Source organism: Rattus norvegicus, chromosome 1 (genome assembly GCF_036323735.1).
Source record: "Rattus norvegicus strain BN/NHsdMcwi chromosome 1, GRCr8, whole genome shotgun sequence".
In the NCBI taxonomy this organism is placed as follows: domain Eukaryota; kingdom Metazoa; phylum Chordata; class Mammalia; order Rodentia; family Muridae; genus Rattus; species Rattus norvegicus.
The window spans coordinates 47,381,136-47,453,224 of record NC_086019.1 but is presented as its reverse complement, the minus strand read 5'-3'; the positions used below and the strand labels follow the sequence as shown (position 1 = coordinate 47,453,224).

Below are 72,089 nucleotides of genomic sequence, written 5' to 3'. Positions count from 1 at the left end.
GGCTCCCATTCTGAGTGACCAGGAATAGATAGGTCTTCAATATATGGATTTTTGGTGAGATACAATTCAGTCTATAACATGCTATAAATTTATTCTGGGATTAAAGTCATGATTAAAGCTAAAGGGGTCAAGAGTTTTCTTTCAGGTAAGTGGGGAGAGTGTAGAAGGCAGTAATATGGCCTAAGGCTGTGCGCATTGGGGTTTAATAGAGATGTGTCACCAAGGTCTCACTTCATATCTATTGAAGAATCATAATGTTGATTCAGTAAGACTGCCCCCTTGTCGGCTTATGCACCCATGGGTGCTTGAAAACGAGAACAAATTGGTTAAGGACCCACTCTGCCCACAAATTCCTGAAGAGTGGAGATTCATAAGGAATTCAACACAAGGATTCAGATAACAGTGTGTTGAAAACTGGCTTGCAGTCAAAAAGGCCAGTGAAGAGAACTTTCTAGATTGCAGGTACATAGAGCACATCAAAATCACCATGTGTCTTCCCGCATGCAAATGCTAATCTTCATTATAAATCTTTTTCTCATAGCCCTGTATAAGGAAGAGACAGAAAACAGGAGAGGGACACAGCAATTCTCCCACTAGGCTCCTGTTCTTAGTTTGTGAGTAGAGTAAGATAGGAGAGTGGAAAGGGCACTTACTTCTTCCAAAAGTGTCTATTTCCCTTGAAGACAGTTGTCATGCTTTAATCACGCTGTATAGCAAGTGGGGTGGTGGCTATACAGAGTGCTCCTGCATCTAAACCTGGGACTCATGGCAGCTACCCTCTTTCCCCCAGAGGATGACATTTAGTAGTCTCAGTTTCCAGCTGATACAGCACGGGACACTAAGGGTTTGAGCCTATGCTATCCATAAATGAAGAACAAAAGTCCTGCTGAACAGGCAGCCTTGGATCACTGGGGCGGGCCTTGAATCTTTCTCACCGTCTCTTCTTTCTTTCCTTTTAATTGAAAATAATTATTTTCATATAGTATATTCTCATCATGGTTTCCCCTCCCCATCTCCTCCCAGACTCTCCCCACTGACCCACATAGTAGATGACTGATGCAAAATGAACCTACCTCGTTTTCTTAACTTCCTCCTCCTTTTCCATATCTTTTCCTCATGTAATTCAGATTTTAGGGAAGGTCTTATACCTTACATAAAGCTTTCATTTAAGCCTCAAAACTGGATCAGGAGTTCTACTCACTTGTTATATAATGATATATGATATATAATATATGGTATTTGGTATGTGATATATATAAATATATACATGTTATATAATATATATAACATATATATCACACATCACATATCACATATCATATACCATAAATCATATATCATGTATCATACATTACATAACACACAACATACAATATATAACATAACATCTATATAATATGTAATATGAAATACACAATATGCAATGTACAATATAATATGTAATATACAATACATAATACAATATAATGCACAATACATAATACACAATACATAATTTTATATTATAACTTGACTATAGAGCTGATCTGCTCATCCCCTGTAGACTCCAAGGTGATTGACATTGTCCATCATCAAATGCATGGCAGTATTTCATGTGGATGAGTGTCAAGCAGTAGACAATATACTTCTACAGTTTTAGCTATTTCTTCAGAGTATGTTCCATGGGGGACATAGTTGTATTACTGTAATAATATTACCTATGACCAAATACTTTCTAAATATCTGTTTTCAAAATGTTTAAACCATAGCTCAGGTATTGAAATGTGTTTCCTTTTATCCACTGTTTTAAACAGTTGTCTCCTTTCTATGGCACCTTTTTTTTTTAATGAAGTAGCAAGCCACTCAGAGCGGATTCTATCATACAAGAGGTCATTTAGTAAGAACAAAGCACAGCTCTTCTGATGATTTGACAATTATTTTAAGTAACTCTCCAGAGCTAAGCAAGGGATCTTTGTAGGATGATAATTTTTCCCCATGAATTTTCCCCTAATTTATGATGAATTGATTTGTGCAAGTTCACAATCAGCTTTGCTTACATTTTGGGTAAATGTTGTGCTGTATTTTAAAGGCATCATTTTAAGAACATGGACCAAGGAGATGATAATCTGTAACCCCCTTATATCTCTGACTTTGTACTCCTTGCTTCAGTGACATTCTTGTAAACGATATGGTGGATATCCTTGATACAGAATGCTATCTCTGTCAATTTAACTGTGAGTATTTTTAAGAATCTCTTTGGTTGGGGACAACTCATTTGTGTCATGGTTGCTCATCCTTACTGACTCCTGACTCACAAGGTAGATATTATCGCTGCCAAGTTCAGTTTGCATGCCAAGTGTTTGTCAAGACTAATTTTTATTTCTTCTTCAACTGAAGTTGACAAAGAGGCTTAACAGTGTTTGGTCTCAAACCAAGTATAGCCCATTTGTCATATATGAAGTTCCCGACAAGTTTGAGTTTATTACTTGCCCTTTCCTATTAGTACATATATGTACGTTTCTGTCAGAGCATTTACAACAACAGCCTTGATTAACCTAATTTCAAAAGAAGCTGCAGAGACAGAAGTCATAAGGAAAGGGATTGCAGTAGATCCAGAAAACTTAATGGGCAAATACTAGATATTCCATATAACTAAACAAATACTAAATAAAATAACTACAAACTAGGGAGAGATAATCTGGAGATGAAAAGGCTCAAAGTCACAAAACAGATTCAGGAGTAAAAAAAAAATCATACTTGGCAAAATTCACCGGTGATAAGGAATAAAAGCCCATGGGCTTTGAAGCAGCAAGAACGGATTATCTCTGGAATAGATTTGTAACCTTTTAATATTGCATTAAAGTGATGATTTCTTTTTATTGTAGATAAAAAGTATTACTTTTATATAATGATTCTGAATCCAGCAATTTTGATAAACTTTTTATTGCTGCTAATATTTGTATAATATTTTTAGCTTGTGTATATTATAATTTTCATTATCTATAATATATTACAAATTTATTTTTATTTATTAACCTTGTGGTAATAGTAAGCTTCTAGCACCATTACCAATAACAATGACACAACAGAATTTTCCAGTGTCATTTATTAATATTTGTCAAAATTGCTGAATATTTTTTATGCAAATCCTTATTAGGAATTTTTAGTTACCTTCTACTTTAGCTATTAAGAGTATTTTTTTTACTAATGAACCATTGAACTCAATTAAATTTAAATTCTAATTTATTGAGATGATTAGATTGCTTTTCTTCTTCAATGTATTAGTGTGTGGATGCTTTTAAATAGCAAATTATACTTGCTTTATTGGACAAATTCTAGTGGCTTATTTATTTAAAATACCTTTTATTATTTGGTATTTGAGAATTACATTCATCTACACAATGTATTTTTGTCTTATCAATCCTGCTAGCCCTCCAACTCTTAGAAGGCACCCACCACATACTCCATCCTCCTCCCAACTTTACCTGGTTGTTTCGTACTCCCCACTGAGCTGCATCAATGGTCCTGGTGTGTATGTAAATGTAGGGCCATCCGCCAGAGCATGGACTCCTAAGAGGAGCCACTTACCAAAGAAAACTGATTTCCTACTGCAACAGCTTCTAACCACCCAGGCTTCTTAGCTAGGGATAGGCTTTTACTATCCAAAACTGTTCCTTTATTCATTGCATGTTTGTTCTTTGATCAGTGTTTCCAGTCTGCACTTGGAAGAACGTAAGTTTATGTAATGGTTCATCTACAGTTCATCTTCTCCCAAACCCAGGAAGTGTTGGATTTTGACCTATCAATGCTACAGAATAAGTCTTATCATTTATAGTGTTGTAGAAAATTGTGCTTTTGATTCAGTTTTCCAATTCTATTTACTTTCTTGACCATATTATTTTGTAGGATTTAAACATGTATGTATAGTTGTTTTTCCTTAAATGCTGATTTCATATGCTGTTTCTCTCTCTCTCCCTTTATTTGTATTTTAGTTGATTTGGGTTGCTAAGACAAGATCTATGGTATGGTAATTTATAAAGAACAGAAATTTTTTTCTTAGAGAAGCATGTGAGGGAGCTCTTATAGAGACTTCTATTTGGGAAGGAAGAAGGGGGAGGAAAAGGGGAGAGGGAGAGGGAGAAATAGAGGGAGGCAGGCTGGGGAGGGGAGAGGAAGGGAGTAAGGGAAGGAAGGAGAGGGAAGAAGGGAGGCGAAAGGAGAGGGAGGGATGGAGAAGGAGAGGGGAGAGGAGGGCAGGGAATGAGAAATTATCATCTATTAGACATGGGCCACAGTACTTCTCCAGCAGCTGAACTCTAGGACCCCTTTTCAGAAGCCCTTGCCTACAGTAAGACTGTTAATCCATTTGTGAGGGGGAAGCCTACACTACTTGTACAACATTTTAAAAGTACTTATTTTTCATTTTATGTGTAAAAGTTTGCCTGCATGTATGTCTGTGCGGGGCATGTGTGCCTGGTGCTTGTGGAACCAGAAGAGGGCAGCAGAGCCCCTGAAAGTGAAGTTACAGACGGTTGTACGCCACTGTGTGGGTGATAAGAACTGATCACAAGGCTTGTTCAAGAATAGGCAGCGCTCTAAGTCAGTGAGCCATCTCTTCCGCTTTCTATCCATAAACTTTTAAGGCTTGCCCGCACTTCCACAATGTTTCTAAACTTGAATGTTGAGGGACACACTGCGGTCGCCCCAGTCAGTTGTCCCAGGCTTTGGTTTATATAATTAGTTGATTTAAAGCTGTCATCTTACCTTCCCATCAGCCTTGTTATTTTTAGCTCACCTCTCTCACTCCTTCCTTCTCAGCTTTGAATTTGCTGCCTTCCCTTCTGGCTTTAAGAACTGAACCTTTTTGTACGCTTATCTTCAACGTTTCATATAAAAACATATCCAGGACTTACCTTTTTAAATTAAGTCACAATTGAACTCATTTCAGCTCTGACATTACAGTAATTCTAAGGATGTTTTGTGCCAGCTTTGCTAATTTTATTGTGGGTATTGTCCTAGACATATAAAAATCATAATTCATGGAGGGGTATGAACAAGGGATTCAGTCCTTATAATGAATTTGTCTTTACAGTTTGATTTCTATGAATTTGCATTGATATCAAAGAACGGAGCCTTAAGAGTATTGGTTTGTTGTTACTTGTCAATCTGTCCTTTGTGACCAGGTGGTTAGAACACTGTCTGCCAAGATTTAATGTTTGTTCTTAGCCTGCACTCATTCATTTTATCATTCAAATATTTACTCTTTTTTTTTTTTATTAACTTGAGTATTTCTTATATACATTTCGAGTGTTATTCCCTTTCCCGGTTTCCGGGCAAACATCCCCCTCCCCCTCCCCTTCCTTATGGGTGTTCCCCTCCCAACCCTCCCCCCATTGCCGCCCTCCCCCCATAGACTAGTTCACTGGGGGTTCAGTCTTAGCAGGACCCAGGGCTTCCCCTTCCACTGGTGCTCTTACTAGGATATTCATTGCTACCTATGAGGTCAGAGTCCAGGGTCAGTCCATGTATAGTCTTTAGGTAGTGGCTTAGTCCCTGGAAGCTCTGGTTGCTTGGCATTGTTGTACTTTTGGGGTCTCGAGTCCCTTCAAGCTCTTCCAGTTCTTTCTCTGATTCCTTCAATAGGGGACCTATTCTCAGTTCAGTGGTTTGCTGCTGGCATTCGCCTCTATATTTGCTGTATTCTGGCTGTGTCTCTCAGGAGCGATCTACATCCGGCTCCTGTCGGTCTGCACTTCTTTGCTTCATCCATCTTGTCTAATTGGGTGGCTGTATATGTATGGGCCACATGTGGGGCAGGCTCTGAATGGGTGTTCCTTCAGTCTCTGTTTTAATCTTTGCCTCTCCCTTCCCTGCCAAGGGTATTCTTTTTCCTCATTTAAAGAAGGAGTGAAGCATTCACATTTTGATCATCCGTCTTGAGTTTCGTTTGTTCTAGGGATCTAGGGTAATTCAAGCATTTGGGCTAATAGCCACTTATCAATGAGTGCATACCATGTATGTCTTTCTGTGATTGGGTTAGCTCACTCAGGATGATATTTTCCAGTTCCAACCATTTGCCTACGAATTTCATAAACTCGTTGTTTTTGATAGCTGAGTAATATTCCATTGTGTAGATGTACCACATTTTCTGTATCCATTCCTCTGTTGAAGGGCATCTGGGTTCTTTCCATTTTCTGGCTATTATAAATAAGGCTGCGATGAACATAGTGGAGCACGTGTCTCTTTTATATGTTGAGGCATCTTTTGGGTATATGCCCAAGAGAGGTATAGCTGGATCCTCAGGCAGTTCAATGTCCAATTTTCTGAGGAACCTCCAGACTGATTTCCAGAATGGTTTTACCAGTCTGCAATCCCACCAACAATGGAGGAGTGTTCCTCTTTCTCCACATCCTCGCCAGCATCTGCTGTCACCTGAGTTTTTGATCTTAGCCAATCGCACTGGTGTGAGGTGAAATCTCAGGGTTGTTTTGATTTGCATTTCCCTTATGACTAAAGATGTTGAACATTTCTTTAGGTGTTTCTCAGCCATTCGGCATTCCTCAGCTGTGAATTCTTTCTTTAGCTCTGAACCCCATTTTTTAATAGGGTTATTTGTTTCCCTGCGGTCTAACTTCTTGAGTTCTTTGTATATTTTGGATATAAGGCCTCTATCTGTTGTAGGATTGGTAAAGATCTTTTCCCAATCTGTTGGTTGCCGTTTTGTCCTAACCACAGTGTCCTTTGCCTTACAGAAGCTTTGCAGTTTTATGAGATCCCATTTGTCGATTCTTGATCTTAGAGCATAAGCCATTGGTGTTTTGTTCAGGAAATTTTTTCCAGTGCCCATGTGTTCCAGATGCTTCCCTAGTTTTTCTTCTATTAGTTTGAGTGTGTCTGGTTTGATGTGGAGGTCCTTGATCCACTTGGACTTAAGCTTTGTACAGGGTGATAAGCATGGATCGATCTGCATTCTTCTACATGTTGCCCTCCAGTTGAACCAGCACCATTTGCTGAAAATGCTATCTTTTTTCCATTTGATGGTTTTGGCTCCTTTGTGAAAAATCAAGTGACCATAGGTGTGTGGGTTCATTTCTGGGTCTTCAATTCTATTCCATTGGTCTATCTGTCTGTCTCTGTACCAATACCATGCAGTTTTTATCACTATTGCTCTGTAATACTGCTTGAGTTCAGGGATAGTGATTCCCCCTGAAGTCCTTTTATTGTTGAGGATAGCTTTAGCTATCCTGGGTTTTTTGTTATTCCAGATGAATTTGCAAATTGTTCTGTCTAACTCTTTGAAGAATTGGATTGGTATTTTGATGGGGATTGCATTGAATCTGTAGATTGCTTTTGGTAAAATGGCCATTTTTACTATATTAATCCTGCCAATCCATGAGCATGGGAGATCTTTCCATCTTCTGAGGTCTTCTTCAATTTCTTTCCTCAGTGTCTTGAAGTTCTTATTGTACAGATCTTTTACTTGCTTGGTTAAAGTCACACCGAGGTACTTTATATTATTTGGGTCTATTATGAAGGGTGTCGTTTCCCTAATTTCTTTCTCGGCTTGTTTCTCTTTTGTATAGAGGAAGGCAACTGATTTATTTGAGTTAATTTTATACCCAGCCACTTTGCTGAAGTTGTTTATCAGCTTTAGTAGTTCTCTGGTGGAACTTTTGGGATCACTTAAATATACTATCATGTCATCTGCAAATAGTGATATTTTGACCTCTTCTTTTCCGATCTGTATCCCTTTGATCTCCTTTTGTTGTCTGATTGCTCTGGCTAGAACTTCAAGAACTATATTGAATAAGTAGGGAGAGAGTGGGCAGCCTTGTCTAGTCCCTGATTTTAGTGGGATTGCTTCAAGTTTCTCTCCATTTAGTTTAATGTTAGCAACTGGTTTGCTGTATATGGCTTTTACTATGTTTAGGTATGGGCCTTGAATTCCTATTCTTTCCAGGACTTTTATCATGAAGGGGTGTTGAATTTTGTCAAATGCTTTCTCAGCATCTAATGAAATGATCATGTGGTTCTGTTCTTTCAGTTTGTTTATATAATGGATCACGTTGATGGTTTTCCGTATATTAAACCATCCCTGCATGCCTGGGATGAAGCCTACTTGATCATGATGGATGATTGTTTTGATGTGCTCTTGAATTCGGTTTGCCAGAATTTTATTGAGTATATTTGCGTCGATATTCATAAGGGAAATTGGTCTGAAGTTCTCTTTCTTTGTTGTGTCTTTGTGTGGTTTAGGTATAAGAGTAATTGTGGCTTCGTAGAAGGAATTTGGTAGGGCTCCATCTGTTTCAATTTTGTGGAATAGTTTGGATAATATTGGTATGAGGTCTTCTATGAAGGTTTGATAGAATTCTGCACTAAACCCGTCTGGACCTGGGCTCTTTTTGGTTGGGAGACCTTTAATGACTGCTTCTATTTCCTTAGGAGTTATGGGGTTGTTTAACTGGTTTATCTGTTCCTGATTTAACTTCGATACCTGGTATCTGTCTAGGAAATTGTCCATTTCCTGAAGATTTTCAAATTTTGTTGAATATAGGTTTTTATAGTAAGATCTGATGATTTTTTGAATTTCCTCCGAATCTGTAGTTATGTCTCCCTTTTCATTTCTGATTTTGTTAATTTGGACACACTCTCTGTGTCCTCTCGTTAGTCTGGCTAAGGGTTTATCTATCTTGTTGATTTTCTCAAAGAACCAACTTTTGGTTCTGTTGATTCTTTCTATGGTCCTTTTTGTTTCTACTTGGTTGATTTCAGCTCTGAGTTTGATTATTTCCTGCCTTCTACTCCTCCTGGGTGTATTTGCTTCTTTTTGTTCTAGAGCTTTTAGGTGTGCTGTCAAGCTGCTGACATATGCTCTTTCCTGTTTCTTTCTGCAGGCACTCAGCGCTATGAGTTTTCCTCTTAGCACAGCTTTCATTGTGTCCCATAAGTTTGAGTATGTTGTATCTTCATTTTCATTAAATTCTAAAAAGTTTTTAATTTCTTTCTTTATTTCTTCCTTGACCAGGTTATCATTGAGTAGAGCATTGTTCAATTTCCACGTATATGTGGGCATTCTTCCCTTATTGTTATTGAAGACCAGTTTTAGGCCGTGGTGGTCCGATAGCACACATGGGATTATTTCTATCTTTCTGTACCTGTTGAGGCCCGTTTTTTGACCAATTATATGGTCAATTTTGGAGAAAGTACCATGAGGAGCTGAGAAGAAGGTATATCCTTTTGCTTTAGGATAGAATGTTCTATAAATATCCGTTAAGTCCATTTGGCTCATGACTTCTCTTAGTCTGTCTACATCACTGTTTAATTTCTGTTTCCATGATCTGTCCATTGATGAGAGTGGGGTGTTGAAATCTCCCACTATTATTGTGTGAGGTGTAATGTGTGTTTTGAGCTTTAGTAAGGTTTCTTTTACGTATGTAGGTGCCCTTGTATTTGGGGCATAGATATTTAGGATTGAGAGTTCATCTTGGTTGATTTTTCCTTTGATGAATATGAAGTGTCCTTCCTTATCTTTTTTGATGACTTTTAGTTGGAAATTGATTTTATTTGATATTAGAATGGCTACTCCAGCTTGCTTCTTCTGACCATTTGCTTGGAAAGTTGTTTTCCAGCCTTTCACTCTGAGGTAGTGTCTGTCTTTGTCTCTGAGGTGTGTTTCCTGTAGGCAGCAGAATGCAGGGTCCTCGTTGCGTATCCAGTTTGTTAATCTATGTCTTTTTATTGGGGAGTTGAGGCCATTGATGTTGAGAGATATTAAGGAATAGTGATTATTGCTTCCCGTTATATTCATATTTGGATGTGAGGTTATGTTTGTGTGCTTTCATTCTCTTTGTTTTGTTGCCAAGACGATTAGTTTCTTGCTTCTTCTAGGGTATAGCTTGCCTCCTTATGTTGGGCTTTACCATTTATTATCCTTTGTAGTGCTGGATTTGTAGAAAGATATTGTGTAAATTTGGTTTTGTCATGGAATATCTTGGTTTCTCCATCAATGTTAATTGAGAGTTTTGCTGGATACAGTAACCTGGGCTGGCATTTGTGTTCTCTTAGTGTCTGTATGACATCAGTCCAGGATCTTCTGGCCTTCATAGTTTCTGGCGAGAAGTCTGGTGTGATTCTGATAGGTCTCCCTTTATATGTTACTTGACCTTTTTCCCTTACTGCTTTTAATATTCTTTCTTTATTTTGTGCGTTTGGTGTTTTGACAATTATGTGACGGGAGGTGTTTCTTTTCTGGTCCAATCTATTTGGAGTTCTGTAGGCTTCTTGTATGTCTATGGGTATCTCTTTTTTTAGGTTAGGGAAGTTTTCTTCTATGATTTTGTTGAAGATATTTACTGGTCCTTTGAGCTGGGAGTCTTCACTCTCTTCTATACCTATTATCCTTAGGTTTGATCTTCTCATTGAGTCCTGGATTTCCTGTATGTTTTGGACCAGTAGCTTTTTCCGCTTTACATTATCTTTGACAGTTGAGTCAATGATTTCTATGGAATCTTCTGCTCCTGAGATTCTCTCTTCCATCTCTTGTATTCTGTTGGTGAAGCTTGTATCTACAGCTCCTTGTCTCTTCTTTTGGTTTTCTATATCCAGGGTTGTTTCCATGTGTTCTTTCTTGATTGCTTCTATTTCCATTTTTAATTCCTTCAACTGTTTGATTGTGTTTTCCTGGAATTCTTTCAGGGATTTTTGCGATTCCTCTCTGTAGGCTTTTACTTGTTTATTAATGTTTTCCTGTGCTTCCCTAAGTGTGTTCATGTCTTTCTTGAAGTCCTCCAGCATCATGATCAAATATGATTTTGAAACTAGATCTTGCTTTTCTGGTGTGTTTGGATATTCCATGTTTGTTTTGGTGGGAGAATTGGGCTCCGATGATGGCATGTAGTCTTGGTTTCTGTTGCTTGGGTTCCTGTGCTTGCCTCTCGCCATCAGATTATCTCTAGTGTTACTTTGTTCTGCTGTTTCTGACAGTGGCTAGACTGTCCTATAAGCCTGTGTGTCAGGAGTGCTGTAGACCTGTTTTCCTCTCTTTCAGTCAGTTATGGGGACAGAGTGTTCTGCTTTCGGGCGTGTGGTTTTTCCTCTCTACAGGTCTTCAGTTGTTCCTGTGGGCCTGTGTCTTGAGTTCACCAGGCAGCTTTCTTGCAGCAGAAAAGTTGGTCTTACCTGTGGTCCCGAGGCTCAAGTTCGCTCGTGGGGTGCTGCCCATGGGCTCTCTGCAGCGGCAGCAACCAGGAAGACCTGTGCCGCCCCTTCCGGGAGCTTCAGTGCACCAGGGTTCCAGATGGTCTTTGGCTTTTTCCTCTGGCGTCCGAGATGTGTGTGCAGGGAGCAGTCTCTTCTGGTTTCCCAGGCTTGTCCGCCTCTCTGAAGGTTTAGCTCTCCCTCCCACGGGATTTGGGTGCAGAGAACTGTTTATCCGGTCTGTTTCCTTCAGTGTCCGGCGGGGTCCTGCCGCTCCTGGGCCCTCCCCCACGGGAGCCCAGAGGCCTTATACAGTTTCCTCTTGGGCCAGGGATGTGGGCAGGGGTGAGCAGTGTTGGTGGTCTCTTCCGCTCTGCAGCCTCAGGAGTGCCCACCTGACCAGGCGGTTGGGTTTCTCTCTCACCGGGTCTCCAAATATTTACTCTTAATGACATTGCCATTATTAGATCTTCCTGTTAATAACAGGACATGAGAACTATCTTCTAGTCAGCCATTCTTCACCTTTGCACACGTGTTCTGAAGCTGCATGTGCATGCCATGCACATGTGTTCTGAAGCTGCATGTGCATGCCATGCACATGTGTTCTGAAGCCACACGTGCATGCCATGCACATGTGTTCTGAAGCCGCACGTGCATGCCATGCACACGTGTTCTGAAGCCGCACGTGCATGCCATGCACACGTGTTCTGAAGCTGCACGTGCATGCCTTGCACACGTGTTCTGAAGCTGCACGTGCATGCCTTGCACACGTGTTCTGAAGCTGCATGTGCATGCCTTGCACACGTGTTCTGAAGCTGCATGTGCATGCCTTGCACACGTGTTCTGAAGCTGCATGTGCATGCCATGCACACGTGTTCTGAAGCTGCACGTGCATGCCATGCACACGTGTTCTGAAGCTGCATGTGCATGCCATGCACACGTGTTCTGAAGCTGCATGTGCATGCCTTGCACACGTGTTCTGAAGCTGCATGTGCATGCCTTGCACACGTGTTCTGAAGCTTCATGTGCATGCCTTGCACACGTGTTCTGAAGCTGCACGTTCATGCCATGCACATGTGTTCTGAAGCTGCATGTGCATGCCATGCACACGTGTTCTGAAGCTGCATGTACATGTCATGCACACGTGTTCTGAAGCTGCATGTGCATGCCTTGCACACGTGTTCTGAAGCTGCATGTGCATGCCATGCACATGTGTTCTGAAGCTGCATGTTCATGCCATGCATATGTGTACTGAAGCTTCATGTGCATGCCTTGCACATGTGTTCTGAAGCTGCATGTGCATGCCTTGCACATGTGTTCTGAAGCTGCATGTGCTTGCCTTTGCACACGTGTTCTGAAGCCGCATGTGCAGGTGTGTGCAATTTCATGATTTTCATATTTCATCACTGGATAACTTTCCTTTGCCCTCATGCACTGTAGGTCTTTATTTCTAATATTTTGCCTTAAATTCTATTTTGTCTGGTAATAATTTACTATATTGGCTCTTTATTGCTTTGCATATTTGCCTGCGGTATATTTTTTCTAATGTTAAGTCTCCCACTGGTGTTTTATTTTAATATCTCTTAAAACAACCACGTAGCTAAATTAAAACCCATCCAGTGATCACTATTTTATTAGATGAGTTTAATTTATTTTTTATCATTTTAGGATAATTGGTGCCTTTATATCATTTCTAAACCTTCATGTCGCCTGTCCAGTCTACTGTTTAGATTCCCCAGTCTCTCGCTCTTCCCTTTCTCTCTCTCATTAAGATCAACAGGGCTTTCTTTTTTGTCTTTCTCCCCTTGTATGGGCCAGAAGTTATAAATTATCCTTCTAATGTTTCAGTAACCTTAAATTAAAAATAAAACCATAAGTAACTACAAATTTGAAAAACAAATCGAAATCCACACTTATTATTTTTTAATCCCCTATAAGAAGAAATTCCTCCCTTTTAAAAAATTTCCCAACCTTTAAGTTCCTGCTATCTGTATAACAGATTAAATTCTTTCTTGATATATTTTTATATTTGATTTTCTTGGTTTCTTGATTTTGTCAGATTTCTTTCCAGTGAAATACTTCCTTTAGTCATTCCTTCAGTGGCCTTCAATGCCAAAGTAAGATTTCTGAGCTCCACAGCCTTATGGACTGGGTAATTAATTACCGGGTTTTCAGTTTTCCCGGTATGAAAGCAGCCACGATTAGACCCTATAGTCTAAGCTAAGCTAGTGAATCTCCTTTAATATTCTTGTCTTGTAACAATCCCATGTTGTCACATATCTGTTCCTCTAGAGAACCTGGGCTAACTTAGTCCCTTTCACCTCGGAGACTAAATCTTCACTGGGTGCAAAGGATTCGTTTAGCCACAGGGTAACGTTCGTTTCCACTACAGCAGGGTAGAAGTCACCTGCACGGTAGCTACTGTTGTACAGATTGCTGTCTTTGCTCGGAGGCTTGTAATTGGAGCTACAAAGTCCTAGAGAACCAGGCTAGCCTGTTATGCCATCCTTTAGAATAAACTTAGAAAGGGCAAGAGCTATCATCCCATTCATTTCAGAGTTCTAAACATTTTTAATGGTTTCTTTTACATACCCCATCCCTCCTTTCCCCTTCCCTCCCTCCCTTTCCCTCCTCTGCTCTCCTCTCCTCTCTTCTTTTCTCTCCCCTCTTCACCTCTCTTTACCTCTCTTCCTCCCCATCTCTTCCTTAAGGTAAGATATTCTTACATCAGTCAGGCTGGCCTAGAACCCATGGCTTAGCCTTCTTAGTGCTAGGGTTGCAGGGATAAGCCACCATGCTGCCTTTCCTATAGCATCTTTGAGTTCATAAATTATCTCTAATGTAAACTCTTGGTTCTAGTAAGTCAGGTTTTAATATTGTTGGGTGCCCTCGCAGGTAAAGTAATTAGTATTTATTGTCATATGTAAGCTGTAGTGAGATTGCCTAGGATCATGTAGTTCTAGAAGCTATTAAGTCCAGAAAAATGTTCTGTCAAGGTTTGGAAAGTTGGTTAGATGGTGTTTTGCTTGGGGCAAACACGTGAAGGAACATTTATCTGAAGCAGACACAGGTGAAAGATGTTCTGTTAAGGCAAGTATGTGAAAGGACACATGATGAAGGAGTCTTTGCTAACAACATGCATGTCTTGGTCGGCCTTTCACTGCTTAGTTGAGCTGCATGAGTCGGGACTCCATAGAGTAAAAAGCAGAGTGATGTCAGCTGAGGCAGACGCATGTGCTGAGGTAAGACCCGTGGAGGACACGTGATGTTTGGAGGATATAAATAGGACTCAATGGACAGTGACAGATGCTAAGCTAGGCTTGCTGTTAGAGTTAGCTGTGCAACGTTTGTGGGTCTCTCATCATCACTGATCTTCACTTCACTGAGAGAGACATAACTGAGAATGTCTCCTGGGATTCCTCCTGGTCCCTCCTGCTGACTTGTGCCAAGCTGCTGCTGCCTGCTAACCTGTGAACTAAACGGCTGATTTCCAGACCATGCAGATGGGAGTTGCTCCAAAGAAACTTTCTAAACAGGTCCACTTCCTACCTTCCAGCCCCTGTATCCTTTCTTCTCCACTACCTCTGGTGGATGGTGGGCTAAAAGGGAGGTTAAAGCATTGAAGAACCATCATTAAAAGTAAAATTTGAAAAAAACTTAGTTACAAAGGGACTTGGGATTTTGGATTTTTTTTCTTTTTAACCATCTTAAATATTTTTCTTTTATTGGATTTTTTAATTTACATTTCAAATATTACCCCCTTTCCCGATTTCCCTTCCAGAAACCCACTATCTCTCCCTGCTTCTATGAGGGTGCTCCCCCACCCACCCAACCCCTTCTTCCTCCCTGCCCAGACATTCTCCTACACTAGGGCATCAAGCCTTGACAGGACCGAGGGCCTCTCCTCCCATTGATGCCTGACAAGGCCATCCTTTCCTACATATGCGGCTGAGCCATAGGTCCATCCCTGTCTACTAAGAAGAACAACAGTATCAAACAACCAGACCCCCCAGAGCACCCAGGGATTTTGGATTTTCTCTAATAATACATAGTCTCTAGACATTGAATAAGACCTTGATAACACTGGCTCTATTCTGGGGCAAAGATTCCAAACCCAAGGGATTTATCTCCATTGAATTTTAACTGCAGTTCCCACAGATTGATATGAATCTCTTTTCCTTCACGGATACCAAATATCCTATAGCTTCTGGATGTCAAAGAGGAGACCTGTCTCCCTACATGAAGGCTGGGACTCTGCTATGCTTTATGTGCTATGCTCCGTCGTGGTAGATGAGTCAGAGTTGATTAATGTATCCTAAAATACGGTCCTTCATATGCAGCTTTGATTATATGTTTAAGTTGTTCAATTATATTTAGAAGGAAAATGATAATTATTCTCTAAAATGAAAATAACTATATTGTTATTAAAAGAAATGAAAACGGTGTTTGTTTCTCCTATTGCACAGATGGGAATCTATACTCAGAGGCTTTTAAATTCTCTAATAGTATGTGAATCATTACAGCTTTGTAGGCCTTAAGAACCATAAGAAAGAAAATGCTTTTTCATTTAGACCTCAAAATAGAACCTTGAAAGTTATGCCAACCTTGTTCCAAAATATATGCACACAATGAGATATTTCTCTAGGGTTCATTAATTTGGTGATGATTATTCGAATTTGGAGTCACCAGCCAGCTTGCATGAAATTAGCAGGTGCCAAACTCAAAACTCCAAGAAATCCAGAGTTGCTTAGACTATTTCTTACCTATAGGGATGTCAGCTCCTTTGCCTAGCTAAAAGTTTCTGGAGGAGTTCTTTTCACAGGACACCAACCTCCCCTTTCCTGCTGTGCCCCTCTTTTTGTCCTGATATTAGGTGGAGAACCACACAGGCATGGATGAAGAGCAGAAGGTCCCCTTGGTGAGAATCCTGAGTGCTAATGAGAGCAGAGAGGAGTCTCCATGGAGCGGGAGGCACACTCTTCTCATAGAGCCTTGATCCCTGTAAGTGGAGGAGGGTTCTAATGTGCATTGGTGAAACTGGGACATGCTCTTTTTGAAGTACCAAGCAGAGAGCACTCCAATGACTTTGTTCTAATGACATAGCATGTGTTCATTTGATCACAGATTGCTGCTATTTCTATATAGAAAGGGGCAGCATTGAGAAATCTTAGTGGATACTGTTTGACTCTACTCAGCGCTGGCTCAGCCATTTAATACTCCAGGTTTCAAAGCTCTACAAAGCTACCACTGATGATCTTTCTAACCTGCTTTGTCAATCTGTGGTGGGTTGAAGAGAAACGGTTCCCATAAGCATATAGGGAGTGGCGCTATTGGGAAATGCCTTGTTGGCCACTATTGGCTTTGTTGGAGGAGTGTCACTGGGCTTTGAGCTTTTAGATGCTCAAGCCAGGCCCAATGAGTCACACTCTTCTTGCTGCCTGTGGATCTAGAAATAAAACTCTCAGGTCCTTCTCCAGCATCATGTTTGCCTGCACACCACCATGCTTCCTGCCATGATGATAGAGGACTAAACCTCTGAACCTATAAATCAACCCCAGTGAAATATTTTCCTTTGTAAGAGTTGCCATGGTCATGGTGTTGCTTCAAGGAATAAAACCCCTTACTAACACCATCACATACTCTTTTCTTGATTTTTATACTTAATTGATGAATAAAAAGTTTTAAATCAGTGAAGCTGATAGTTTCTGTCTTAGAAGCTTGTGTATGCCCTTGCTTTTCATGAACACTTCAGACATCGACAACTTACTTTACAAATATAAAATCAGAAATGTGCCTGGCCTGCTGTATATCTGGGATGCCCATACTCAATTGTCAGCTTGTCAGCATCTCGGATTAACTTAAACCATGAAATGGAAGACACACTGGCAAAGGACTTTTGCTTAATTTGAAGTTGGAAGATCCATTCTAATACAGATCTTTGAGGTAGGAAGATACTTCAGATGTGTAGAACTTTAACCCTGATCACTGGAGCTTGGAAACCCAGTCTGAGCCACCTCTTTTGCTGGAAGCCTATATAAAGACATGGAAGAAGGAAGAAGGAAGAAGAAAGAAGAAAGAAGGAAGAAGGAAGAAGGAAGAAGGAAGAAGGAAGCTCTTGTTCTGTCTGCTTGTTCTCACTTCAGTAGCAAGTCCATTCTTTCACTCCCTTTGGAATCTGCTTTTCCAGGATTCCAGTCTTCTGAAGGCCACCTGAAATATCCAGCCTCCTGGACTGAGCAGCTGCTAGATTTTGGGATTGTGTACATATACACATATATACACTTACTCATACACACATACATCATATACATCGTATACCCATACCCAACCCATACCCATACCCATACCCATACCCATACCCATACACATACACATACCCATACACATACCCATACCCTTACACATACACATACACATACACATACACATACACATACACATACACATACACATACACATACCCTTACACATACACATACACATACCCTTACACATACCCATACACATACACATACACATACACATACACATACCCATACCCTTACACATACACATACACATACACATAGCCTTACACATACACATACACATAGCCTTACACATACACATACACATACACATACCCTTACACATACACATACACATACACATACACATACACATACACATACACATACACATACACATACACATACACATACACATACACATACACATACACATACACATACACATACACATACATAAAGTGGATTTATTGCAATGACTTAGTGGCTGCAGTACAGCTAATCCAACCATGGTTATCTGTGAATAGGAAGTCTAAGAATCCACTAGTTGTGCAGTTCACAAGGCTGGCTGTCTCATGTGGTCTTCAGAATGTGCTGGAATCCTGAAGAAGTAGACCGGTATGCCAGTGAAGGAATGGGCTTGCTAGTAAGGTGAGGGCAAGCAGGCAAAGAGCAAAAGCTTTCTTCTTTTCACATACATAATAGGTTTCCAGCTGCAGGTGTGGCCTAGGTAAAGCGTGTGTCTTCCCACCTCAGTATCCAAATTAAAGGCATACATCTTCCTCCCTCCAGATCCAGATCAAAGGCAGGCGTCTTCCCACCTCACAACTCCAGACTAGAAGTGGATTCACTCACTTTAAACCAAACAAGAAAGTCTCTCACAGGCAAGCTCTCCATTTCTGGATTGTAGTTCACTCCAGAGAGAATCAAGTTGACAACCAATAGTAGCCATCACAGAGTTTAAATGTAGTTGGCAGAATCTGATCAATGGTAAGCCCTTTAACAATTCAGCAGAGCAAAGAGGAGTAGCCCCTACACCAGCCCCATGGAAGATGAGTAGAACAATTCTGTACCATTCTCCCTCTTGCTGACATCTCTGACTTTCCTATTGTTTTATGGTCAGATGGCCTGTGTATAACAGGAGGCTGAAGTAACTGAATAGGCGGTGGTTGTGGGAACTATGCACATACGTGGAAAGGACAACAAAGAGGCAGAGATAGCACGAATGATGCAAATCATAAACAAATAGCTGGACGCCATCACAGAGAATTCAAACAAAATAATCTCTTATTTCTGTCTTTTTTTTTAATAGAACAAATAATGACCATGAAATCATCAGGGATATTTTCCGTGGCTAGGACCAAATTTGAACTTTAAAGTCATTGGCAATCAAAATGGTTACTGTTTGGAGAATCTTAGAAAGAGTCTACCTTTGGAAGTAGCAGCTGGAGTTTGTTCCCCAACAGACTCTCCTCACATTCTATCGGCAGTCACCCTAGTGTGCTGAGCTCACCCTAGTGTCCTGAGCTCACCCTCGTGCAGTGAGATAAGCACCCAGAATTCTTGGGTGCAAACTTATTGGAATGACTCCTATCATTAATATTATGTGCTTGTAATATAAAGTTTGGGGGAAAAAACCTTGATCTCTAAATATTTTTGTGAGAACATTTCCTTTTTGTTGAACACAAGAAAAGACACTTGGGTCTGGGCTAAGGAGCCTTCTGTCTGTCAGAGGTAAATTGTCTCCTGGGATAGAGAATATTCTTAATGCAAAACTTCAGATTCTGAGCTGATCCACGATTTGACATGTTTTGATCTCTGACAGGAAGCCACAAATGGAAAATTCCATGCCTGACCTCACAGAGTGGGTCACAGCCCAAACCCAGGTGTGCTCAAGACAGTGTATAAATTATCTTCAGGCTGAGAAATGTGTGTCTATAAAACATAAATGAAATTTGCATTTAAGTTGGATTCCATACCTTGATATATCATATTTTATAGCAGATATTCTCAAACATGCAAACAATCTTTGAAATCTAAAACACATCTGTTCCCAAGTACTTAGGAAGAGAGTTAAACCAACCTATAACATCTTCAGGGGTTAAAGAGGGTCAAGGCCATGAGAACTCCCAAAGGGACGATAGCTAGTGAACCTTAGAAGCAAAAACGTTCAAGAAATAGTTAAAGCGTTTGTGTAGCTACGCTGTCTTCCCCACGGATACCCAGGTTTTGGAAATGCTAGTCACACACTATCTTGACTCTAGTTGTGCTCCAGGGAGTTAGAGACCAGGCCTGCATCTACACTTAGCAAGGCATAGATTGTGTAGGAGTCATAGACTCACAAGGAAGGTATAAGGGAGCAACATCTGAGATACAGAGAGAGGCGGTCACAAGTCTGGAATGCAGGAGTAGCTGAGAGACAGCCAAGCACTGGGGTGAGTACATGAGCATTGTTAACAGTGGCCCCAGGAGGAGTGTCAGAAATGCCAAGGGCAGAGAATTCAGGGAAGACAGGAGACAGGGGCTATGCATGGTGACACAGAAGGCTGCCTGAGACTGTTCACTGAGGAATAGGGAAGTGTGAGCAGTTTCAATTGGTTTTATTCAGGGTGGGAAAGTTCTTGATCGGGAGATATGGTAGCATGAGTCTTTGAGGAAACCATTAAGAAATATGTATCTTCTATTCTAAGAATTTTATTGGCTAGCTTGGGGGGGGTGGACTAGGCAAAGTCTACACCCTCTTTTTACAGGCCTAAGGACAAACCAGTTTAATTCCATCCAAGGAGTCTATTGACTTATAGAGTGTGAGGGGTTTATGAGCAGGAGCATGGGTGACTCGCAAGCAGCGACACAGGTTTTCATCCAGTAAGGATGATGATGGCTTCTTAGAGGCTGTGCAGCTGGGGACTCCTTCGCTCTCACCGGCCTATCTACTCCAGTCATACTCACCAAGACCTCCAAACTACTTCAAACAGGAGTGGCTAGAATATCAGGTAAGGGTTCTGCAACTCCTCTAGGGGGAGCTGTCAGCAGCCAGTGAGCCCAGTCCTAATGTGCTTTTGCAAAGACACATACATTCTTGTGCAGATGACTCTTGTGAAGCTTAGAGGACAGTGCTGTGCGACTACCATGGTCCCTTTCTTCATCCCTGTGCTGGTGGGCACATAGGTTAGTTCTGTCACTTAGCTCCGTGAACAGTGCTGCAAAAGCACTGTGGTGTTAGTACTTCTGTAATGAACTGATTTGGAATCCTTTGGTAAATACCCAGTAGTTATAGAGGTAATAGAGTATAATAGATCATTTGGAAGTTTCCTTTCTCTCTCTTCCTGTCCCCTACCCCCTCTCCTTCCTCTCCCTCTTCTTTCTTTGTTGCTTGCTTGGCTTCTCCCACCCTTCTTCCCTCCCTCCCTCCCTTCCTTCTTTCCTTCCTTCCTTCCTTCCTTCCTTCCTTCCTTCCTTCCTTCCTTCCTTCCTTCCTTCCTTCCTACATGTCCTGTGATGGTTTGAATGAGAAAGGCTCCCATAGGCTTCCCTTTGAATACTTGGTCCCCAGTTGGTAGACTTTTCTGGGAAGGTTTAGGAGGTGTGGCCTTGTTGGAGGAGGTGTGTCACTGGGGGTGGGCTTCGAAGTTTGAAACCGAAGCCACTCCCAGTTTGTTCTTGAATCATTAGCTGCCCACTTGTGGGTCAAGATGTGAGTTCTTACCCTCTCAGACCACCATACCTTAGTAGCCCTGCTATTGTAGATGCTGACCCTGTGGAACTCTACGTCCAATTAAATGCTTTCTTTTATAAGTTGCCTTGGTCATGGTGTCTTCTCAAAGAAATAGAAAAGCAACTAAATGTGGATTTTCATGAGTGATCCATGCACACAACATAATAATTATCTTGAGCCATAAAGAAGAACGAAATCGAGGCTGAAGAAAGAACCCAGCAGTTAAGAGACTGCACCATTCTTGTAAAGGCCCCAGGTTTGTTTCTCAGTACCCACTTTGGGTGGCTAGAACTGCCTGTAACTTCCACTCCAAGGATCTGACGCCTCCAGTCTCCACAGGCACCTGCACTCATATGCACATTCTCTCACCTTCTACATAATTAAAACTAAAAATAGTTCTCAGAAATAATAATGTGTGTCATTTATAGGCAAATGGCTAGAATTAAAGACTATTATATTAAGTGAAATAAAGCAGTTTCAGGAAGACAAATGTACAAATCCTTCTGTTTGTGGTCCTAGATCTCATACAGATATATAAACTCATGTTTTAATGACATGCAGAGAGAGGTAACACTGACTGTGAAGGTAATTTCGTGTAAGAGAGTGCAGAGGTGCAAGGGGTGGGTAGGTGGGGAGAATGGTCAGGACATCTGTAGCACACAATATACACTTGTGCAGAACTAAAAAAATTACTTTTAATAAAAGAAAAAATGAAAGTAGATCTTTAAAGAAGGGAAGAAACATTTTTTGAATAGAAAGGAAAAATATCCATGCGTCTCACTTATATACTGAGTTGGGAATTCTGAGTTCGGAATTCTAGACTGAAGTAACGCAAGAGTAGTTTATTCTCTTTCAGATTCGGTTAGTTCTTTTTTATACTTAGCTTTCTTTTTCTTTAGAAACGAGGAACAGGCATATTGTAATTAGACAAACACACTTTTTTTTTTTAATTCAAGAAGTGTCAACTTAAAATTTCTGGGTACCAAACCAGATGGATCATACAGAAACCCAAACTGTGAAAGTTAACGTCTGGACCTTTCTGCCTGGCCCCCCAGCCCATGAGTCACACTCAATGGGGACCACACCGTGAGCCACACTCAGCTCCTCTGTCTGGGCCATGGGGAAGGTGGGTCAGGGAAAGCGAAGGTCTCCGGAGCCTCACTTCTGATCCCAGCAGAAGCTCTGCCCTTTCTCTTCCCCTGCTTTCTCTCATTTAAACTATTTCCCAGCTCCAGTGCAATCGGCCCTCGTTGCACACAGGCAGCCCAGGACCCTGCATTTGCGGCGTCCTGCTCCGTGCTGTGTCCTGACTCCAGGGACGTCTGGTGTTTGCCCCAGCTGATTGTCTGCAATGTCATAGAATAATAATTAGCACGGAATCTTTTTATAATTTTAATTATAAATGTATAGTATTTATATTTATAATTTTTATTTTACGTAATTATAAATTTCACAATCTTAACCATATCTTTAAAATTTATTAATATCTTAAAATATTAACAAGTAGAAATTACTTTTAAAAACATTTTTAAATTTTAAAATAATTTTATAATAGATAGTTAAATTTATAACTATAAATTTAATCTATTTTAAACAATATCAAAGCATGAGACATAAAGTGAGAAAGTAAAAAATACTGCTTAACTCACTCTCACTACCCAGGTTCCCAAAAGTACCCATTACAGCATTTGATTACCTTTATGGAAATCTGTATCTACATCTGTTCCATCAAATTAATGATAATAAATATGCTATTTGTTATACCATATTAGTATAATTTAATATATAATGAAGCATACTTTATCATTTCTATAACTTATCATGATATATGTACAATACATAAATAATATAAATATATAAGTAATGTTTTCAGTATAACAATGTCTTCTTTATCCCACTGAGTTGTTGAGATGTCCTCATCAAAAAAGTCAATTGATATTCATATATCGATCACATCATAGAAGATTCTCACCTCAGATTTATCTATTTGTATCTCCTATGATCATGCTGAAGATTTTGTTATGTGTCTCAGGGATCTGACTGTCTCTACTACGCCAACACTGGGATTACCAGTCCAAGTCCATGACACCATGCCCAGTAGGACTTTCTGTTTTCTCTGAACAACTGTTCTAAGGCTCACAATCTGGTCCTTGTGCTGGCGAGGGAAACACATCACTAACTGAGCCATTTCCTAACACAGCATTATTATTACTTAATACCTTGTTGGGGTTAGGTATATTCTAAGCTCTCTCACTTTGCCTTTTATTCCAAATATTGTGGGTATTTTGCTCCAGTCGTATGGGCTAGGTTCACTGAGTTTTGAATGTTAAAATGAGCCCAGGTCTCTGAGATAGAGCATCCTTGTCTCTATCTCCTGAAATTTACTTGGCTCAGCTCCCTATCTTGATGGTGTTTCTGTGACTGGGCTGATGAAGACATTTGAGCTGTGGCTCCTCCCCCTTTCCTGTAGTTTGTCTAACTTATTTATTTTTCATCAAGTTCTTGTGACAGATTCATCATACTAGTAGAAAAGTTTTTTTCTCCTTCTGCCTCCTTAAATAATTCATCAAGTTTGATACAAACTAGCCTTGGAATTTCCTTTATAGTATTTTGATGACAACCTTAAATACCGGGATGATTAAAGTTCATGTAGAGATTTTGTACGTTTGTTTGTTTTTTGTTAGCTCGTGTTTTGGCGTCTAAGTGCCCTTTTGCCTCATTAATCTGAATTGTCCTTTTTATAAACATAAAATTATTTATAATATTCTTATTAGCTTTTGGGCATGGGTAGGATATTGACGGAAACTCCCTTTGCTATTACTGACCTCAGTAACCTACGTTCCTGAGTTTTCTCTTTCATTCCTACCCAGTCTTGCTAAGGTTATCCCTTTTATTAATCTTTCCAACCAGCAACTTCAGACTTAATTTTCCCTGTTGGCCTCTTTGCAGACCGTGGTCTTCTTTTCCTGGCTAGGATTTATCAATTTTATTAATCTCTCAAAGAACCAGTTTGTAAATTTGTTAAATTCTCCTGTAGTTTCTTTTCCATCTCCCTGACTTGTATTCTTTTTTTCTTGTCTTCTTTGTGCTAGAAAGTGATTGTCAACTTTTCCTTTAAAATATTGCCACATAAAGCCACACACTTCTCTTATGTCCTACGCGTGTTGACAGACTGGATTTTAGTTACATTTCAGCTTCAATATTTTCTACTTTCCCTCAAAATACTGCTGTGCCTGAATTATTTAGAAGCACACTTTTTAACTTTTAAAAAACTGGACTGTGTAAATATTTTGTTAATTATTTCCAAAATTCAACTCTTTTATTATCATTTGATCTATGATGTCTTTGAACATTATTAGATCTTACTTTATGACTCTTTGGAGCCATTGGTGTTTCCTAATTCTATCATCTATTGAGGAAGAGCATTAATCATTTCCACCTGAGAAGAAGCTCGGTGTTTTGAGAGTGCTCTCTGCTCTTGCTGAGAACCTTGATCTGGATCCCAGCACTCACAATAGGCTTCGCACAGCTGCCTGTACCTCCATGCCCTCTTCTGGCCTTCTGGGACATTGCACACACATGCTTGTGTTCTTTCTCTCTCTCTCTCTCTCTCTCTCTCTCTCTCTCTCTCTCTCTCTCTCTCTCTCACACACACACACACACACACACACACACACACACACACACACATACACACACACACAGACTCTTGCACACAGGCCAGCTAAAACACACATAGACTCACTTGCTTACATGCAAACATGCAAACACACACACACAGACACACAGACACAGACACAGACACAGACACACACACACACACACACACAAAGTCACACACAGCAACGTATAGACATAAATAGAAATACATCTCTAAAAAGATTCTCCAGTTGCTAGCATGCATTCCTTTGCCCACGTTCTCTTTAATTCTTGCTTATGTTTCCTTGTGTATCTGAAAGGGTGGTTGTTAGGATTTAGGCCCATTTACGGTTGTTTGTTCCTTACAGTTGATCCCTTGCTCAATGGGAAATGCCCTCTCAAAGCATCTCTGGCAACCCCTTTCATCTTGCTGTTTGTAACGTGTGACATTCCTGTGTTGCCTGTGGCTTAGGTTTGTCATCCCCTAGGTCTGTTTCATTCCATTAAGCAAATTTCAGCCTATGCATCTGCTTTATCTAAAGGAAACTTCAAACCAATGTATTTTTTATTGAAAGAGCATATGTGTGGGTGGCTATTTTATTTTCTACTTCCCACCCAACAAGCTTAGCCTTTTATTGGCAGGACTCCATCTGCCAACATAGAAAATGATGATAGACACAGATAGACTTAATTTTACTGTTTTTCTATCTCTTCCTATTCCTCTCCCCTTTGTTTCCTATATATCTTGATACATATCTTCCTATATATCTATCTTTGTTTCCTATATATCTCTTATGCTTATGTGTTATTAACAATTTGCATTATATCACTTTCATTCTTCTGTTTGCTCCTTACACTCCTTTCCCTGAGAGCTTCTTGTTTATATCTTTAGCTGGTCACTGTCTGATAAAGAATTTATATTAATCATTCGCTAAAATCCAGTAGTGTAAGGGTGGCAACATTCTGTTTAACCATTGTGTTTACTCTTCTTTGGAACATACCCTGCTGCTTAGTCATTAAGTCACCCTCTGCTTAATTATATCACATTTTGCTTAATGATTACATCACATTGCTTAATGATTACATCACACTCTGCTTAATGATTACATCACACTCTGCTTAATGATTACATCACACACTTTCTCAGCGTTTTCCTCTGTACTCTACAGAGTTATATAATTTAAGACATATTAGGAGGGAACATAAAATGCCTTTCCACACTTTCCCACCCAATCTTCTCCAGGCCTTGTGCAATGTAATTCTGTTTCCATCTGGTCTTTTTCTTCCTCCAGCCTGAAGAACATATCCCTTTCTCAGGAAAAACTCTAAATTCTCATTTTTTTTCAGAATCAGAAAATGCCTTTATTTTACTTTCATTTGGGTGGATATTTCCTCTGTAGCTAAAATTTCAGGATGATGTTTATTTTTCCATTACTCCTTTACAATGTCCTTGTGCTTTAAATGGGGCCTGTTGTTCCTAACAGACACTGGCCATCCACTGTGCCATGGTTCCTTTGGATAGAATATCCAGTTGCTCTTAGGCTACATTTAAGAGTCTCATCAGATTTCTTAGCCTTTACAAGTTTGATTATGATATGTAGTTGTCCTGTTCTTCCTGTCTGTAGTTTGGTACCTTCTGAACTAATCCCCCCACCGTGTGTGTGTGTGTGTGTGTGTGTGTGTGTGTGTGTGTGTGTGTGTGTAAATCTATGTATTATATTTCTCATTTTTTGTTTGTTTGTTAGTTTGTTTGGAGACAGGGTTTCTGTGTAGACCAGGCTGACCTAGAACTCACTGTGTAGCTCAGGCTGGTCTAGAACTCAGAGATCTACCTTTCTCTTTCTCCTAAGTGCTGAGATTAAAGGCATGCACCACCACCACTTGGTTCTTTCTTGTTTTTTTTTTTAAATCCTATTCTTTCCCCATGTCTCAACATTCTCTCATGGTTTATCAATGCTCAGTTTATTATATCTCAAGCCCTTCCCGCTAGATCTCTTACGATGGACAAATTTAATTATCTCTTTTTATGGTAACTAACTGACTCTTTTTCTGCAAATTCTCAAGCAAGATTATCAATATTATTCGATGTGGTATACTTTATTTCCACCAAATATTGGAAACGTGGAGAACATTAAAATAATATATGACAAGAGAATATAAATAATAACACCTAGTCCTAAAGCTGGGTATTTGTTTGATCATTTGCTTCTGTGTTTTTGCAGACCTTAAGTCATACCAAATAATTTTGATTCCATCAGGAGAGTTCTTATCCTTTCTAAAGGGTAGCTTGCTTTAAAGTGACTGTCCACTGTGCTTGGTGGAGTCTCTCACTTTTGGGTAGGATGGACTCCCTTGTCTCTTAATGGTGTATGACCTCACACTTCACACATTGTTAGTCAATGTTTGTTCATGGGGCAAGTATTGTGACCTGCATGTCTGTGTGACCGTCATCTCTGTGTGACTTTGCAAGTCTGTGTGACCTTCATCTCTGTGACCTTGCAGAGGATGACCATGCATTGTTAGCTGAACCATTAGGTAAGCACTCTAGGGTGTTTCCATGAGAATTATATTCCCTTTCCCACTTAGCTTGCTTTTCTGGAGAACTTGGTTCCCACCATAGCAAAATGGCTGCTATCCTGGTCTGTGGAAGAAGAAAAAAACTTAGGCGAAAAAATCAGAGCAAAGGTGGGATACCTGCTGGGTATATCATACCAGCTTTTCTTCCCTCAGAAGATTCTATCTTGTCCCACAGGTTTAACCATCTGGACACAGTTGGTTCATCCATTATGTCCAGATTCAGAATGGTTGAGATATCAGATCTAGTTATTGATCACATCATTAGAGTGCTAAGTAGAATTTATATACATGATTTAAAAAGTAAGTTTGGTTATTGTACTGATATTCCAATAACTCTTCTTTTTATTAAGGTTAGGATTAATGTTTTTGTCAATTCTCTCATATTTTCTACTTCCATAGAATCTCTTTCTCTGCATGCACATATTGCATATTGCAGTTTGCTCGTCACTATCCATTTTATAAATAAACATGTGTGGGTGCACATTCATACATATATATGCATATACTATATATACACTAATATGTATATAGTCTGTATTGATAATAATATACTTTTCTTGCATGTGTATGTGTTTATATGCATGTTTGTATTTGTGTGGGTGTCTATGTGTGCCAAGCAGAGTCCATATATGTGCCTGTGGCCAGAGACTGATACAGGGCATCTTCCTTAGTCTTTCTGTACTTTATTTACTGAGGCAGCCTCTTACTAAATCCAGAGCTAATGGAACCAGCTATTTGGCTAGCTAGCCTGCACAGGGATCACTGTCTCTATCTCCAAAGCACTGGGATTACAGGAGGGCTGCCACGCCTGCCTTGTATGAGTTCTGGAGGTCATCCGATCCTCATGCTGTACAGCAAACACTTTATCCTCCAAGCCAGCCTCCCAGTCCCCATAACAATGTACTTTTAAATATATCCTTTTTCTTGAATAATATGTACCTACCTCCTGAACATGCTTGACACGCAAAAGCTACATATTGGCCTACTGTTGGGTAATGTCATTTAACACAAAACATTTTTTTGTAACAAATAATGAATATTTTATGCACATAACAGATGAGCATTTTGTTGACATAATGGGATCTGAAAACATGGAGCATGATATCCCATAGGTGCTGGCCACATACTGTAGCATATAATGCTATTGTTTCTTATGATTTTGGGGCTGGCTGGGAGTGGAGGCTGGGAGTGGAGTGCCATTGTCCAGAGTGATGAAGTACTATCCTCTTACACACTTTTATCCTAGGAAAATATCAAAATTGTAAGGCTGATTCCTACTGGATATCTCTTGTGTTTGCACCACTATGTATTTAGAAAATCAGAAGCTGAATGTCCATTACAAGGCAAGCACCTTATAAACATCTGTGATATGTAGTTCTGAATTATACAGATACATAGTTCCTTAGTCTATAACAGGAGTTCCCAACCTGTGGGTCACAACCCCTTTGATGGTGGAAAAGACCCTTTCTCAGGGGGTCCCCTAAAACCATCAGAAACCACAGATATTTCCATTATGGCTCATAACGGTAGCAAAATTACAGTTACGAAGTAGCAGCAAAAATCATTTCATATTTAGGGGTCACCACAACATGAAGAACTATATTAAAGGGTCACGGCATTGGGGAGGTTGAGACATTAACAACATTATTTTTAGATGTCTTCCTTAAATAATGCATTCCCATAAATCAACTCACATGGATCCAAGTCCTTCTTTCTGATAGCAAGGCTCTGTCAAAGTTTATTCACCTGATTAGTTTTCAGACTAAGAGGACGAGAAAGGAAAAGTATACTATTTCCATAAAATTTAACAGTATTTTGCATGCATTTTTAAAGTGAGTTGTGTCCGTTTGTCATTTCCCTGTGTCCATAGCAGATGATATTTCGTCTTTTACTTGTACTGTATTTTTCAGATTCTCTTCTGAGGATTTCCGGGAGGGCAGGGCACACAAACATTTAATATCACCAACCCTCTCTGTGGGTTTGGACTTGCAGATGCCACCCATTGTTTAGAAAACAGGACTGCACTTGCACTGCCCATGGGCAGTGGTTTTCTTTGATCATTATTCACCCTGAAGCCACTCGCTATAGGCAAATGCTCTGTGCATGTATGCAGATGTGATCTGGATGCACAGTGTAGGGACTCGGTCACTGTAGGTTTTGGTACTAACTCGAGGGACCAGACACCAATCTCCTGTGGAGGCTAAGGGATGGTAATACCCTCTAGGCCACCACTCCTGGGTATCTAAACACAGCATCTCTTATAAGCCTTGGCCTGACTTATTAGCAATTAATAAGCAAGTGAGTACAACAGAAATTTTAATATGTAAAATGACCATAAACTTATTTGCATCTTTTAGCCATTGTCATTCAGTTTTCTCGTTAGAAATAAGAGCATTTTCATTGTAATAAACATGCAGACTAGCAAAAGATTTTACAAAATAAAAGCCATAATCCTATAGCCTGGGGATCAATAATTTATAATCTTTTACTACATACATGTATTATATATGTAGATACACTTTTCTATATACATGTTTTTTACTATATACATATTTACTATATACATATTCACTATATGCATCTTTTTCTATATACATGTATTATATATGTAGGCTTGTCGCGACCATAGCTTCTGTTAATTACTCCTGTGTACTATGAAGAAATAAGGTATTCTTGAAGTATTTATTTTATTTTGTTTTAAAATCCTGTGTTCTTTGCATCTGTAAAGCTTCATCTCATTTTCACCATAATGTAGCTTGAGGAGTTTGCTTTAATTAGGTATTCTATGAATTTTTTTAACTGGTTGTGTAAAGGTATAGCTCTGATGTGCTTAGAGGCCAGCAGACACTTATCCTGACTACTTAGGCATGCCTGCCTTGAAGCCACTCCGCAAAGGCCATCCTTTTGATATGAAACCTGTCGAAGCCCACGGTATTTCTGCTTAGCTGTTGTAATGAGTCTGCAAAATGGCATTGAACTTTGGAACCTAGAACGCCTTGTTTAGATCTCGGTCCTGCGTGCGTTTCAAATGCAAGATTGCCTTGATTTCTAATTTTCAATTTAGTCAGCCAGCCAGAAAAGAAGCATTTATGGAATGCTTTAAAAAAAAATCCCCTTCCTCCTTCTTAAGTCCGTCAGTCCCCCGAGAAGGAGTGTGCCTGCTCCCGGCCAGCCCAGCGTTTAATCCCAACCTGTCACCAGTTTCTATGAAGTGAGGTTTCTATTACTTCCTGGATCGCTCTAGTCTATCAGAGGTCACCATCTCCAATTTAGCCTAGATGTGGATGGGAAAATACCCTGTACAGCCCCAGCATCCAAAGAACATTGGTGTCAAATTCAATTACTGCAGAAGGAGACCTTCTTTTTTCCAAAGGTCTCTGAATCCATTAAAAACACTGCTCAGATTCCTAGCACTCACGCTGCCGTGAATGTGTCTCCCACACAGGCCTTCTGACAGCTGCGTTGTAATTTCACTTTGTCAAGTCCGCTCATGGTCGGAGTTTCATTTGTTGAAAAAATAGCTGAAATGGAAGGAGAGGCTGTTACGTCTTTAACATGCATCTGCACAGACCTGACTGAGGTGAATCCCCCAGACGCAGAAGAGCCCGCCATGGTTTCAGCTCATGGAAGTTTCCTCTTTCTATGTTTCCAAACGTGCTGAGTTTTCACATGTAACATGTCGGCTCCAAATTGCCGTGACCACAGCTTCTGTTAATTATCCCTGTCTACTACAAAGGAATAAAGTATTCTTGAAGGTTTTTTTTTCTTCTTCCCCTTTTATTTTAAAATCCTGTTCTGTAGAAATTTCTTGCATTCCCATTTGCTCAAAATGTAGAGATTTTCCTTTTCTTTGATTAAGGAATAAATGAATCCACTCTGAGTTAAAGAAAATGGCTCAACACACCTCACTTTTTTTTTTAAATAGTGGAGAAATATATTCCCACATTTACATTTCCGGGAAACCATCTAACAGGCAGGAAATATTAGCAGTGTTTCCTCTTGCTGATCCACAGCCTTCTAATTTGTCTGGAACACCAATGGATCAAGAAGTGTAGCTGTGTAGGCTCTTTCGAAATTTACCGAACATTGCTCTGACTACTGGGTCAGCCTTGGGTATGCAAGGCCACCGTTTCAACCATCAGGAACTATTTCCAGAAAGTATACATTTTACATGGCAGCTTGAGCACCCGTTCCTCCTTCTCATAATTAGACCACAGTGAACAACTGCTTCCTTGGCTGCTGTCTCGAGCCTTTGCACACTTAACACCACCCTCTGCAGCTTCCAGAAACCGCCTGCTCCTGATCTACGCTTGACAAAGCTCCCACTCAGAGGGTATTGTCTTCAGACGGGACTCCCAGAGTTCACGCTAGACAGAGCTGACTCCAGGATTACTTTGGGAAGTAATATGCCAAAGCATTTGATGTGTTCTTTGAGAAAGGTGTCATTTCATCTTTTATAACATTTTTCATGTCTGATCCTTCTTACTTAAAAATAGCTTTATTACAAATCACTTGTATAAATGCTATTTTTTTTGGTCCTTATGAACCGGCTCATCCTTTTAGATCTGTGTGATTTCCATCTTGAATGATCAGTCCTTGGAGGACGGGAAGGTTCAGTAGTTTCCTTTTGGGGCACACAGCATTGGATGACAGCTGAACTCATGTTCAGATAAATAGGAAAATAACTGCACATTGGTTGAAATGGACACACATCATGGTCATGCTGGACCATCTGCCAAGCCGGCTGCTTCCCCTAGCTGGCAATCATTTGGACATTTAGGCAAAAGTGGTTCTGTGAGCAGGACCTTCATGTCTTTAGGGAAGATGCAGAGAAGTGTCTTGGCTGAATCTTATGGTGAGTGCACTTGTGTTTCAAGCCATTCCCAAAGAGCTGGGCCATGGTTTGCATTCCCATGGTGAAGACCAGGGTCCTTTCCCAGTACTGGTGTGTGATGGCATCATTCTTTTAACTGCTCACACAGGTGTGGCAATACTTCAATGTGTGTGTGTGTGTGTGTGTGTGTGTGTGTGTGTGTGTGTGTGAGATTTCTCCCTAGAGTAGCTATGGTCAGCAAGCCCCTGTGGTCCCCCCATATCTGCCTCCTAATGCCCCACCTCTCCCTGAGCACTGGGTTTCTAGGATGATTTTTTTATGTTGGAGCTGGATATCTAAACATTTGCTCATACCTGTGCACCAAGTACTCTACCCCACTAAATTATGTCGCTTCCTCCCTCCTTGCTTGTGTTTGTGTTGTGCTGTGTTGTATTGTATTGCATTACATTGCATTCTATCCTATCCTATCCTATCCTATCCTATCCTATCCTATCCTATCCTATCCTATCCTATCCTATCCTATCCTATCCTATTCCATTTTTGAGACAGGGTATTCCTATATATCCCAAGCTGGATTAGAACTCACTATCCTTCTGCTTCAGGCTTCTGAGATGGATTAGAGACATGTACAACTATGTGTGGCTTTTTGCTCTTTTCATAATAACATTTATTATTATTGTTTGTTTATTTACTCTCTGTCTCTGTCTCTCTCTGTGTCTGTCTCTCTGTCTCTCTCTGTCTCTGTCTCTGTCTCTGTCTCTGTCTCTCTCTCTCTCTCTCTCTGTGTGTGTGTGTGTGTGTGTGTGTGTGTGTGTGTGTGTGTGTGTGTGTACTATGTGCCTTCACGTGTATGTAGGCAAACATACCCCATGGCTATTGGAAGTCACGGTCAGGTTTTCTGGGACTCCGTTCTCTCCTGCTGATATGTGGATCCCATGGGATCAACCTCAGGCCCTCGGTCTTGGCCACAAGCACCTTTGCCCACTGAGTCATCTTGGCAGTCCTATAAGATTACTATCCGACTTTGAAAGAGCATACATTGTAGATATAAGTCTCTGTAATTGTAGTTAAGTAAACAGTCATAGGTATTTTGCCAGCCCATGACATGTTTTTAATCATATTGAAAAAATGTTTTTCAGAGCCAAGTTTTTTGATTTTTGATATATCTTAAGTTTTTTCCTCTTAGGGATCGACTCTGGTGTCTCGTCTAGAAGTCTTGAGCCTTTGATTCTAGATATGCTATCTTACTCTTTTCTTTACAATCTGTGGTTTTATATTTAAGTCTATGGTCAATTTAAATGGATTTTGCATGGGCTTTACGACTTGGGTGCACTCCTCAGCTGGTGAGAGCCAGTCATTTGAGAACCACACGTTGAATAGATGTCCTGTCTCTGGGGTGGGTCTGCCATCTTTGCTGTCCCCCTAGGCTGTCGTTTGAGGTCTGGAGTAGGAGTCACATTCTCTTCAGTTATCTCTGTGCTGAGACAGTAGCCAGTTTCTCAGCCCCATTGTTACTTTAAAATAAATACCCAGGTTGGAAGCAGTGACTTAGCTCACTTAACTCTTGAAAACAACTTAGCTATTGCAGTTTTCAGCCTTTTTATATTATATTTTGATTTATATTAAAATGATTTTATTCATTAAATTTATATTTATTGTATAAAATTTTATTTTCATTTTTCCTGTTTTCTTTTTACCTCTTTCTTCCTTCCCTTTCTCTGTCCCTGCTTTTTTCTTCCTTTTTGTTATTTATTTAGTGTGTGTGTGTGTGTGTGTGTGTTTGAGGTCAGTGTAGAAAGTCTTTCTTAATGACTTTTCCACTTTACTCTTTTCTTTTTTTTTTTTGAGACAGGGTTATTCACTGAACCCGGAACCCACCAGTTTCTAGATGGGCTGATCAGGAAGTACCCATCTCACCCTGTCTTCCTTTGCCAGGATTTCAGGATTTAATACAGTTCTTAATGTTGTGGAGACCCCCAACCACAAAATAATTTCATAACTGCAAATTTGCTACTGGTATGAATTGTAATGTAAATATCTGAGATGTGACCCTGTGGGAAAGGGTCATTTAAACCCTCAGAGGGTCAAGACCCACAAGTTGAGAACCGTCACATTCTAGTTGCTGGGATTGGAACCTGAATCCCAGTTACATCAGGCAAGGTCTCTAACACTGAGCTATCCTGCCCATAGTCCTCGAATGTAGCTTTTTACATTTTTAATAACACTGCTGAGATTTTTATAGGACTCACACTGGCCCAAGAATCAGTTTGAGGGAAATGACACCTGTTTATCTTATGGAATCTTCTAATGTGTGAACATGACACATCTCTCATTTGTTTGAAGAGCATGTTTGATTCATTGTATCATATTTTGTAATTTTGGTGTACAGATGTTGGATTTATTTTGTTAATCTTATGAACCTGAGCATTCTATTTCACCGAGGTCGCATCTGTTAATTGTATATTACACGTTTATAATTGCATTCCTCTGACTTTGATTGTTTGCCGTCATAAGAGCTTTAGTTCAGTTTAGTCTTGATACTGTTTTAGTTTGGACTCTCTTAAAAGTACCCAGCTGGAAGAGTACTGTGCTCAGATGTCTTCAGCGTTAATTCTGAACTTCCCATAAAGACTTTCGAAAGCAGGCCAATCGAAGTCACGTAGCTATTCTCATCCAAACGATCACAGTGGATGTTCTGTCTGTCTGTGTATCTATGCACACTTGCCTGCCTGGAGAAAAGAAGAAATCAGACCCCCTTGGACTGGAGTTACAGATGATTGTGAGCTGCCATGGTCCTGGGAACTCTGAAAGAGCAGCTGCCCCACCCCACCCCGAGCCCCCGCGCATGTGCCTGCGCGCACCTCAATTCGCCTCTGCTTTAATGGATAGTTTTGATTAAATGACTATGGTTTTCTGCAGTTTTTCATTAAGGTTCCTATGTGGACGACCTGTACAACAAAGTTTTAGTGAAGTTCCCGCACCATTTCTCTGCCTAAAACTTAAATACTGTGCGCCGTGCCCAAAAGCGCAGGGCAGCTCACATTTCCTGCAGATTGATACGAAACCTTGTCAGAGATTTTAGAGCTAAGTCGCAGTGTTTGAAAATATGCAGCATCAGTGCACGCTCCCAAAGAGAAAGAAGATGGCACGGTTTGAAGAACGATAAAAACACACACATGCACATGACACGCACACACACATACCCCCAAACAAGGAAACTACATTTAAAAGTGTACAAAGGAGGCAGGGGAAAGGCTACATTTAAAAATAATTATAAAGCTTTGTTTATTTTTGGCATACTGTGCCATATTGATGTAAAATGATTCAGCTCCTTTAACCCTCATTGCCTTGTGTCTCTTCTGTGGCAGATTTCAAACCCCAAGCTCCTTTTCCTGTATTGTTATTGGGAATAAATCTAGTTCATATGTGAGCACTGCATCTATTCCTATCCCTAATTCCCATCTAGCTCCTTCTAGGTGTCCTGGTCTCCCTCCTAAATTCATGGTCTCTGATTATTATTCATGTGTGCGTGTGTATGTGTGTATGAGTCCATTATGAATTGCCCACACGTACCTAGAGCTGACCACTTGGCACTAGACGCATGCTATTATAATTAATATGTACAAGCAAATGAGCCCACTGGCACACAGATGTATTTAAGCTATAAATAACAACACCTTTCTCAGAATAAGAGGTTTGTCTATGTGTGTTGATACCAAATTGTTAGCAATGACGTCACAGCAACCGATTCTAAAGATAAAGTGGTGGTCCTTGTGACAGCCATGGGAAGCAGGAACGAGAGAGAGAGAGAGAGAGAGAGAGAGAGAGAGAGAGAGAGAGAGAGAGAGAGAGAGAGAGAGAGAGGAAGAGAGAGGGAGGGAGAGGGGGGAGAAAAAATGAATATCAAGACAGGCTCAGATCTGAATGTTTTCACCTCCCAGATTCATATTGCCATTTAACTAGTACTGAAACAGCTAAGGGGTACCTGTGAGAGGTAAATTATCTCTACCCTTGTGAGAGTGGTAGTACAGGATTATTTGTGGCATGAATTGTGCCTTATTGTTTTCTTTTTATTGATGCTTGTTAATTCTGCATATTAGTGTGGGGGGGGTCAATAGTTCCACACATGCATAGAGCATGCATAGATAAAAGCCAGTCCTACCTTTTCAGCACTCTGCACCCCTAAATGCCCTTCCCAATCTCTAGGCATCACATTCTACTTTCCATGCCACCTCATTTTCCACATATGAGAAAGAACATGTGACATTATTCTTTTTGCGTGTGTGACTTATTTGACTTAATATACTGGCCTCTGTTTCCATCAATGTTACTGAATATGAAGAAATTCCATTCTTCCTTACAGTTGGACAATATCCCCACTTTATATACTTTATAACTTTTAATCCTTTCATCCCTTGGTAGGTACCAAGACTGATTTGATTTCTTAACTACCATGAATATGGTACATATCTATCTACACATATCCCTGTGTAGATATGTCCTAAAGTATGCTGATTTTTTAAATGGTTAATTATTTATTGATTGAGCTACTAATATGCTTTTCTGAATATAATTGGACATTTCTCCTTTTTTATTGGATATTTTTTATTTACATTTCAAATATTATTCCCTTTCCTGGTTCCTCTTCCATAAGCCCCCTATTCCATCTACCTCCCCTTCCTCTATAAGGCTGTTCCCCTCCCCAACCACCTCCTTCCTGCCTCCCCACCCTGACATTCCCCTACACTGGGGGGAGGGTCCAGCCTTGGCAGGACCAAGGGCTTCTCCTCCCATTGGTGCCCAACAAGGCCATCCTTTGCTACATATGCAGCTGGATCCATGGGTCTGTCCATTGTAGTCTTTGGGTAGTGGTTTAGTCCCTGGGAGCTCTGGTTGTTCTTATGGGAGTCTTATGGGGTTGCAAGCCCCTTCAGTTCCTTCAATCCTTTCTATAATTCCTCCAGTGGGGACTCCATCTCGGTTCAATGGTTTGCTGCTAGCATTCACCTATGTATTTGTCACGCTCTGGCTGAGCCTCTCAGGAGACAGCTATATTAGGCTCCTGTCAACAAGCGCTTCTTGGCTTCATCAATATTCTCTAGTTTGGGTGGCTGTATATGTATGGGCCACTTGTGGGGCAGGCTCTGAATGGCCATTCCTTCAGTCTCTGCTCCAAACTTTGTCTCCATATCCCCTCCTATGAATATTTTTGTTCCCCCTTTTAAGAAGGACTGAAGCATCTACATTCTGGTCGTCCTTCTTGAGTTTCAGGTGGTCTGTGGATTGTATCTTGGGTAATTAGAGCTTTTAAGCTAATATCCACTTATCATTGAGTGCATACCATGTGTGCTTTTTTGTGATTGGGTTACCTCCCTCACTCAGGATAGAATTTTCTAGTTCCATCCATTTGCCTATGAATTTCAAGATGTCCTTGTTTTTGGTAGCTGAGTAGTATTCCATTGTGTACCACATTTTCTGTATCCATTCCAAAGACATCTGGGTTATTTCCAATTTCTGGCAATTATAATAAGGCTGCTGTGAACATAGTGGAGCATGTGCCTTTGTTGTATGTTGGAGCATTATTTGGGTATATGCCCAGGAGAGGTATAGTTGGGTCCTCAGGTAGTGCAATGTCTAATTTTCTGAGAAACCTCCAGACTGATTTCCAGAGTGGTTGTATCAGCTTGCAATCCCACCAACAATGGAGGAGTGTTCCTCTTTCTCCACATCCTTGCCAGCATCTGTTGTCACCTGAGTTTTTGATCTGACTGGTGTGAGGTGGAATGTCAGTTGTTTTGATTTGCATTTCCCTGATGACTAAAGGACGTTGAACATTTCTTTAGGTGTTTCTCAGCCATTCGATATTCCTCAGCTGATAATTCTTTGTTTAGCTTTGTACCCCATTTTAATAGGGTTATTTGGCTCTCTGGAGTCTAACTTCTTGAGTTCTTTGTATATATTGGATATTAGCACTCTATCAGATGTAGGATTTGTAAAGATCTTTTCCCAATCCATTGGTTGTGGTTTTGTCCTAATGATATTGTCCTTTGCCTTACAGAAGCTTTGCAGTTTTATGAGGTACCATTTGTTGATTGTTGATCTTAGAGCATAAGTAATTGGTGTTTTGTTCAGGAAAAATTTTTCCAGTGCTCATGGATTCGAGGCCCTCCCCACTTTTTCTTCTATTGGTTAGTATCTGGTATGATGTCGAGATCAAAGTATGCTGATTTTTATTCCTTTGAAATGATACCCATAAGCAGAATGGCTATGTAGAATGGCATATTATTCTTAGTTTTGGGGGTGTCTCTTTGTTGTTCTCTATGGTGTCTGTACTAACATGTTCCCGTCAGCAGTGTGCATGAGTTTCTCTACTCACCAATGTTTGTCATTTCCTTTCTTTTTGTAACAGACATTCTAACTGTGGTGATACAGTATTCCATTGTAGTTTTGATTTACATGTCCCCAGGGCCTGGGGATATTGAACATTTTGTTCCATGCATTTAATGGTCATTTCTATTAATTCCTTTGAACAATGTCTATTTAGATTAATTGTCTATTTATTAAATTGGAATAAACTTAGCCAAGGAAGTAAAAGACCCCTACAACAAAATTTGTAAGATACTGATGGAAGGAATTGAAGAAGACTCCCCCTGCCCCCCAAAAACCCGGAAGATACCCCTTCTTGTGTTTATAGATTGAATGAAGTAATATCTGTAGAATGCACACTATCCAACGTGACATAGTGAGTCAACATGAAAACAAACAATATACTAACACCATTCTTCAGACATCTATAAAACGATCCTGAAATTCTCAGAGAATCACAAAAGACAATGCTGGACAAAGCAATGCTGGACAAAAAAGAGAAGCTGGAGTCCTTATAATGGATGGTTTCAAGATATACTACAGAGCCACAGTGACCAATACAGTGTGGTGTTACCATAGCAACAAATATGAAGACCAACAGAACAGAATAGAAATCCTACAAAAAAAGCCCACACATCTGCAGTCAATTAAGTCTTGATAAAAGCTCCAGAAACATCTGTTGAAGAAAGGATGGCTTCTTTGATAAATGTGATTGGGAAAAGTGTGTATCATCCCGCAGAAGACTGAAACCTGCCCCCTGTCACTCACAATATAAAAAAGGAACACCAAGTGGGTTGAAGATCTAAGTTTGAAACTTGCAACTCTGAAATGGCTAGAAGACAGCATGGAGGGCATGTGGGCCAGGCAGTGTCTTTCTAGACAGGGCTCTGAAATCATAGCAAACAGAAGAAAAGAAACAATGGCCAAGATTACATTAGACTCAAAATTCTTACCGGCTCTTGAGGGACAGTCAAGACACAGTGTGAATTCTGAGAGAAAATAAATTGTGGCTGTTATTTCACAGTTAATATGCATAACATATCTAAGCAGCTCAAAGTACTGGATAAAAAAATGGCAGCAGGTGAAGCCCAGAAGTGGTTTTCTTATCTTGAGCATGAGTTCTCATCCAGAGTGGGCTCAGGTCCACTTGTCTGTCTTTACCCTTTCTTTGCCCTCCTCCTACAGGAAGCCTGTTCTGTTTACAACAGAACAAGGAAGCTCTGTCACACAGAGGTACCTTGATAGTGATTTCCTCAGCCTTCGTAGCCACATCAATAGCCTTCTACTCATTATGGACTATGATGTGTGCTGCTGATTAAGGTAGGCTGGCACTGCGTAGAAGATGTGGAGAAACCCATTGAGGAAGGAAGCCCAAGGAGAAAGAGAGAAATCCAAAGGCTTCATAGCTGAGCAAGTTGCTCGTTATTTATGACGCCATCCCCAAGCGATTCCTGACGGATTTTACTCTAGTAAATCTATCACAATGTGAGTTTGGGCCAGCCTGGAGGACATCAATCCAAGGCTTTAGGAAAAGGACTACTGGTAAATATTAAATGCATTTAACCTTGATGGTAAAGCTAACTGGAAGTCCTAGGGGGCACAACAGCATTATGTATGTTTTATATTCGATGAAAAAAATAGAAATAATAATGCGCCACCTAGATCAGGAGGGAGAGCAACGGAGATAAGAAGCAATATAACTTATATTGCGTTTTGTGTAGTAGGTGAGAGACAAAACTTACTCTGACAAATGGAGTAGTAAAGTTTTATATGTTAGTTTAATGGTTCTCAGACAAACATGCGAAGTATTAATCGCCCTATTTTACATTAAGTGGGGAAGGACAAGGAGAAATGAGGGAACTTATTGCTGCCTCTACTGGGAAACAATATAATGTCTAAAGCAAAGAGGGAACTAGGGATATTTTATAAAATGTTAAATAAAAAGTAACCGAGAACAAACAAATATCTTTCTAAATATCAGAACAGCAACAGTAACAAGCAAAGCAGAACATATCGTAAACTTTATGTATGAGTATGTAATCATAATACAAATCAATATTATTTAGTGAAGATAATGAGTAAATAAATGGCAGGCTTAGCTTATCTATTAAAAGAAGTTTCAGCCAGGTGTGGTGCACATGACTCTAATACCCAGCACTCAGGAGGCAAAGGCAAGCAGATGTCTGTGAGTTCAAAGCCAGGCTCATGAGGTGTAGGGCAGCCAGGGCTACATAGTTAGACCATGTCTTAAATACCTTGAAAATTAAATAAAACATTTCAGACTGGATCGCCAGCTTAGTTCTGTTCTCTATTGCACAGGAAAGAAGGGGGGAGGTAAAGTGAGGCAGGGAAGCTTAGAAAAAGGTGAGGAATGCTATGCTAGAAAAACATGCAAAGCAACAAAACGCAGAAGCTACGATGTCATATCAAACATGATGGGATTCCAGGCAAAGGTGAATAATGACAGAGATGAACATTCCGAGTGCTCCAGGGCTGAAATCCACACAAAGCCAGGTGATTATCTGCATAGCTAACGAGAGTGGGAACATCCATGAACGTGAAACCACAGGACCTCAAAGACAGTCAGCAGCAGTGAGGTTCTACCTAACCTTACTCAGGACAAGAAGAATGATGCATAAGAATGAAAGAAAAGGACAAAAGTAAAACAAAAGTAAGTATAACCAAACAGTGTTATAGGCAGGGCAGTGAGCAAGCTTGTCTGGACACTGGGTCCATAGCAAATAACGTGCCCTGTAAGCTCCCATCAGATACGGATGTACTGTGTTTTAGTTTTGACCCAAAGAAAATATCAGCAAGTCTCGGTAAAGTAGAAATGGTTCATCAGAAGCATTGAAAACAGAGTTACCAAAATAAAATGTCATATAGGACATTTATCGCTTGGGAATAACAACACTTGAGCTAATGGAGGAATGTAATCCAACAGAAAAGAATTTAATGGTAATGAAAATGCACACCAAGATTTGAGAGTCAAAATAAATCATGGCTGCGAAAAAGAGCTGCAGCTTAAAATTCTTCTATCAACTTGCAAAGTTAAGCAATGTGATGAAACAAAACCAATCGAATAGATGACTCAGAAAAAATTGAAGTCAAAAAGGACATCAAGAAGAAGTAATTAATAAAGATAAAACCCCATAAATTTAGGACTAGAATATTAAAGAAATGGTACATAGTATCCATCACATCCATGTTTATATGAGAAATGACAGGAACCAGCCCAAGAACAGGGAGCTCATTGAGAAAAATGATGCCAATCACACGAGGAGCCACACAGGCGTGTGGTGATTGGGGTGATCTCTGGATTCCGTCAAAGAAGGAGATGGTCAGGTGTGTGTCATAGTTAGGGCTTTATAGCTGTGAAGAAACACCACGGCCAAGGTAACTCTTATAATGATACCATTTAATTGGGGCTGGCTTACAGGTTCAGAGGTTCAGTTCGTTATCATCAAAGTGGGAGCATGGCAGTGTCTAGACAGGCATGGTGCAGGAGGAGCCGAGAGCTCTACATCTTCATTTGAAGGCTGCTAGAAGAAGACTCACTTCCAGGCAGCTAGGACTAGGGTACTAAAGACCACACGCACAGTGACACACCTATTCCAAGAAGGCCACATCTCCCTATAGTGCCGCTCCTGGGGCCAAGCATATACAAACCATCCCATTGTGAAAAGGAAGATGCAGGATGCTGGATGGTTAAGACACCAAACCATTAAGTCCCTGTCAGGGTAACTGCTGCCACAAGCATTGAGGTTGAGAAGGTCCTGGCTTTAATCTGGGGTCTGTTTAAATGTAGTGGAGAACTGCAAGAAATTTTAATCAAACATAGGCAGAAATGATAATTGATTTTCTCTCATCCAGGCAGAGAAATGAAAAGGAGTCTCTATTGCCAAGAGGTCCTCTCCGTCAGGGCCATCGCATGAATGGGATGAAAGACACCAAGCTGCTCAAGTGACAAGATGAAGAGAGTTTGTCAATAGTTGCCAGTCTATGCTGAGACTAATACCGAGGGGACTTCTGTCCTGGAGGGGATGGCAGGTTCCCAACACCCTGGCTTGGGCACACGGGCTCACATGGGAGAGGGAGGGACTCTGGCTGGCTTCCTGTTGCCCGCTTGTGTTGCTGACCTGTTGGAGATGAGGACACGAGGCTTCCTTGACATGGTGTTGCTTTCCTTGGCTCTAAGCGCTGTGTGACCTATAGAGGGGTCCACTATCCCTGTAGACATCTCTACTACGAACAGACGTGGACCTGGGGAGGAAATGTTGGCAGGTTTGCTCTTTTAGAAATTAACGCCTGTTTCCCTCACGTAGTAGGAACACAGCATATCAAGAAACACAGAAAGCACCTGATATTTATTTTTGTACTTACAGTTTTGAGAAGAGCCCTGACAGATTTTATCCAAATTTAGTGTTGGTTTTTTTTTTTAAGCTTCCCTAAGGCTGCAAGCTGATAAATGCTAACTTTCCATCAAAAGTAAAACTTTTTACAGCTAAGCCAGCTCTCCTTTAAAGAGGTCTCATCAAAGCAGAAACCGTCAAGGTCAAAAGAGAGAAAAGGGGCAAAGCCTGCCTGCCTTCTTCCCTGGACCTCTGTCAAATGAGGAGAAATGGGAATATTGCTCCATTACAGGAGAGCCCCACCCACCGCGGCAGTGATGCAGCTTCTGTGTCTCCTCCCGATCTGTCCCTCTTCTAGGAAGAGTGGTTTCCCTGGGACAAAGTGGAGTCATTTTGTGGACATGTAATGCTAGATCACGGTTTCTTGGTAGTCTAGATTGATACTAGCAAGGAAAACCTATTTGTCTTATGCAGCCTCTGCTTTGGGCTATCTGGAAAAAAAGTAGTCATTGCCAGACATTCTCCTGTGGAGCAAACAGAAAGGATGGGCCACAGAATATTTGGGGCAGAGGCTGGTGGTGTACATACAAGTGAGAATATGAAGAGAGGGCTCTGGCAGGTAGACTTGCCCCCGGGGCTCAGCTTGTCACTGCCCTGGCATTCCTCTGGTACTGCACTGGTATCTTGAATGAACCCACTCATCATGTGTTCGTCACTCATGGCATAAACCCTCTCTACTTGGCAATGTTTCTGCCTCTATGGGGACATGGCTACTGAACTGCAACTTCACTCATGAACTTACAAAAGAATAGAAAGGCACATTAGCTACAAACAAACCAGGAAAACCTGGAAATTAAAACAAATCTACTGAGAAGTGATAGGTCTGCTGATACAAGCATTTGAGCACATATGCACAAATACACACATACATACACACATGCACATATGCATGCAGATACACATACACAAATACACACATACATATACACACATATACAAATATACATACACACATATACACATACATGCACATACACATACACAAATACACACATATATAAACATATATATGTACACACAAATATATATACACACATACACATATACACATGTATGCACATACACATACACAAATACACACATATATAAACATACATATGTATACACACAAATATGTATGCACACATACACATATTTACACATACATATCACATATTATACACACACATATATACACATACATATACACACATTATACACATACACATGTACACATACATACAGACATACACAGATACATACACACATACATATCTAATACACAAATATCCATACATAATTAAGGATATATATACATTATTACAGATATACACATACATACAAACATAGAAACATAGACATATGCCCATACACACATACATAAAATATTTCTATGCATCCACAATGCATTCATACAAATATAAACACACACATATACATCCATGCATATATAAATGCATGCATGCACACACACACACACACACACTACAGTCTTAATTCAAGGAGCCTCTTGATGTTATTTCGAAAGCCATGGGGTGCTCTGGTTGCAATGGCAGGGTAGACCATTCTAGGTGATCTTCTTCTTCCCTGAGTGAGGTAGCATTCACTAAGAGATGGTTTTCTTACTAAATACACGTAAGCAGCCACATCTTCCACAAGCAAATGTTGGCTGAGATGTGGGAACCTAGGGAAATAGGGGAAGTTCTCTATTTAAAATCTGTGTTAATTATAAGGCTGCCCCTTGCAGCTCTGCCCTTGTGGAATCCATAGCTGCTGCTTTTCAGTTGACTTCTGAAGAGTGTATTAGAAGCGTTTGTGTATTTTAATGACTCATGTGTAATATATAAAACATATAATTATATTTATATAAAATTATATACAATATTATATAATTAGAATAATAATTCATACTATATATGATTATATTTAAAATCTACAGTTTTGATCATCATAAATTTACATATTTATAAATTATATGTGGTTATAATTAATAATTATATATTATATAATTCTAAATTTATACAACTATAATTACATTTATAATACATAATAGGTTACATAGAATTATAATAAATAATATTATGTACAATACATAATATATAATATAAACATAAGATGGGATCTATGATCTAAGATATTGCATACATAAAAGATAATTATCTTTTTATTATTCTTATTTCAACCCCATTTAATCTCAATATAGGAATCTTTTAGAATCACAGATGTGTTTACGGCCAGGTCTCTGCTGACAACCTTTCTAGGCTTCCCAGCATCTGCAACACAGATGGGAAATAAAATTTGTCTCATATTCAGATGGGTTGGGATTGACTTCTAGAGTGCCCTGCTGAGAGGTGGTCTAAGGCTGTGCTTGAGTTGTTTGAGAATGCTCTGATCGACAGGTCATGCCTGCTGAGGAACCATATCACACATAGAATGCATGAAAGAATGGTTGGCAGTCAGGTCCTTTGAGAACTGCTCTTGCCTGCAGCTCAAAATGTCCCATTCCCTAAGGGAGACACGCTTGTCTTGTGTCTTCCGTACTTGCTGTCCACATATCTGTGCCTTCCTTCTTGTATTTCTTCCAAAATTTAGCTCAATTTGAATTTCAAGATTGAAGGGTCAGCTTCCCAGAGACGTTCTTTTAGTTCCCCCCTTGTAATTGTAGGCCAGGCATGGTGGCTCCTGTGTGCTCCTGCTGCAGAGGGCTGTGTCTCTGTCACTGTTCAACCCTCTGTGCCATAGTGCCCTATGTGATGCCTGGTTCTGCCATGAGACTGCGTCCATCTGAGGGCAAAGGTACATTCACTTCTGTCATCTATTACTGCCTAGTACTTCAGTGTCTCGCCAGCATACAATAATTGCTCAATGTCAAAAAGTGAACATTGGATAAATGAACAGCCTTTTGCCTAGAGGTATGAAAAAGTGGCAAAATTCACAGGTCCCTGTGTTCTATAATCATGTTCATGAATGTGAAAATCACTAAGGCATATTGTTGGGTAAGTTAATATTTTTTCATCTGTTGCCATGCATTTAAAAGGAAAATAAAATGCAGTTCTCATCTCTATGTCTATGGCTAAAGCCCTACATCAAAGGATACATTAGTGAGAGAAAAATATGCACAGTTGATCTAAAGGCTCTGGAAAACATGGCTCTGTTTCAGTTTCAGTTAGCTGAGGACTGAAGGCAGGGGGGTGTGGTGTGGAGGTACACACCACAGCCAGCACTTAACACAACCCCAAGCCTTCACACTCTTCTCTCTATCCCCATGTCTTCAGAGAGATGGGGCTCCTTCCGTCCAGTTATAGAGAGGGCAGTCCTCCAATGATGTCTGTAGCCCTTCGAAGGGAGATGGACCAAGAGAAGGAGGTGGCCTTCTGAACCTTATGCTGCCTATAAGGCCAAGTGCAATGCTTGGGTCAGTGCGTTCTGAACCCTCGCACGCATCAGCTTAGCCTGCTGTTCAAGGCTGCTCTTTGCAATGCTCTGAGACAGTTTGGATAAAATCCTACTTCTTTCACCTGTTCTATTGTTTCTCCAAACAGCATTCATATGTATGTGTGTGTGTGCACACACTAAATTTTTGCCATGTAGAAATAAACTGTAGTTACATTTTTCATTTGTTTACCATATATATTTATATGTGCAGTAAAAAGAATAAAATCTGAATTTCTATTTTTTTGCTATATTTATTCAGTCATCAAATATTTGCTGAGCTTCTACTCAGGTTGATGTGCTGGAAATAGAACAGCAGGAAGTCAATACAGCACACAAGATACTGCAGGCAACAGCTTGTTGTGCCCACCTCTGGAGGTTCCTCAGATGGGGTGGGCTGGTTTGAGTCCTTTATTGGATATCTTGGGTTCAAGATTTCAAGTGAGGTTCCATGACAAAAGAACACCTTTGAGGTGTGGCAACAAAATGGGAGGCTTCCAGGCAGATCTACCTCTGGCACATCAGTTAAAGTAAATTGCAATGTAAGATGGGCCTGTACAAGCCTATAGTTCTAGTACTTGGGGCAGGGGCGGGGGTGGGTTAGAGCCAGTTGAACCAGGATTTCCTGGTTCATCCTCAGTTAGATAGTGAGTTCTGGGGTAACCTGGGCTACATGAGACTCTGTCTCGACACACAAGCAAATACCTTAAAAGTCAACAAAGCACACCAAGTAGATATCCAAATTAACTCTGGTAAGAGTGCCTTGCTAGGGCTGTACCATTGCAATAGCCAGGGCCATACTCTCCTTCCCTGAGTGCTTTCCAGTTTTCAGATTCAAATTTTATTCTTTGATCTGGGCCAAGCAAAAAGCAAGTAAAGGCTAGATGCACACAATTTCTGCTAAACCAAAGTGTTTAAAGTATAAATACCATCACCAATTATATTCATTCCTTAGAAGTTGAGACATATGTTTTAATTCCCCCCAGTAAAAAGCTCCCATGTAATGAGTTGGTGGCTGTCCCTCACCTGGGGGGCAATGGAATAGAGTCAGAGCTGTGACGACCTTAAAAAGGACATGCTCATATCAGAGACAGGCTGTCAGCCTTGGAGTGACTCCTGTCCCATCGCGGTCTCATCTTGATGGAGCACGTGCTCTCTGAGGGAGGCAGTAAGTCCTCAAGTACAACCAATACCTGCTATTTACTTCAATCGCTTCGCTATTTGTTTATGATTTATCCTCAAAATGATTCATGGCAAGGTTCATGCACTCTTTGTGGTAAAGAATTGCAGGGTTAAATCATGGTGCTATTTTTTCAGAGTAGCCCTGTCTGGGCACTCAAGCCTCTAAGCCCTCAGTACATGTTGGGAAGCCCCTATTCCACTCTCTCCTGTGTCGTTTTCCTCTGGGAATTTCCCTAGGACAGAGGGCAAAGAGAGTATGCCACGCTTAACTAATGGTAAGCACAGGAAAGCCCAGGACAGTAGCATTGTGGGAAAAAGAGGTGGAAAGATGTGTGTAGTCTACGTGTATGAGGGTCTGAGCCAGACAAAGGAGCATTTTTCTCCTCATTACACAAGGAAGAATGGCAAAGTGTCTTTGACAAAATGGAGTAACAGAAGAAAATTAGTATAATGTGCAATGAGTTAGAGAAAATAATGGGTCTAGAGAAGGAGTAGAGTAAGAGAGCGCAATAGTGTAAGCAAGAGGTACCACACCCATTGAAGGGCAGAACACAGTGATATATGGGAGCAGGACTGAGTCCTAAATGTTGAGCAATATAAATTACATATGAATGCAAGCACTCTGTCAAAGGCTTGGGGAACGAAGCCCCTGTCCAGTTATTTAGTGTGACTGCACATCCTTGTAGCTGCCATCACGGCGTTTAGGCAGCTAGGGTCTCATGATGGGAAGCCAGCATGAGGCAGATCAGGGAGTTGTGCAGACATTATGTGAGGGCTGGGCGATATGAGCTGAAGCATGTGCTTGGAAACTGATTCTGGGTTGCCAGGTAACCTCATCCAGGAACAGCAAAAGCACAGTTATCAGGACCTGTAGACAGATTACGATAGGGCTGGAGGGCGGGGGCGGGGGAGCACAGAACATTGGGCAGCATACGTGCTCAGGAAAGTGAGGTCCAAATGCCATCAATAAAAGTTCAGGGACTGTTTAGGGGAAGATGCGTTTGGTGTGTGTGTTAGAATCCCTTTTAAACCCCCAGGATGTGCTAAATAGCCAGTTAAGAAGGCGATAGAACGTGATGAGAAGTCAGAGGCTGACGCCATGGATCAAGGCCCCATGGTCTCAGTGGTGACCTTTGCAGTAATGACCATCACTGTGGCTATAGAAGCGACTGATGTTTTACATTCGTTTGTGTAAACTCAGTCTCCTGAGTTTGAGGCAAAGGATCCAAAGCTTAGCAGACAAGAACAGGACGTTCTGTACAGAAATTGACTTTGACCATTTAGCTATGATGGAGCTTGCATTGAGAAGCCACATAGAACAGCCTAGAAATAAAGTCACAGGACAAGGTAAAATGAAATCTTTCGAACTGTGGGAAAATAGGAGCTGGTTGTTCAGGTGACGCTTGAATTGTGTCTACTTCAAACACTGAACCAGACTTTATGGTCAGAAGTAGGAAGTGTAATCTACAGACCCATTTCTAGCAACATGGCAAGACTGCTATGGTGGGAAGCATTCACTCTTCTGCATGGAATCTGCTCCCTGCCTGGGAGACACGGGAGCGAGTTTCAATTGTGGGGGAGAAGGCATAGCGTGTTCTGTCATTGGAAGGAACCTTACCACACAGAGATCTTTTAGTAAAATTTCCCCCTTTATGACTTAAAACTCCCATGGCATTTTGACATGGGAAGTGACTTTTAGCTCTTTCCTGTTAGAATTGATCTGACTCCACAGTAGTCTTAGGAAAGGTCATTAAATGAAGCTGATCTCTGAGCTTTACCTCAACAAGTAAGGATCATAAACTCTTAAACATTCTTTCTCTCTGTCTCTGTCTCTGTCTCTGTCTCTTTCTTTCTTTCTTTCTTTCTTTATTTATTTATTTATTTGTGAGTGAGCATATGTGTGCAGGTGTGTGTAGAGGTCAGAAGTCAACCTTGAGCATCCTTCATTAGGTGCCATCTGTCCTGTCTTTGAGATAGGGTTTCTCATTAGGCCAGAGCACACTGATTCGAATAGATGGCAAGTCATCAAACTCCAGGTATCAATCTGTTTCCACTTTCCTACCTCAGGATTACAAAAAGGCACTACCAACCATACCCTTTCTTTAAATATGGCATTTGGGGATCACACTGAGGTACTGTGCATACAGGGCAAGAACTTGACTGATTCAGTTCTACCCTCATCCCCTAAAAAGCTTCCTGAAGGAAAAGTACCGGAGGCTCTCAATGTCCTTGGATTTAACATACTTATCAGTACAACCTGGCTATTATCTATGACTTCAAGTATTATTTTTCCAAGAAGGAAAGTAAGGTATAGAATAGTATAGATGGAAATCTCAAGGGCCATGAGATTTACTTTGTTTTCATTAGTTTTATGGATTGAGACTAAGTTTCCTAAGCACTATGAAATTTTATGGGTTGTTGCATTTATTTAAAATTAAAATGCCAGTTATGCTTGGCGTAAGAGTCCAATGATTCCGGGACCCATTGAAGATTTCCAGTCTGAGTGCCTGAGTCTGTGGCTTGTTGGTCAGTTTTTAGATTCTCTACAAACACATTTCTCTAAGGAAAAAAAATACCCTTAGCTAAGGAACGTGGAGGAGGGCCAGGCACTCAGCTATCTCTGAGAGTTGGCAGACTGGGAGAAGCTGCTTCCAACTGATTTTTAGACACAGTGCAGCAATCAACAAATATTTTCCGGGCATTCACTCCACACACACACATTAAGCATTTCTTTGAAATAGATGTTAGGAAAATAGAGATGTGCTCTTAAGGGCAGCACTGGACTCTGGTTCTTCACAGAGAAGTAATGTGCCTGTTTTTCCAGCCTCACCTAATGAAGGCACAGTGAATCTTTGAGGAAACATCGGAGAAATCAGAGGAATACTCCTCTGCGCATGCTTCAAGAAAGACACTTGAACTATAGGTCCATAGCAAAGGTATTGGCAGATGATATGGAACCCATATGTCTCTCTCTCTCTCCCTGTCACTCTCCCTCTCCCTCTCTCCCTCTCTCCCTCTCTCCCTCTCTCCCTCTCTCCCTCTCTCCCTCTCTCCCTCTCTCCCTCTCTCCCTCTCTCCCTCTCTCCCTCTCTCCCTCCCCCCTCTCTCTGTGCATGTGTGTGTGTGTGTTTGTCAGTGCATTTGTACCTATTTGAAGATAAAGAATGAAAGAAGCTAAAAATGCGTGAAAGCAATGTTTGTGGGTAGCGTGAAATAAATAGGATACTTAGGAATAAGCTTAATTATAGTGCCCAAAGTTTTATGCATAGGCATAGATTTTAGAACATTGATGAAGAAAGTTAAAGAAAGAAATGGAACGATATCTTGCAACCATGGATTATAAAAAATAGTATTTTTAAATATCTTTACTGGGTACAGTAGTCTTTAGAGTTAATATCATTCTATCAAAACTTTAATGTCTCTTTTTAGAGGAATATGAAAAATAGTAAATTCATGGATCCAAGAAAGACTTGCCCACATCCCAGAGCAGTTTGATCATAAAGAAGAGAAATAAAGCCATTAGGCCACTTGATTTTAAACTATAGCTCTGACAGAATCGGTATGACACTGGACAATAAACACGTTGGACAGTGGAAAGATAGCTCAGGAATATTACTCATGCATACACCATAATTGATATTGAACAAAGCTGCTAAGAATACACAGTGAGAAAGAGAGTTTCTTCTATCAACAGTGTTGGAAAAATTGGATCTCCACACACCTAAGGAAATTTTATCCTTATACTCTATATATGTATTAGCTGTAAATTCAATACTTTAGCATGAGATCAAGACCATAAAAGCTAAGAACATAAGGAACAAGGAACAAGGCTGCTTGCTATTGATCTTATCAGAGGTTACTAGATATGATAAAAATCACAGCTATGCAAAGCAGTATTGACCCATAGGATTGCCTCAAACCGACCAAACCTCTGTATATAGTAAAAGAGACAATCAGCAAAAGGAAGAAGAAACACACAAGGAGAATATATTTCCAAGCTATCGATCTCTTCAGGTTTCAGCCTGAGTGAAAAGCAAAGAAGATGGGCAAAGGACCCAAGTAGGCCTTTTTCTGGAAGACATGTACACATGGGCAACAAGTGATGAAAAGGGCTCAGGTCACTAATCATTAGGGAAATGCAATCAAAGCCAAGAAATACCATCTCACACATTCCTAGTGTAACCAAGAGGTCACAGGTGCTGTCCAGCACACAGGGACAAACCATGTGTTAGAGAGCCTGGATCCTGTAAGTAAATAAGCCCCAGGCAGAGAGGGTTTAAGAGCAAGGGCCGCAGCTCTACCCGTCTTCCTATTCCCTGGAATGGAAGGCACATCATTACTTTATATGGGTCACAAATTAACTAAACCCCATCCTCCTACCCCAACAGTGACCACTGTAACATAGCCTAAGTCATATATGCCATTCCCCCCAACATAGAGAAAGAGTGCCTCTGTCACATAGTCCAAGACATATTTGCCCATTTCTCTAGCCTTGGTCATATGTCACAGGTCACATACTAACCAATCCTGTTTGCTCACAATGCTAGACCACCCCTTCCCTTGAAACATTTAAGTGACACCATGCTTTTTGGCTAGACTGATGCTCCTTTCTTTGGACCCCATCTAGTCACTTCAGACATAACAAATCTCTTCTTAATGTACAGTTTGACTCAGCAACTCTCGCCCATCTTCTCAGCACATCCCCTGAAGGTATACCACTCCATTAGTGGTACTATAAACTAGGTCAACCATTGAGGATTATAGTACACTGGTGCTTTAAAAATATTATGTCTAGAATTGCCATGTGGTCCAGCAAGACTATCTCTGCATCTGTATTTAAAGGAAGCAAAATCACTATTTTGAAAGGACATATGCACCCAAACTTATTGCATGAGTGGTTTTAATAGATAAGATATGGAAGTAATTTAAGGGTCCATCATGGATAAAAAAGTACTATATATGTATATGTATATGAATATGATGTATATGTATATCTATATATATATCTATCTTTATATCCATCTCTCTCTCTCCCTCTCTCTCTCTCTCTACACACACACACACACACACACACACATATTTATATGGAATTTTGTTATAATGGGACATTCTCCAGCTATCAAGAGATGGACATCCTGCCATTTGCAACCGCAGAGGTTAGCAAAGACCATTATGCCGAGTGGAATGATCGAGACTCAGACAGACAGATGCTGTATGATTCCATTTGAGAATGGAAACCAACAATGTTGACCTCTCAGATCCGAATGTCCAGTGTTGGCCGTGGGAAGCAAAGGAGATGGAGAGTTACTGATGACGGGGTCCAGGCTTTCAGTCTCAAAGCTGAAACGGCGGTTCTGAGGTACAGTATGGTGACTGCGGCTGGGAGAACTATGTCCTACACTTGAAATCTGCTAAGGGAGATCTTAAAGTGCTTATTACACACACTTTAATAAGCGACGTGCAGTGCTGGATGTAATTAGCTTGATTGTGGTGATCACACACAATGTTTACATGCAGGAAAATACCACATTGTACACCTTGACTGTATACAATCTTTGCCAATTACACTGTACTAAGGCTGAAATACAAATAATGTAAGGGGTTGACCTTCCTCTTTCTCTTTGTAATATGAGATTATACCCCCTTCATTGATTGGTTCAGTGTCCGAAGCAGAATAGTAACATCTGGACTGTCAATGGCCTCCTTAGGAGCCGCCCAACAAAAATTTCTTACACACAGATGGAGCCCCAAGTCCTTACACAGCTGAATTAGTTTCCTTAATAGTGGGGTGCATCAGATTCTGTAGGGCAAAGGTATTTAGGTCTAGCTATAAAAGCATAGCCAAGAATTCCTTTCTCTTCACTCCAGTGGGACACCATTAACTGTGGTCAGAGGGAAGAGTTTTGCATGGGTAGTTTGAGTGGTAGGGCTGGTCAGATACTGCAATACTATTCTAAGTGCACTTTTTACCCTGCCTTCCCCCTACCCCCATTTCTTTTTAAGAAGTTATTTAGAGGATTGATTTGTGTTGCCAGGGAGACAGTCTGGTTCCTGTTCTTTACCCTTTGAGCTCCAATAGACCTAAAAGAATGATTTTGGAGTAAAAGCAAAACAGATTAAGTATACTAGAAGTCTTAGAAATAATCAGAGACTGGAATGTAATATGTTCCTGCTTTGTGTGTGTACATGTATATGTGCAAGTGTGTATGCATGTTTGTGTGCATGTGTGCATGTGTGCATGCATGCGTGTGTGTGTCCTGTATCTAAGCTCTGCTAGAAAATCATTTCAGAAAGGCTCTGGATTTCTTTTATGCAGAACTTGGTCACACCCAGTGGCCAGTTATGCTAATGGCAGGTGTATACTCCCCAAGGTGTTGAGCAAAATCTCCTCAGAGGCAAATTTCACTGACCTTGGGAGCACCTGTTCTTTTCCCTTGTTCTAAAAATGTGGAGTTGGTTAGAAAACTCTCCTGCCAATCCGATGTTAGCAACAAGAACATTAGCAGCCCGTGGACTTCCACCACGTCTGCTAATCTTTAAATGAGGAGCTGTAAATATAACGAATGGGTCTTCTCTGCACACTCAAGGGCAGGCTGAAACAGAAGGGCCCTCCTCTCTCCCAATTCTCTTTGTCTGTATGTGACTTAGACATTTCAACATTATTAACAAAGTTTCTTCCATTTTCTTCATGAGGTACTGATATCATATTAATATGGAAAAACTAAGGGTTCCGCCTTGATCTGGGATGCAAATAGGGGTGGGAACCCCATTTATAGCTTTATGAGGAGTGGGAAACAGCTTCATGTTTTACAAACATCCCATGCCCCCATTCACATCACAATAGAGGATTTCTTCCATGTATGTTTGATTTTTTTTTAAATTAACTTCCTAAGCTCTGTGAGGGCCCCAGTTTCATACAGGAGCTGGGATGGCAGCCCCGAAGTTGTAACTTGTGCTTTTGTGTCAGACTGATCATAAAGAGAATTTGTGTCCACCTAGGCATCTCACCAAGTGAAAATTTAGCTCGTTTCTTTTTAGGAGAGATTCTGTTACTGCCTTGTTTCTCTGGGTTTTGGATGTATTTTTCACACTTTATGAGGTTTCTTTGATTTTTTTCAGGGCCTCATATGGTGCTGGGTTGTGGAGCCAGCTCTTGTGCTCATCCCATCTAAAACTTAAATCAAGCCTTGCCTTTTTATTTGACTAGTCCCCTGCATACTGAGGAGAGTCAGAGCGATCCCTCTTTTGCCCGAAGCCCATCCTGACCATTTTCAGAAAAGTAGAGAATTTAATCACCCAAACCAAGTTGAAGCCAAGAAACCAGGCCACGATCTCCAGCTAGCTCCAGCCCTAAGGAACAGTTACTCTTAATGTGAAATTACTTGACTCCAACCAAATGGATCCAGGCTTCTGTCAATGCAAAAGCACAGCTCCTATCTAAAATGGAGTAGGAGAGTTTTCTCTGGAGCCAAATATGAGTATCCATGGCAGGGAACATAGACTTAGATTATCCCATTTTGTGTTCCAACATGGTACAGTGCCCTGCTGTTTTTATAGTAACATAGCAAAGAAAGTTATAAATCAAGGTAGCTTTCTTTTTCCTCTCACACATTAGTAAAACTATCAGGTAGGCAGGTCACAGTGGGGACATTTCTCCCATAAGGCTTATATGTTATCTGAGGGCATCCTTCCCCTCTGGGTTAGTAAAAGCTAGAGTCTGTTTGTATATTCCAAAAGTATTTGCTTCACAGTTACGAGGGTGGATGTTAGGCCAAACACAGTGGTAGACAATGAAATGTAAGGGGGAGGTAAAGATAGCCCAAGATAATTGTCATGTGGCTGGTGCTAAGTTTCCTGATCATTTATATTATTGAACCCGTAACACAGAGCTGGAGAGTGTGAAGGATAGGAGACATGGAAAAGATATGCCTTCTTCAAAACATGTCCTATGTGTGATCTTCTATCAATCCATCCACCTACCCACCCACCATCCATCCATCCATCCATCCATCCATCCATCCATCCATCCATGTATCCATACATCCACCTACTCACCCATCATCCATCTATTTATCTGTCTGTCTGTCTTTCTATCTATATCTATTCATCCTATCTTCCACTTTCCTATCACCAATCTTTATACCTATCTCCTATCTATCGATGTATCTACCATCTATCTTTTGTGTTTATTTACCTACCTATAATCTACTATCGATCTGCTTACCATCTCTCTAACTATGTGCCTACATACTTATACATTTAAACTTTGTCTGTTATTGTATGTGTATTGCTTTTCCATTCTCTTGATGACCAATAATATATTTCAAAGAACAAAATTTATTTAATTTGTTGGGTTTCCTTTAATGAAATAGCACTTGTTTTATGTTGTAAGAAGTCTTTGTCCATTTTAAGTTTAGAAACATTTTCCTCTGATTTTACTCTGAATTTTGAGATTTTCAACTTTTATGTGGACTTCTTCAATGGATTTCAGATATTTTGTGTGTATTCTGTAAGGTCAGAATTGAGTTCATTTATTTTCAGTGTCCAGCTCTTGCAGTCCTGCCATTCTGTCTTGAAATGCCTCGGTGCCTTGGTTACACAGCAACAGAACAAATGAATTTACACCTAGTTCTAGACCCTACTGCTTTCTTACTCTCTGTGTGTGTCCTTGCACTAGCACTAACCTGTCTCATTTCTGTAGTTTTAGATGGTAATTCCTGGTGCCAGGTAGTCAAAAGCCTCCAGTGCTATTTTATTTCTTCAAAATTGTTTTGGACCCAAATCCTGTGGGGAAGAGAACTGACCACCCAGGAATGCAGACACCCTGAGCCCGCAAGACAGACTGCCACCTCTGCACACCTCTGCCCAAATCCCTGGTCCAAGGGGAAACTGCACAGTGCCTCTGGACACAGGAATATAGGAACACACAGCCGCTGGTACCCACAGTTCTGGTCTGCACCCAGGATCACACTGAACCAGCCAAACAGCTCCCTGCACCCAAATCCTGTGGGGGAGAGAGCTGGACCCTCAGAAGTGTGGATACTCCTGAGAAGTCAGAGGAGACTACCCTCTGCTCACAGTTCAGACCCAAGAGAGAATGGCATAGTGCCAACTGTGCCTGCTGGGTACAAGGAACTAAGAGCAATCAGGGACAGATACTACCTCAGAGTAAATGGCTGGAAAACAAATTTCCAAGCAAATGGACTGAAGAAACAAGCTGGAGTTGCCATTCTAATATCAAATAAAATTGACTTTCAACCAAAAGTCATTAAAAGAGATAAGGAAGGACACTTCATATTCATCAAAAGAAAAACCCACCAAGATGAACTCTTAACCCTAAATATCTATGCTCCAAATGCAAGGGCACCTACATTCATAAAAGAAATCTTACTAAAGCTCAAAGCATACATTGCACCTCACACAATAATAGTAGGAGATTTCAAACACCTCACTCTTATCAATGGACAGATCATGAAAACAGAAATTAAACAGAGACATAGAGAAACTAACAGAAGTTATGAACCAAATGGATTAAACAGGTATTTATAGAACATTCCATCCTAAATCAAAAGGATATACCTTCTTCTCAGCACCTCATGGAACCTTCTCCAAAATTGAACATATTATCGGTCACAAAACAGGTCTCAACAGATACAGGAAGATAGAAATAACCCCATGCATCCTATTAGATCAACACGCACTAAGACTGGTCTTCAATAACAACAAAAAAGACAGAAAGCCCACATATAAATGGAAGTTGAACAATGCTCTACTCAATGACAACTTGGTCAAGGAAGAAACAACGAAAGAAATTAAAGACTTGTTAGAATTTAATGAAAATGAAGATACAACATTCCCAAACTTATGGGACACAATAGAGGAAAACTCACAGCTCCGAGTGCCAGCAAAAAGAAACAGGAGAGAGCATATGTCAGAAGCTTGACAGCACACCTCAAAGCTCTAGAACAAAAAGAAACAAATAAACCCAAGAAGAGTAGAAGGCAGGAAATAATCAAACTCAGGGCTGAAATCAACCAAGTAGAAAGGAAAAGGACCATAGAAAGAATCAACAAAACCAAGAGCTGGTTCTTTGAGGAAATCAACAAGATAGATAAACCCTTAGCCAGAGGTCACAGAGAATGGATCCAAATTAACAAAATCAGAAATGAAAAGGGAGACATAAAAACAAAATCTGAAGAAATTAAAAAAATCATCAGATCCTACTACAAAAGCCTATATTCAACAAAACTGGAAAATCTGGAGGAAATGGACAATTTTCTAGACAGATACCAGGTACCAAAGTTAAATCAGGAACAGATAAAACCATTTAAACAACCCCATAACTCCTAAGGAAATAGAAGTAGTCATTAAAGGTCTCCCAACCAAAAAGAGCCCAGGTCCAGACGGGTTCAGTGCAGAACTCTATTAGTCCTTCATAGAAGACCTCATACCAATACTGTCCAAACTATTCCACAAAATTGAAACAGACAGAGCACTACCTAATTCCTTCTATGAAGCCACAGTTACTCTTATACCGAAACCAAACAAAGACCCAACAAAGAAAGAGAACTTCAGACCAATTTCCCTTATGAATATTGGTGCAAAAATATTCAATAAAATTCTTGCAAATTGAATCCAAGAGCACATCAAAATGATCATCTATCATGATCAAGTAGAATTCATCCCAGGGATGCAGAGATTGTTTTATATATGAAAATCCATCAATGTTATCCACTATATAAACAAACTCAAAGATAGATGCTGAGAAAGCATTTGACAAAATTCAACACCTCTTCATGATAAAAGTCCTGGAAAGAACAGGAATTCAAGGTCCATATCTAAACATAGTAAAAGCAATATACAGCAAACCAGTAGCTGATATCAAAATAAATGGAGAGAAACTTGAAGCAATCCCACTAAAACCAGGGACTAGACAAGGCTGCCCACTCTCTCCCTACTTATTCAATATAGTACTTGAGGTCTTAGTCAGAACAATCAGACAACAAAAGGAGGTCAAAGGGATACAAATTGGAAGGGAAGAAATCAAAATATCACTATTTGCAGATGATATGATTCTGTACTTAAGCAACCCCAAAAGTTCCACCAGAGAACTACTTAACCTGATAAACAACTTCAGCAGAGTGTCGGGGTGTAAAATTAACTCAAACAAATCAGTAGCCTTCCTCTACTCAAAGGATAAACAGGCTGAGAAAGAAATTAAGGAAATGACACCCTTCACAATAGTCCCAAGTAATATAAAATACCTTGGTGTTACTTTAACCAAGCAAGCGAAAGATCTGTATGACAAGAACTTCAAATCTCTGAAGAAAGAAATTGAGAGAGATCTCAAACTATGGAAAGATCTTCCGTGCTCATGGATTGGGAGGATTGATATAGTAAAGATGGCTGTTTGCCAAAAGCAATCTACAGATTCTATGCAATCCCCATCAAAATTCCTACTCAATTCTTTATAGAGATAGAAAAAACAATTTGCAAATTCATTTGGAATAACAAAAATCCCAGGATAGCAAAAACTATACTCAACAATAAAAGAACTTCTGGGGGAAATCACCATCCCTGACTTCAAGCAGTATTACAGAGCAATAGTCATAAAAACTGTGTGGTATTGGTAGAAAGACAGTCAGATAGATCAGTGGCACAGAATTGAAGGCCCAGAAATGAACCCACACACCTATGGTCACTTGATCTTTGACAAAGGAGCTAAAACCACCCAATGGAAGAAAGATAGCATTTTCAACAAATGGTGCTGGTTCAACTGGAGGTCAGCATGTAGAATAATGCAAATTTTTGTTCATATGGGGTCTCAAGCCCCTTCAAGCTCTTTCAGTCCTTTCTAAGATTCCTTCAACGGGGGTCCCGTTCTCAGTTCAGTGGTTTAACGATGGCATTCACCTATGTATTTGCTGTATTCTGGCTGTGTCTCTCAGGAGAGATCTACATCCGGTTCCTGTCGGCCTGTACTTCTTTGCTTCATCCATCTTATCTAGTTTGGTGGCTGTATATGTATGGGCCACATGTGGGGCAGGCTCTGAATGGGTGTTCCTTCTGCCTCTGTTCTAAACTTTGCCTCCCTATTCCCTCCCAAGGGTATTCTTGTTCCCCTTTTAAAGAAGGAGTGAAGCATTCTCATTTTGGTCATCCTTCTTGAGTTTCGTGTGTTCTGTGCATCTAGGGTAATTCGAGCATTTGGGCTAATATCCACTTATCAATGAGTGCATACCATGTGGTCAACAGAGGAATGGATTAGAAAAATGTGGCACATCTACACAATGGAGTACTACTCAGCTATTGAAAACAATGACTTCATGAAATTCCTAGGCAAATGGAATGAACTAGAAAATATCATCCTGAGTCCTCACTCAATCACAGAAAACCATACTTGGTATGCACTCATTGATAAGTGGATATTAGTCCAAAAGCTTGAATTACCCAAGATGCAATCCACAGCCCAATGGAAGCTCAAGAAGATGGATGAGCAAAATGTGGATGCTCCCACTCCTTCTTAAAAGGGGAAAAATATCCATAGGAAGGGATTGGAAGCAAAGTTTAGAGCAGCGACTCAAGTCACAACCATTCAGAGCCTGCCCCACATGTGGGCCATATATAAACAGCCACCAAAAGTAGATAAGATTGGTGAAGCTAAAAAGTGCATGCTGAAAGGGACTGATATAGATGTCTCCTGAGAGACACATCCAGAGCATGTCCAATATAGAGGTCAATGCTAGCATCAAACAACCGAACTGAGAACAGGACCCCCTTGGGGGGGAATTAGAGGAAGTATTGAAAGAGTTGAAGGAGCTTGCAACCCCATAAAAATAATAATGCCAACCAACCAGAGCTTTCAGGGACTAAACCACTACTGAAAGACTATATACATGGACTGACCCAGGGCTCCAACTGCATATGGAGCAGAGAATATCCTTGTTGGGGAGCAGTGGAAGGAGAAAACCTAGGTCCTGCCAAGGTTGGACTCCCAGTGCAGGGGAATATGGGGGGAGAGTAAGGGGGTATATGGGGAGAATACCTATGTGGGGGAGTGGGAGGGGAGGGGATGGAGGCTTATGGACAGGAAACCAGGAAGGGGAATGACAGTTGAAATGTAAGTAAAGAAATATATCTAAAATTTTTTTTAAAAATTGTTTTGGCTATGCTATAGGTTGTTTGCATATCATATACATTTTAAAATGGCATGCTAATATTTATAGAGAGTCTATGGGATTTTAATCTTGCATGCCTTGAGGGTGATATAGTTTCAGAAAACATTTTTTTAATGTGGAATCTCACCTATCATAAGCACAACATGATGCGTTCATATCTTTTGTTTTATTTAGCAATGTTGTATATTTTGAACAGATAGGCCATTCACACCTCGAACATTTTAATTCACATTTATTACTCCAGCACTTATGACCTCAGTTTAAGTTGGAAGATCTCCATGAGTTCATGGCCTACTTGGACTGCATGGCCTACTTGGAACACTTGTGTGTTCCTTGTCAGCCTGAAGTACAGTGTAAGAGTCTGCCTTTAAATAATCGAAGGGACAAAATCATTCCTAAATACATTCTTGTTTGCTTTCATGGTAGTATAAACTTTATTGTTTTTGAACTTCTAAGTAATGTATTGCTTATGTATGGTAGCTGTGAATTGAGCTATGCTGGGGGCGGGGCAACTGTAATATCTTTTGTTTACCCACTGCAGGGTCCATGGATGGAGGATCTTCATAATAAAGGGCTGGCTAACAAAAGAAAAGCATGACCAATATGCTTAAGCAAAGCCTTACATGACACAAGAGTTAATCAGAGGTGAAGACTGAAATAAAAATTTGGGATTTGTGGCAGAATGGACTGATTTCTGTGCAGTAGGATTGTGCTAAGTAGGTGTGTTACTTGCTTAGTGGGAACAAACGAGGCCATGTGAGCAATGCCTGTTTGTTTAGAGTCTTCTTGACCCGAGTGTAGGAAGCATGCCTCTAAAATGAGGGATTAAGAATTTCTAGGGAAGGTTAGTTAAGGATGTCTCTTATATACATGCTTTAGGGGAGGAAGAAAGCAGAGAAATATGAAGACATCAGAGATATTTCTGCTTCTGTGATTTCTGTTCCCCTTAAAATCCTCAGCATGCCAATGTGCCATATTTGAGAAGAGAGGAGCATTTCCTGCCCTCAAGGAAGCTGTTAGGTTAGGACCTTGTTACATTTATTTATCAATGCTTGTAGCTCTTTGTGTAGTGTCCTTAGGTTTCTCTGCATAGACAATAGTGTCTTCAGTAAACACAGTTCTTACATTTGGATTTTGTATCTGTCATTTCTTTTTCTTGCCTTATTGCAATGTACCAAAGCTGTAGCACAACAGTGGGGGATGGCAGTTAGAGGCCAGAGCAGACACCCCTTACTTAGTCTTCATGGAGAGCAGGGCATTCTTCACCATTGTTAGAACTGTTGATCTGTCACAAATAAGTGTTCTCATAGGAGCTTTATGTCTGGATGAAGTGTTTGCTAATTTTAGTTCATAGAAAACGCATTATGAAATAAAATTGAATTTTACAAGGGCAACATCTTCATCTGTTGAATGTTTATGTGAGTCTTCTGTGTTTTTCATGGAAATTATACTAACTGGTTTTAAAATAGTGGGCCCTTAAACAAGCCACACCTACACATTTTAAACATCTCTTCTAATATCTTACTGGCAACTTATATTTTCTAAATGATTTATTTCATGCACATGTATATTTTGCCTACATAAGGGAGTCAGATCCCCTAGAAAAGGAGTTATAGACTGTTGTGAGCTGGCAGGAGGTTGCTGAGAATTGAACACAGGACCTCTGGAAGAACAGCCACTACTCTTAACCACCGAACTATCTCTCTAGCTCCCTAATTTTTATATTTTCATAAAGAATTTTTCATCTATCATTATTTTCTTGAAATGCTTCTCTTAGGTTTACTATGAATAGTGCTAGATTCATAAAGAATTAGGAAATGTTTATATTTCCTCTTTTCTGATAGATTTTTGTTTAATGACTGGCATTCAGACTTACTTCTCAAATGTTTTTATAGAATTCAACATTGAACCAGTTGAGTTCTCAATTTTTTTTCAAAAATTGTTTTATACTTGGATTAGAATTTAGTAGATATAAATAAAACTTTGAATTTTATCTATATCTGTCATTTTCTTTTCTTTCTTTTTACTTTTGTTTGTTTGTTTGAGACAGGGTTTCTCTGTGTAGCCCAGGCTGTCCTGAAATTTACTCTGTAAATCAGAGCCAATATGGCTCATTAAGGGCTAGGCTCACAACCAAAAATATATATTTCTAGTGTATGTATATATGGCATATGTTTCTGCATGCATGTATGCCTCTGTGTGTGTGTTGTGTGTGTGTGTGTGTGTGTGTGTGTGTGTGTGTGTGTATAGGGGGTGGGTATGCATATCTGTGTATGTGCAGAGGTGAGAGAAAGATCCTAGTGTATGTATATATGGCATATGTTTCTGCATGCATGTATGCCTCTGTGTGTGTGTGTGTGTGTGTGTGTGTGTGTGTGTGTGTGTGTATGTGTGTGTATAGGGGGTGGGTATGCATATCTGTGTATGTGCAGAGGTGAGAGAAAGATGTTGGTCTTGTGCCCTGTGCTTAATTTGAGACAGGACCTCTCAGTTAATGTTGAGCTTGGCTGGCAGGCATCAAGTCCTACAGATGCTCTTGTTTCTGTCTTCCACATGCATGGTCACATGCAGCTCTTTGGAAGAGTGCCGAGATATGAGCCCAGGTCCTGGCTCAGCTGCAGAAAGCATTCTTGTCCACTGAGTCCTCTCCCCAGTTCCGTTATGATGTTTTTCGGGAAAAAATTCATTTTATTTAAGCTTAAAGACTTATTGACATAATGGTCACAATACTTGCCTGTTAACCCTTTAATATCTGAAAGCATTTTGCTTGAAGCTCCTTTATAGTTTCTAATTTTGGTGACTTCCCTTCTCTCTATCTTTTCTCTAATTCCCCCTTCTTTCCTCCCTCTCTCCTTCTTTTCTTTTCCATTTTAAAAATCTAACTAGAAGTTTTCCATCTCTCATTAAACAGAATTTTCTTGGTCATTTTGATCATTCTACTTTGTCTCTTCTTTAATCTTTATTTGTTATTGTTGCTTCTGCACATTTGTATCAACTTATTTTCCCAGCTTCTCAGAATTGATTCTCTACCTCTCTTATCTCGTCATGTAAATGTTTTATACCTAGGTTTTACATGTCAGTATTGCCCATTTTTAGGATAAGGACATGATACAGCCATCTCCTTGCTTATGGGGAGAGGAGATTGGTTCCCATGTACATGGACGATTCCAGAATCCATGGATATTCAAGTCTAGTTGAAGGATTTGAACATAACCTATACACATCTTCTCTCAACCTTTGAAGGTTCTCTAGCTTACTTATATTGACTAAGACAATGCCAAAGCTGTATAATGATTTTACTGCATCGTTGAGGACATAAAGACAAGGAACAAATGCACACACTCATTACAGATACAACCAAGCAGTGTTGGTGCACATCCTTAATCCCAGCAGTTGGGAGGCAGAGGCAAGCAGATCTGAGTTCTAGGCCAGTCTGGTCTAGAGAGTGAGTTCTTGGGCAGGCAGAGCTACATAGAGAAACCCCATATGGGGAAGGAAAATTCTGCACAGATTCATCACAGATACAATTTCAAAATTATATTGTGTGTTCCTCAGACACAGAGGTTATATGTAGAGAGCACTGACAATGATACTCAGGGGACACTAGGGACATTTGCTTAGAATGCTCAGATCTCTAGCAAAGCTTAGACTTTCTTCTCAAACAAGTACAGAAAGACATGTTGCTGCATGCCTAGGGGACATGGGTGGGCGCACATTGGTTACCAGCCTATCATTTCTCTGGCCCTAAGCAGCTGCAGGAAAATTTTAAGGTCTGAGGTCCAGGCTGTGTGATGAATTTGCAATTTTCAGAAAAGCTTTAGCTTAATAACATCAGGGTTTTGGCATGTGTTCTCCAGCTAAAGAACAGATGTTTTATCTGAAACAAAAGCACAGGGCCCTACAGTTGGTCTAAGGGACTGCCACAAATAACATCCAATTGGGAGCCACAAATCCTGAGGAGACTGTCTCTACAGAATCGCAAGCCTGGGCCAAGGTCTTGGGGTTGAAAGCGCAAGACTTTATTGGTGCTTTGGAGTTTTAACAAGCTAGGGCTTAGAGGTTTTTAACCACTTCGAGAACCTTCCACAAGTTCAGCTTCATAGCTATGTAGCCACACCGCTGTGTAGGCTTCAGGATCCTGTGTCTGCCTTTTCTCAGACATTTTTTTTTCTTTCTCTCTTTTTTCGTTTTCTTTTTTATGTTTGCTGAATGCTCTACCAAACCTGCTGCCTCCACCTGCGGTCCACGCACGGAGCTGCCTTTGAGAAATCTCAGCTTCAGCCAGAGTGAAAAGTCCGGAGCAGGCTTCGCTCCTCACCGCTGGCACACACTTCAAAGCCCACAGAGCCCCTGCAAATGAGCCACAAAGCACCCCTGCGCCAAGCCCACCCCCAGAAGTTCAGTCGGCCTCTGTGTTCAGCCTGCTACCCATACATCACGTCACCCAGGGCCTGAAACAGCTTCTCCCAGTTTTGATCTCCAATGAGCATCTTTTTTTGTGGTTGTCCTTGGCTTTGGCCCAAAGGAAAGACTCCTTCTGTCTTCCCTTCTTTCCTATACCCACCCCCTTTAAAAAAGAGTACCAGGAAAGGGGAAGGATTGTTTTCTTTTTGTTAACTTCTTTTCTGTAGACCATTAATCACCAAAAAGAAAATGTTTGTGTTCTGTAAGTCATGATCAGAAAAGAACTTTCAAAGCAGTTTCCATTGTTATGACCCTCAGGACCAGGAATGTAACTTGGTGGTAAAGAACTAGCTTAGAATGCTCAAAGCAGGAAAAGAGGGAATGGAAAAGGGGAAGGGGGAGGAAAGAAGGGAAAGAAACAGGGAGGGAGGGAGGGAGTGAGGGAGGGAGGGAGGGAAAGGAGAGGAATAGGGATAAAGGAGAAGGTAGGAGGGAGAGGAGGTAGAGAAAAGGGTGGGAGAGAGGAAAGAAGGTTGGGATAGAGGAGGGAAGGAAGAGAATGTCTGTAACATGACCACCATCACACCCTTGTATTTTAGTTATATATGCTCCTCGGGGTGGCAATGGGGCTGTCCCAGCTTGTGTTGTGCTTTGGGCTTACCCACCTTGTTCTCAGGTCTCACTTGCCGATTTAGGGCATTCATCCTCTGAACACCCTCTAGTTACCACATGCTTTCGAAAATATTTACCATTATTCTACCCATTTATATCAATCATGTTAGCTCTGCCGTGATACTTACTGGTAGCATGTGGAATGTATTGACTTAAAATGCCATAAATAAATATCACACACATCACACACACACACACACACACACACACACACACACACACACCCCTACATCACTTTTTGATGTAACTGGGTAAATATAACTGTGAAAACCACAATGATATGATTTTGCCATTCATAATTATACATCCTGTGGTACAAAAACTCAATTTCAACAGGAGATTCCTTTGGAAGTTGGGTCCCGAAGAGTTACAAAGTGCCAGGTAGGTGGCAGAGCCCTGGTGGAATTTTCTCTAAGCTGTGGGTGGCACAGATACAAGACACACCGGTGACTACTTCTCAGCTTGTCCCTCATCAACCATGCCATTCTGGATAAACACATCCCTCCTGTACCCTGTGTAGTTGTCTACATACACAGCATGGATATCAGCATATTTTATGAGCCCTTGCAGATTCTTGCCCTGATCAATGGGGTTACCGGAGCAAGTGCTTTGACCATAAATCAGGTGTGGTGCTGAAGCTTTACTCAAACAACAAGCTGTAAGTCCACACTTGTCCTGGAGCTCCTGGCTACTGTGGAATACGCAAAGTACTTTGAAACAGAGTCAGAGAGGCCAAGGTGTACCCACCCCCCAACCCCCAAAGAAAAATCTTTCTAGAGCTGGGGATAACCTTGAACTTCAGATCCTCCTGCCTCTACCACTGAATCCTGGGATGACAGAATACCCATACCCAGTTTGTGCGGTGCTAATGATTGAACTTAGGTTCTCGCCTGTGGTACAAACACCTTAGCAACTGAGCTCCACCCCCACTACTGGGCTCCACCCCCAGCTCCCAAATGATACTGATTTATATCACAAGATTCAGTTAAATTCTACAAGAAGTGAAAAAAAATAGGACTACTTGATTAAAAAATGTAAGAACGAGGATGCATTTATTGTAATTCCAAATTGAAACTCTGGGGTGGCAAAGAGTGGGGGATGGGAGAAACCAAGGTTGAAATGGCAGGGGAGGAAAACTTACATTTCGAAGTTAATCAAAAGAGTTGTCATACAAAATGCAAAAACAGCCCCAATTGAACGAGTGAAAACGGTCGGACACAACTGACTGAATTTCCACATTTGGAAGCAAACTAGGACTTGGTGATGGGGCTTGGCTCGGCCCTTTGTCAAATGATTGGATGCCACAGCTTCATAGACACAAACACTGCCGTGCTGGTTTTGTTCAATTGCGTTTGCATTCTAATGAATAGCAATGATGCTCACCTGTCCCTGCTGAATCCGTAATGAAAACTCTAGGTAGAAATATTTATCTTCCTGACTAGATGAGAAGAAAATGTGTAAAAGCCACGGAGGGACAGTACTGCCTCCCTCAAGCTACAGGGGATGTGAGCCTAGGAATTTTTCAACAGGGGACACAGTTTGCCAGAAGTCACACCCCTCTTTCCCACCCCACCTTGTAAGAAGAGTCTAGATCAAAGACAGGAGCCAACCTAGTAGGATTAGTGGGTTTCTAGGGAGAACAATGTATCCATCAAAGGTCTGGAGAGATGGCTCAGTGGTAAGAGCACTGACTGCTCTTCCTGAGTTCAATTCTTAGCAACTGGCTCACAACCATCTTTAATGGGATCTGAAGCCCCCTTCTGGTGTGTCTGAAGAGAGCTACTGTGTACTCATATACAATAAATAAATAAATAAATAAATAAATAAATAAATAAATAAATAAGGAAAAGGCCCAGGGTTAAATAAGCAGCCTTCAGCTGTCGGTGTCCTCAGATGGTCTGGGTTTTCACTCGGGCACACTGCTTATTACTCCTCCCCTTTTATTCCTGAAGTCCAGCTGTTCGATTTATTTTACAGCCATGCTGCTCAGGCTGAAGATTGAGCACACAACCTCCGCGGAGGGAACCCTCTGTCCTCACCAACTGGGAGACTTTGCACAGGAATCCTAAACCAGTTGTCAGATGACAGCATGGAGACCCGGGTACTCCAAGGACAACTTGCTCATCTGTAACCTTCCTTTTAATACAGAGTCCCAAGCAAATCATCTCACTCTGTCCACTAAGCCCCGTCTGGCAGCGCCATTTCTGTCTGGAGAGACTCTGGGGTTGTCAGACCGTAAAGACTCCAGCCTTTTCCTGGCCAATTTGCCAAGGAATGTATCAGAGAGAGTTATTGATCTTTTCCCTTGGGCCCATTCAACTCTTTCCTGTTTCCTTTCTTTTCCCCCTCCTAAGCTGACATTCAATAAAAGGCATTCCTTTTAGGTGCCTGCAGCATGTCCTCACCAATACCTTTCATAGTGTGCATTTCCGTCTCCCCCTTTCCCTGGAAAGACCCCTTTCGTGGGTGTGTCGACCATGTAGAACCTACCAGTCATGCTGTTTTTTCTCACAGGCCATGCATTTTGGGAGTTGTTCTGAGCCTGAATTGGTCCGTGCGACTGGATTCCATTTGAATATAATATTTAGCTCTTACTTCATGTAGCCCTACCTTCATTTTTAAATTACAGGGTACACTGGTTGTCAGGGAATCTTATTTTCTGCTTAATTTGTAGAAGAAAACCAAGATTAGTCAGAGGTATTTAGATATCTAATTAGTTTCTCAACGGGAGTAGATTTGGGATTTAGCCTTCAGAAATATGAACCATTCTTTCAAAAATCCTTGACACTGAATAGAGCTACATTTCCCACTGTGAGAGCTGCTCGCTTCCTGCCTTTTCCAAGCCAGAGGGCTCATCTTGCATTGTCCTATGAGCCAAGATCAAAGAGGAAGGCCTAGGGAATCATATATATATAATTATTGGAAAGATGAATCAGGTGGTTATGGGGACAGTTAGTATTTACAATGGCATTTGAGATGTCTAATAACAGAACCAAGTGACAGCTATTAGAAGATGATGGTAAGCCCTATGCAGACTGTAGGAACTGGCATTTGGGTAGACCTGAAAGGATCCTGAGCACGTTATCATGCAGATAGCTCACAATTCACCGGAGTGATGCTTTATAGAAACGTTCTAATGGTGCTCAGATGTACGGTCCCATGGTGAATCTCATGGAACATACAGACTTGGCTTACATGCACCTAGTACTTCTGACAACTTCTACCTTGTTGATCAGCTAGGGTGGAACCCAGTCATGTTGATATTTGCTACGTTGAAGGACGATGCTTATTTGAGCAGTCATGTTGAAAATCCTTTCAGATCCTCCCAGACATAGCTCCAAAGGATTTAGATCGTGTAGCAACTCAGATCAGCAATCCTATTTTATTTTTATTCTCTTTCCCTGACTACTCACCCTCCCCCACTTTCCTGATTCTAGTATTGGGGCTACTGAGGTTAATTTAAATAAAGTTAATTTGGCTAGGAATTAGTTGCAGTTAGGAAAAGCGAAGTGTTGATATGGTGGAATATAAGCAATTTACAAATTGATATATGAATTCTAAAAATATGCCTATGAAATTTTCATGATTCTAAAATGGGAATGGAACCAAAATGTTTAGTCAGACATGATAATTATAGCTAACATTTATTGAAGCCTTATAATGCGACAGCTAGTGTCGTAATTACTTTACATTTATTAGCTATGTAGTTCAGACAATAGCCCAGTGAGGCAATTCTTATTATCATTTTACAAAGCCAGAAACAAGCATGGCATTGCTAGAATCCACTTGCAGGCACCCGTGGGCAGTGGTGGCAGTACTGGGCACCAAGTTTCTTAGAGGACTGTCAACAGCCACCTGGCCAGCAGGGCTATAAATGGTTCTGGCTCTAGTCCCTTAACTTGTGAAGTGTTTCTCACAGACTACATGCATAGTATGTTGAGAATACCATTTAGAACGCCTACCTTGAAAGTATCAAAAGTTATAATAATTACCAATTCTTTATTAGTTACTTTTCTCTTTGTTGTGACCAAATAGCTGGCAGGAGGCAACTTAAAGGAGAATGGATTTACGTTTTGAGGGGATATGGGATCCGTACCAGCATAATTCATGGTGGGAAGAACCTGAGACAGTTGATGACACTGTGTCTATAATCAGGGAACAAGGCAGAGGTAAGTGCTGGTACTCAGCTCACTTTCCTTTTTGTTCAGGTCATGCCTATGGCATGGTGCTGCCTACATTCAGGGTGGGTCTTTCCTCATCCATTCAGTTTTTCCATAAGCTTCCTCATAAGCATACCTAGAGGCACATTTCCATGGAGATTTCAATGCAGCCAGGTCAACAATGAAGTCTTACCACAATGGACCACTTGTGCTTGTTCATTTCTTGGCTGTGGTGGCAAACTTGCCAGCAGCTGGTAGCTTTGTGTAGCAGAAGGTACTCTCACAGTTTGAGGGCCCTGAGTTCTGATGTCATGTTGTGGCAGGACTGGGCTTTCCTAAAAGGTTCTAGACACTAAGTATCATCCTTTGCTTCTTCCTCACATTTGCGACTTACAGAAATCCTCAGCCTTCCTTCAATGTCCCATAGTGCTCTTCCTCTGAATTTATCGTCTACTTATTAGGCTAATCTCTGCTCCCAATATGACCCAATCATAACTTGATTACTTATGCAATGGTTCATCCTCCAAATAGGGGCACGCTCACAGGTGGTATAAATTAGGTCTTGAATATATTTGGAGGCATGTGGGAGGGGGCTTAATTCTACTTAGTTCCTGTTGTTTCTTTTTGATATAATTTTGATATAATGTTCTTCTTCCAACAAATATATAATTCTTTTATTTCTCCTTTAAATTCTTCTAATTTACTAGCAGATGTTTCCAAACACACAACAGGCAAGCAACACCATACCCACAAAGAGACCTGGGACTCTGGACTCAAGTAGACCAGTTCCCATGATCAGATTTTTATTTGATAATGGGTTCCTTTTTATTCTCTCTTGGAGATTGCCTTTTCCATTAATTATTTGCACCAGTTAAAACAAAGGAGAGAGAGAGAGAAAGAGAGAGAGAGAGAGAGACAGAGACAGAGACAGAGACAGACAGAGAGACACAGACAGAGACACAGACAGAGACACAGACAGAGACACAGACAGAGACACAGAGAGACAGAGACACAGAGAGACAGACAGAGACAGAGAAAAAGACACAGAGAGAGAGAGAGAGAAAGAGAGAGAGAGAGAAAGAGAGAGAGCAATTGTACAACCGAGAACGACATATCACCTTCTACTGCTAGAATTTCTGCTTAGTTGTTGGGAAATAATTGCTGTTTTCTAACCTTTCTCCTAACTGTTCACTAAATCCAAGATGCTTAATTCATCCATTATTGTGGCTGGCACTTAGATTGTTTCTGATTTTTTTCTTTTTCTTTATTACTGTGATGAATATTTATACATATAACTTTTTCCCCTTTGAGTTGATTTTCTAAGAGAGATTTGGAAAAGAATACCCTACTTTGGGATATCTTGATGGTCTATTGTTCGATACAGAGTTCTGTCAGCAACTACTTACAGTAGTTGCCCTACCTTAGAGACCTCAGGCTTACCATGTATTTCCTTGTTTTCGGTGGTTTTTCATTGTCTTCATTTTGACTTTGTAATTACCACACTGGACTACTTGTCAGATGCATTTTGTCTCCACATTAAAATTATCACAGAACCAATAATAGCTTATCTTTCTTTCACAGTTGTTAAAAACCCTCCCAAGAAAGGAGTTAGATCGACTCATTGCATAACCCACTACTTGAAGCTTCCTGAGTTGACAGGGTTGCAATAATTTAATTTCTGTTCTTGGTGCCCATGTGGTCAAATTTCTTTCTTCAAAAACAGCTAAAAGTTCATTGTATGAACACAGCAAGTATGTTATAGCAAAAACAGCTCACTATACAGAACTCCTTGTTTTAATTAAACAGCAGTGTTGGCATGTCTCTTGTTTGGGGTGTTTTGCTCCCCCTTATTTACTGTGGTAATCACAGGTCCTACACACTCTGTAAACTTGTTGAATAGAAGTTGATTCATCTCATAATGAATTCATAAGTATCTGTTCAAATTAGCTTTAGTAAATAAAATTACCAGCTTATCACTCACTTTTCTTAAATGGCTTATGCTAAATTAATTTGCAAATGTATTGATTTGCATTATGCATCTAAAATGTATAGTCCCACACATTTATTAGGAATT

The 72,089-nt window shown here is 40.5% G+C and overlaps 1 long non-coding RNA gene across 2 annotated transcripts; it reads left to right on the top strand.

The window, feature by feature from the left end:
• The first annotated feature begins 14,503 nt into the window (after positions 1–14,503).
• Positions 14,504–31,785, top strand: LOC120099112 (uncharacterized). Of its 2 annotated transcripts, none has more exons than XR_005497964.1 (3): positions 14,504–14,739; positions 15,383–16,179; positions 30,842–31,785. It is a non-coding gene; the product is annotated as an uncharacterized LOC120099112 (long non-coding RNA). The 2 variants fall into 2 exon arrangements; XR_005497965.1 differs by having other exon boundaries at positions 14,504–14,714; positions 16,052–16,179; positions 30,842–31,784.
• The last annotated feature ends 40,304 nt before the right edge of the window (positions 31,786–72,089 follow it).